Source organism: Lagopus leucura, unplaced genomic scaffold (assembly GCF_019238085.1).
Source record: "Lagopus leucura isolate 7727_CA_CO unplaced genomic scaffold, USGS_WTPT01 Super-Scaffold_73, whole genome shotgun sequence".
NCBI classification, from domain to species: Eukaryota; Metazoa; Chordata; class Aves; order Galliformes; family Phasianidae; genus Lagopus; species Lagopus leucura.
Genome location: NW_024962252.1, coordinates 40,578,343 through 40,642,063, shown reverse-complemented (window position 1 = coordinate 40,642,063; position 63,721 = coordinate 40,578,343). Strand labels below are relative to the sequence as shown.

Sequence of the window (63,721 nt, the reverse complement as noted above, 5' to 3'; positions counted from 1 at the left end):
CGTCTGTGTGAAAAACTGAGAATGAAGATTGAAACAGATGGTAAAAGGAGTAAAATAACTTTCTTTATGCCAGCTAGGATCAAGAAGGAGTGTGCAAGCTTTCTTAGTGTCTCGGTACCCAGCTGAATGACTTCAGACTGCTGCCTGGTCCTGTAGTCACTGAATAGTTTCTCTGTATTTTTTACCAGAGATTGCTATGTAGTAGAAGAAAAGCTCATCCTGATTTTGGATTCAACTACGAAGTCAATTTTGTTGTGCAGAATCTCAGCCCAATGACTTGAAGAGCAAATTACCTGTTGTCCAGAATGTGTCTTCTCTGAAGTGGTTTTGTTTCCAGTTCTTTTTAAAACTACATCATTCATGTTTTGAGTGGATTTCAAGTATTAAGAAGTGGAAAAGTTTGAAGGAAAAATTCCTTCCCCCCCGCCCTGAGGCAGGGCTCTTGTTGTTTCATGTGCTTAAGAGTAGCCTTGCCTTACCTGTATTTGCTTGTGTACTCTGCTGCAAAAGTAGCTTTGCTTTTGATGTCCACACCTGTGGTGTGCTAGTCATGAACTGGGCTTTGAGACCAGATGTCTGAATAAGTCCAAGGAATATTTTTCACAAAATCTCCCTTTGTAATGGAAAACTTGATTCACCTGAGTAAATTTTTCACATAATTCTTTTTCTTTTTTTCTTTTTCCCCTTCATGCATCAGCTGTAGATGCTATTTGGTGCCTGTCTGATAGCTTTCTGCCTAGTGCCTTGTGTCTTGTTTTGCACAGCTGTGCTGAAGAGAAGCAGTACAACTGCTGGTGCTCTGAAGGCTCTTTAGCAGGATACTGCTGTCCTCACCCCCTTTGGGATCTGTATTAGGAACGCATTGGTCCCTAAAAAATAATCCAGGAAAGATGGTTAAAACTGTATGTTTTGTTGCTTTGTTTAAGGGTGGGATTTTTTTTGTTCATTTGTTTGCTTTTCACTTTATACTGGAAATTGCGATCACGTCTCCCTCATTCACAGGTCTTGCTGCCTTCCCTTTTTTTCATGATCTCTTTCTGAAATGCAAAAGCAGTGCTCCTGATCTTTGCTGCCTTCATCCCGTGAAACACAGCCTGATTTGTCTCCCCAGCATTTACCTCCACCAGCAACATAGCCATCAGCTCTTCACTGAAAGGTTTTCAATGGCTTGGGCTCAAATAGAAGATTAAGAAGATATAAGAATAAGCAGAGTTAAATGAGAGGCGTTAACAGACATGTTTTGATTATCAATAAGAAAATGTCATAAATCAAGGATGCTTGATAGACATCTGGTAACTTTTCAGTTTGGTTTTAAGTAATCAAATTGTTTACTACAGTCCTGTTGATGAAATCCCAATTTTCCTATTAAATGTCTTAATGCCTGAATGAGTAATGCTTCTGTAAAATGGAGTAGAACAGAATGACATGATGATAATTTTATCTAATGGTGTTTGTTATTGTCCAAGTATTTATTATTAATTTGTTTAGGGGAATGGAAGCATTAAAGTTCAGGCTGCTGGACCAGAGCAGTTCCTTGTCCTCTGTACTGGCTTTACACTTCTGGAGATGTGTTTGCCCTGGATGCTTTTCCTTGCAACAAGAAGTGGGATGTTGCAGTTCACTCCCTTTGGGATCAACTTGTGGTGAGTGCTGCAGTTAACCTTTGCTTTGCTAAAGGGCAGTTAAAGCTTTTGGGTTCTCCTGGGCTTCATTCTGGGTTCTTCCTGGTCTACTGACAGTCACATGAGCTGCTAGCCTTCTGAAGTTTCTGAATTCAGATGGGACTGCATGCTGGCTGACAAAGGTGAGATCTCTGGAGTGAACAAGCTGGGACATGGGAGGACATGAGAGTCACTTCTTTCATAGTAGTATCCCTAAGGGAATATTACTCAAGAACCATTAGGCTATGATGTTGTATATGATGAATTTGTTTTGTTATTAAATTGTATTTTTCTTGAGAAAAAAAATATATTGTAATCTTTTTCCTATTAAAGCAAGGAATACTAAGATAGCTTGTGAGATGTGTTATATATCAGGCTGCTCATTAGATTTCATACACTCTGTATCTTAGTAGCTTTAGTGTTATAGTAAGTTAAAGTAGTTGTCTCGAGTGACCTTGTTAAGTAGTTAAGTTTAATTTATGCTACCTCAGCTTTATGCTATTTACAAATCCAAAACTTTTCTATTTCTTGGCGAATCTTATTTGTAATCAGAATCCTAATTCTTTTTTAGTGCACGATATTTGTACTTGTATTTAGAGCCAAAAGGGGGCAGCAGCTTCTTTCAAATCTTCAGCATTAACTGGACTGGGAAAGGTCCTATTCTTTGCTGTTCGCGGATTCTTTTGTTGCTGGTTTGTGTGTGTGTGTGTGTTTAAAAAAACTTTAAAAATAGAAAAACCTTGTTCTTTAAAACTATTTCTAGTCATGTTTACTCTTATAAGAACAAACATTCAGTCTAGTTAGTGTCCTGTAACAAATGCTTTCCTGGTGAAATAATGTAAACCAAACATTGTTCTCTGTATCTGTGCAGCATACGTACAGGAACACATGAACACACACACATGAATCATGATTTCATAAAGAATTCTTTTATTTCTCTGTCAGTTACTTTAAAAAATGAGTGTTCTCTTACACGCTCATGGTACAAGTTTTGATCTCCCTGGGCGGATTAAGTGCTTCTGAAAGACTGGGCCAAAGCACTGATAAAACACAACATGAGTTATTGGGTAGGTTTGCAGACTCCCCTGCTTATATTTCGTGAGTGCCCTTCAATCACGCTCTACAATCGGCCTTGTGCTGTTCCTGGCATTTCTGCTGGAACTGAGGCTGCCCATTATGTCCAACTGCATTGAGATTTGGTGACGAGGAGTAGCAAAAAAAAAAAAAAAAAAGTGATGAACATAACATTTTGTTCTTGTCTAGTTTCACACTGAAGGCTTTTGGTCAGAAGGAAAGAGGAAGACCTTCTGTAATCTTCCTAGTGCTGTTGTTTCCAATGTTCACCAAATGGTGTCTGTTGTCATTAGCCAGGTGATCAAGTGACCTTATCAGCTGAATGTTCTGTTGCATAAAACATTTGTGTCCTCGATGCTGATCCTCATACAGTGATGTGACTGTGCTATAATCAGAGGGGATACCTTGTGCTAATCTGTCAGAAGTTAACTGTATAAATGAACTACAGATTCTAAAGGGGCATTTTTCTGAATGCCATATGCCAGGCATTTATAAGATAGTAGAAAAGTTATGGCAGCATTGTTACAGAAATGATGGGTGGCTATGTGTTGTGAGTGTCAAAAGGGATGAGTTCTGTCTTTTGTGACAGTGCTGTATGTGTTTAGGTACCTGTGGAAGAGAAATTACATGAGCTGTCCACAACCTTTTCACATCCATGTATGACTCTCATTCTTCCACATCACAAGAATCCTCTATTGAGGTCACCTTATTCAAATTTTATAAAACTGTCTGTCAGAACAGATGGTATCACTTAAGGATAAAAAGCTTAGCCATAGATGTGAAGAAAACCTGCCTCTTCAAGTAAGGCCTGCTAGCACGTCTTAGTCTTTATCACCTATGTCTTCTCTCCCTGCATGACAGAAATTTCTCACAGGTTTGTGACTTCTCAAAGGCCTGTACATTTTTAGATGGGTTTGACTTGTTGAAACAACTCTGGTCAAACGACAACTTTTCTGTCTCTCTCATTTTGTCGATCTATGAAATGGTTGTTTGGGCCATGGAAGTTAAGATGTGTAAAATACATTTGTAAAGGCAATGGCTTCTCTTGTGTGCTCAGGGTAACGAATCATTCAGACTGACAGTTCAGTAATAGCTACTGTAACTTACTATCTTTCTGCAGTATGTGTTCCCCTTCCTTCATGGCCAGTATCACCATCATCTCTGCTCCCTGTCAGTCCTCATGTTGCTCTTTGGGAGGCTTCTGATAAGCTCCCTCAAGTATGTCAGTCTTCGGCCACTGCTGTTTCTATGTTGTTTGTGTTAATTTATTTTGGGTGCTCTTTGAAGGGTAAATTTTGGCATTAATTTTTTGCTACCTTCCAAACAATATGTGTATTTTTTAAAGTCTGTTACTGTCTGTCGTTACCCAATCTGACTGATAGAACACGGCAGTTTTGAATAAGGTGTTATTTTGCAAGTTTTCTCACTCCTTTTACTGGCTCAGATTCATGATAAGAAGTGTTGGATATTCAGTGTTATTGTTCCTCTTCAGGTGAGGATATAATGTGGATCTTTAAGGCAGCTTTTCAAATCAGGTCTGTTAAAAATTTGTGTCTACCCAAAATTATGGATTTCTGATCTCAGGTCCGGATGGTGGTCAGAACACAAGAGTTAGTAGTGTCACATGTATTGGTTTGTATATTTTGCTATGCTGAAAAATTATGTTGTGCTATACATTTATCAAGTTGTCTCCTTTCTGGATTCCTCCTTCTGGTTTGACTGTATAAGAATAAATGGGATGATAATCTCACGGATGTTGCATGCCTGCTCTGTAATTGTGTCAAAATAAATGATGGTTGACTCCACTTAAGACGTATGAATAACCTCTGCATACAGTAGATGGCAAAAGTTTATCAGGCCTTAGAGCTGCATAATGTGAGGCCAAGCTTAAACAAATACTGTGAAGTTAGAGTGAAAAAGCCTCCAAATTCTTGTGTCCCGACTACACAAAGATAACATAGAACAACAGATATTAGGCGTCTTCCTTATCTTTTATAACATGAGTTTTTCCGACTAAGGATGTCTTCTTCTTGTCTTTATCTAGTTTAGAAATACTTAATCTGGAGAGGTTTCTATTTGGATTCTCTAAGTGATCATGCAGAAATGGTACCTTAACTTCAAATAAATTTGTTCTTTGAAACTTATTCTTCAATGATTCATAGGCTTTGCTGCTGTTCCTTTATAATGTTGTTAGTCTTGTTAGCCCCACACAGCTACGGTAGGATAATTTTCAGTATAGATGTCACGTTCAACAATACCAATGAGATTCAAAAGAAAAGATAAATTCTGCTTGTTTACCCCATGCTTTGCTACTGTGGGGGAGGTTGGAGGTCAGTATAACCTTTACAGCATCACTGACATTGGAAAGAAGAGACTTGTATGGAACTTCTATTATGGAAAATAAGAAAGAAAAAATGAATGCAGTAATATAACCTTGTCATTTCTAGAGTCCAGACTGATTGCAGTCTAAAGGGAGCCCTTAGGACACATGCGCATTAAGCAAATTGAACCTGGTTTTGGAGAGAGTGAACGAAAGAATAGTGACAGATTTTTACAAGGTTTATTTTCAGAGAACGCCTGACTTCTAAGGAATGAATCAGTGGTCTCATAGAGGTCACAAAACTCCTGTTCATAGCTAATTGCTTTTTCTTACCCTCCTGAAATGAATTGGAACTGCCTGGAGAAAAATGATTGGCTTTGGCAAAAGAAAAAAATAAAAGTAAATGCCTAGCTTTGGGAAAAGCTGAGGCACAGACAAATAACTGCATTTTGTTTAATAGCCACCTTAGTGGTGACTTTGTATGCACAGTTCTGAAGGCATTGCTGCAATGCAGTGCTACTATTTTAAGGTCAAAGGATATTAATTGTAGAATCTCAGAACAGTTTGGGTTGAGACCTTAAAGCCCACCCAGTCCCACCCCCTACTATTGGCAGGGATGCCAGCCCCCAGCTCAGCCACTCAGGGCCCCCTCCAACCTGGCCTTGGAGCACCCACAGTTTCTCTGGGCAGCTGTGCCAGCACCTCACTGCCTCTAAGTAAAGAATTTCCTCCTAACCTAAATCTCTTCTCTTTTGGGAAATTAGCTGTCTTTTCCAGTCTAAGGAGATGAAAGTGATGAACATTTGTGTTTTTGTTGTGGTGTTTGGGAAACACTTTTGGTTGTGGGAGGGAAGGATTTTTTGTGGGTTTTTGTGTTGTTTTTTTCTTTTTTTTTAATAGAAGGCACTGTATTTTCTACAATTCATTTGATTAGAGGTGCCTAGTTTACGGAGTGTGACCCCATTCACAGCACTGTCAGAGGCTTGCCTTCAACTGCAGCTGGAACAGGTGGACCCTTAGGGCTGTGTCCAGTTAATATTCAACCTTCTTGTGAACTTTGCTGCATTTATACTGTACCAGACTACTAGGAGTGCCAGCTCAGGGAAGAAGCTTGATACTGAATCACTATTGAAAGTCTCTGTTAACCAGATGGTCAGTCTCCTAAAGATGGTAGGCTCTGTTCTGCCGTAATCTCATTACATACTGGAGGGAGATCCAGTGCAAATGCAGCCCTTATAAGTGTGTTAGTGTTTTGAAGTAGGGCCTGTTTGAATCTTTGTTGTAGAAGGAAGATTTTTGAATACACCATGTTTGCTGAGTCTGACTGTGTTACACCTGCAACTGGTTTTCACCGTGGAAATTAATGAGCTAGAGCAGCCTGTGAGAAACCATTCTGAAGAGAAATACGAGGATGAATCCCCACCTGCAGGAAGATCAGTCATCCCTTTTCTTTCCTACATACGGGCTTAATAGCAGGATGGAGAAACTACTATAGAGACTAGAAGCTCCTCTGCATATCTGCTGCTAGGTCGATAAGAACTCCTTGTTCCCCAGGCTGAGGGGAAAAAGCCCCAAGCTGTTTGTGTCAGCTGCCCTCAGCATTCCCTCAGATTGGAGCCGTGAAGCACTGTGCAGTGGCTGGCAGTGTGTGTGATGACAGAGCCACCACTGTAAGTCAGAAATAATGAAGACATCTGGGGATTGATTCCAAGCTATCTTTTTACAGTTTTTTTGGGTTCTTTTTGAGAAGTGGAGGATGAAGGCAAGTTGCACATTGAAACCCAACATCTTTTTCAGCTAAAATAGCTGTTCTGAGATGGGTTTGAATGGCAGCAAAAAATGGGCATGTACAACGAAGAACAGTTTGACACTGCAGATGCAAAAAGCGTGTGGCTGAGGCATGCCAAAAGGTTGTTATAACACAAGCCATGTCATCAGCTGCCTGCTGCTCTTGCCGTGCTGCATTATCTTTGTGGGGAATAGCTCTGATTACTGAGCTCCGCTTGTTTGCAAAGTGACAAGTCAAGCTAATTAGCTGTGTGGGTGGAGTATTGGATTCAGTCTCACCAGGGGGGTAGCCTCATCCTCCCCTCAATTATGTGCATCCAGCAGCAGAGCTGGGCACAGAAGTTTGTTCGTGGGCGTTTCTTCTCTAGAGATTACGGACACAGAAGCCAGGCTAAGTGGGGCACTGGGATAAGCTTTTTTTAGCCTGTCATACAGAGAGTGTAAATTGCAGCCACGGAACTGACACTTTTGCACGGAATAAGGAACAGTTACTTCTCACTCTGCAGGATATGTGACAAGAGTGGGTGTGCAGCGATGATAAAGTCACCAAGTTAAGTATCAGGCCTGTGTGACTGATTTACAAATACTAGTGTTCTTTATTTACATAGACATGTAAACAACAGAAGGTAAACAACACCACCCAGCTCGGTCTAATAAACAGGCTGCTGCTGCTTCGCTTCAGAACCTGAGGTGTTTTATACAATTCACAGAAACTGTATTGACAGCAAACGCAGGAGGACTACAAGGTTAGCTCAACTCTTTCTTCTTTGCACGGAAGTCGCATGCACTGTGCTTTGGCATGACAGAACTGCACCACTGAGGCCACAAAACAAGCAAATGCGAAGAACCCACTAAGAGCTGTTCTTAAGGTCAGATATGGCTCAAGTTAGCAATATTTGTACCTAGTATCACTTACAGCTTTTATGTACTCTTAAAGCACTTTGTGAACAAACAAGAAATCTTTGCTGCGTCCTTTGCAAATGATCCCCAGCCTACACACAAGGAAACACACAAGGCCTTGAAATACTGACTTTCCAAGAGCTCACATTCTACCAGGCTAATTTCCCAACCTTGTGCCTTAAATGTAGCACCATTCTTCTCTCTTGGAAGAATATAACTTTTTTATATTCTGAGACACACATTCAAATTCAAGGTAAGGCTCCAAGTGCTGCAGGGCAAAGGATGGTTGCAGTCCCGACCTGAAGCTGTGTGGCTTCAATGACACCTTTGCTGAAAAAGGAGCTAACAGCTGTGCATTGCAGCCACCCCCAACCTTTTTCAAGTTTATCCAAAACTAAAATTGAGTAACATCTGCTGCAAAAGAAAACCTATTTGAGCACAACTGTGCTGAGCCACTGTCTTGCATTTAAGTGCAACACTGAACCATACCCATGTTGTCTTTTAGTTTTACAAATTTAGTGTAGTATTTCCATTTGAAATATTTAGTCAAACAGAAGAATACCCAGTGGAGCAATGAAGAGCTGCTTTGTGTCCAGGAACAATTTTTCTTACAGTTTAGCATTAACAACATCAGGTATGGCCTGAACAGGATTCAATTCTTAGCTGTAAATTCACATTATAGTTCCACACACATTCAGTGATAAAGCAGATTGGCATGTTTCTATTGCAGATGTGTCTGCAAGGTGATCGCTATGGCTTGAATCCAAAGCTTGTTCCATCTTTTCTACCTGTACTTGATACGAATAGCAAGTTAGGCTCAGCTCATACACTAGGTCAAATTCAAGCATCTACAGATTGCTGCTGAAAGGCAGCTGGGCAGGTGAGATGGAGCGTGGTATTTAAATGCTCAGCTGCCTTCTCTTGTGCACTTCACGCTTCAAGCAGTTTTACTTCTGCCCTCCCAAGAGGAACTATAATGATGATCTTCAGTTTTCAGAGGAAAGGAACTGAACCACATCAGCTGTAAGACACACAATTTACAGCTGCACTACAACAGAGGTGGAATAGAGAGAGAGCTATTTCTGCAGAAGCTGGTTTGTTGTTTTTTTTTTCTTTTGTCCTTTCAATTCCACAGGTGAAAAGGAAACTTAAGAAACTCTCCTTAAATAAAAGCTATGTACAAATTGCACACGTTGCAAACGGAGCACTGAGATCAGTTACAGAAATAAGATATACAGTCTTCACTGATAACATCTCTTTTGATATAAACAGTGATAAACAGCATATGCTTTCTTCAGATGTCAGAACCCAGCAAGACTGCAATATTATGTACACAGGGTTTGTTTGCCTTCTGCCTTCTGCAGCAGAATCCTTTAAAACTCTGTTTTCACTTTGGAAGCTGCGCAGCGACATTCCTGTGCACCACGTCTCTCTAGCTTAGCGGATCACAAGAGAGCTGTCATTGCTGTCTGGCTTATCGGGTTCAGGCAGTCTCTGGGTGTTGAGTAACCCTCACTCCCTAGCGCGTTCGCCTGAGGTTTCTGGTAGTCCGTACTATAGCTCACAGAGGTCAGAATACCGTTGGCTTTAGGTTTGTCGTAGTTTATTACGCTCTGGGGTGTCTGATAGTCTCCATTCCTGGTATCAGTCTTACATGAGCCAGAGAAACTGCCGGCAGAAAGGGAATGTTTCTGTGAGGATATTACAGGTATGTTGTAGCCATTTTCAGAGGGAAAGTTATTTTCTCTGGTGACGTGCCGCTCGATGATGGGGGTGGCATATTCAGGCTCCTGGCTGGTCAGGGGCAGAGCGTACTCGTGCCGGTTGGCTCTGTGCGGGCAGTGGTAGTGGTTTTCAAACTCTGCACTCCCCCTTCTTCCCTCTTCTTCTGTGTCCATGGGTCTGAAAGTAGATCCTTTCCGCGTTACTGTCCCAGTTCCGATCATGAGAGGCTGTTGATAATCTAAAAGGAAGTACCAACTGCTCAACAACACATAGCCACATTATTTTATGTAGTAAATGGCAGAAAATGATTTGCTTATTATAGCAAACCCGTGATTATTAGGGATGTCAGGAAACACTGCCCCGTCTCCAATTCCATATCCTCCTTCATTGCCCAGGTGTTGCAGAGCTTGGCAGAGCTGCTCTGCAGAGGAGCTTCAATCTGTCACATCTTTACTCCCTCCCTCCCTGCCTTTCCCCGCCTACATACCCAAAAGCATTAACATCATTTCTGGAGAATACCCCAAAACTCTATGAAAATAAAAAGAGGGAGGACAACAAAATATAAGCAATAAACCCGAGAGGGGACTTCAAATGAAGTTCCACAAAGGAAAAAAGTTCTCAAAACAAGTGTTCTACTTTTGCAATAATTAAGATGCCTGAAGGATTCTTAACGAGTCCAAGTGCCGGCTCTATTTAAAAGGAATCTCAGTGGCTGACTGACAGGAGGATAAAGTTAGGCAGAAAGGCAGCCAAGAGAGTCAAGGGAAGTGTGAGATGTGTGAAGTCAGCTTCCAACTGAAGCGTGTGTGCGAGGGGGACGAGCCATAAGGCGAGCAGCAGGAGTAGTGCTGCCGGAGAACAGTTCACCCCATGGAGGAGGGGGCAGGAGCTGAATTGGGAAGGGAGAAATGACCCCAGCAGGAGCATGAGGTAAGATCCAGGGGACACAGCCTCACAAAGTGGATATTTGCAGTTCTGGTCAGAGAGGATGCCAGGCTGCTGTATTAGAAAGCAATCTGAACTAATGGGGTTTTCAAAAATTCCAGAAAATTACCATGCTGAAATTCGGCATTTTAGCTTTTTTACTTTGGTGCTTGTGAAAATTGCTTACTGATGTACATGGTGACCTGAACAGCTCTAGTAAACGACACTGATAAAACACTGTATTCTGGCACAGGCTTGAAGAAGTTAGCTCAGATTCTGTTTTAGCATTGTAGTTCATCTGACATGAGCTTGGAATTCAATCCCATATGTCATGTGAATCTTTCTGGCAGTTCCTGGCTACTTCCCAAATGTAGCATGCAGGGTGAAGGTGTTATGATATGTCATAAGTGATGCAGCTCTCACCAGCACTGCTGCTGCTACACTGAGGAATTTCACTTGCTCAGAAAGAAGTCTCTCCACTTCCTCTGGGGGCTGCCATGAGAACCAGCAAGCAGTGAGGAATTCAAAGGGGAAGAATTTCATGTAGTATGGTAACCTATATGCAAGTTGCATGCCCACCACAATTTAATTATGTAATATCATTTGCTGCACATTTCTTAGCTGCAGTCCCAGTTTTCATTTAGTGTTTCTTATTTCTACGGAGACTGCAGGTGAAACGCAAACTTTGGGAGCTCTTGGGCCAGGACGAGAGGTATAAATTCTCATACACTGCAAGAGGAGAGGATGGACAGAGCAGAGGCCCATGCAACACAGCCAGGGTAGCTGGTAACCACAGTGGTAAGGGACTATACTACCTTGCTTTCCTTCATGAAATAAAACTGCTTTATATTCAAAAACTGCATATTTATATTTTAAGTTTCTGTAAAGCACTGACAGATTTTAAAGTGTATTTCTCTAACAAATTTTTAGGAATTTCTAAGATTTGAAGCCTGGGAAGGGCAAATAAATTTTTCTGGAAGGTTGCTGATCACTTATCTCATAAAATGGCTGCTCTGTCTGGCCTTTCCAGACAGAGAAAAACAGGCAGGCATAAGATGCACTAAGAGGATGAATTAAAAAAAACATCCCTTTGGAATACAAGCAGTACTGATGCAGGGATTTGCTCTCTCCAGACATTGACCTGAAGCCAAGATAGCACAGAAGAGATGCATTGAGGTGTTTTTTTCTCTTTTCCCTCATCTGTCACTTCAGAAGACCTCATCTCCAAGACAATTCAAGGCACCAGGAATACTGTACACATCTCAGCATGACTTCCAGCTGGTATGGAATCCAACCACAAACTGAATAAGCAATTTTTCTACTTGATCAGCAGCAAGGAACATCATATTTTGTTCCAATGTCAGAGACATTTGAATTAAAATAGAAATATAAAAATGTGCCAGCAATACCTTAGGTATGTTAATAGAATTATATAAGAATAACAGAATCACTGAAGTTGGAAAAGATTTTTAAGAAATCTAGTCCAACTGTCCACCTACCACCAATAATGCCCACTAAGCCATGCTCTTAACTACCAGTACATCTACCCTTTCCTTAAATACCTCTAGGGACAGTGACTCTACCACTTCCCTGGGCAGGACAGTCTGTTCCGAACTCTTGCGCTGCATCCCTTGCCTGAGTGCATTTCATGCTTGCCTTCAATTGTAAGTTGTTCAGAGCAAGGAAAAAATCTTGCCAAATAAAAAAGGAAAAACAACAACAACAACAACATATAAAAAAAATGAAGGTTCATCTAGTGTTTTTGTCCCCCCAGTACATCTGAGATGAACACAGATAAATCTGTCCTTGAGCCTGAGCTTTCACAAGAGTTGGAGCTTCTAATATTGCTGGCCTGTCCTTCCTCCTGCTAACTACTTTCTGCACAGAATAAAATGAGTGCATCAGAGAGGGAACAATTGTTACCTGCCATGTCGCTTGTGACCAGATCTAGTTTTTGTGGTGTCTCCTTCTCATTATTATAGCTAATGGTAAATTCAGTTGACTGATGTCTGGTGAAGGGCTGCTTGATCTGTTTCCAACAACCTACAATAAAGAAATAAGAATAGAAGATGTCAGAAAGTTAAATGCTTAAAATTAGAAGGCTTATCAGAATGTTAAATTTTTAGTGTACTGATTGCTGTCAATATACTTAACTACTTACAAAGCAAGATTAAAACAGACTGTTTGAAAAACAAACAAACAAACAAACAAAAAAAAACCAACAAAACCCATAAAAACAAAGAGACTCTGAGATTCTTCATGTAGAAGCTAAGCCATAGAGAGGGTTTTCTTCTTTGTCTTTCTTGGGAAGAATGACTTAAGTTATATCTTAATGCCTATCAGTAAAATATAAGCTTTAAATCAGCAGCAAATTTTGCCACCACTTATGTAGCAATAATAATGTTTTGCAATTTCTTTTTTTAAATTTTTCTTTCAGTTGCTGAGTATAGTTTCCATGTCCTTGGTATCTCAGCACCTGCACTTATTTGTTCTCACAACATCACTGTGAGACAGAAGAGAGAAAATCCAGTGTGTGTTCCTTGTCTGGCACCTGTAACGTGTGGTCTATTGAAAAGTGGGTTCAACTCCCAGCTTGCTCAAGTCCCAAACCTGGTGAGAATCAGAGTTACTAAGGATGGAAAAGTCTACTAAGATCACATAGTCCAACTGTCAGCCCATCCCCACCATGCCCCTAAATGCCACATCTGCACGTTTCTTGAACACCTCCAGGGACAGTGACTCCACTTCCTCCCTGGGTCTTGTAGAAGCTTATGCAATTGGCCTTGACCCACCAATCCAGCCTGTCCAGATCCTTCTGTAGGGCCTTCCTACTTTCAAGCAGGCTGGCACTTCTTCCAAACTTGGTGTCATTTGCAAACTTATTGAGGGTTCACAGTGTTTAGAAGCTTAATTTGTGAAGCATACACTACAAATGAACGGAGTGGATAAGAGGCTATCTCCAATTTCATGGGATTTGTCCTCATTAGCAAGTGCGAAAGGATTTTGATGTGACCTTGAAAAATCATATTAGCAAATATGATGTTAAGTACAAATTAGTTTTCTAATGAGGATGAGCTGAAATGGGTAACAAAGTTCCTTTCCCTGATGCCAGCACCTGCTGAGGGATGAAATTTTGGAGCTGAGCTGTTGCAAGAGATGTGAATTACTTAGTGATTTCTTTTTAATGGAAAGCTGAGTTTCAGAAGGATATTCCTCTGCAGAGTTAGCAAGCCAGGAAAAAGCAGCTGAGCTCCACCTTCCTGGCTGAGAGGAGGCTGCTCTAGAAAGCATAATTAAGCACAACAGGGTATGTTATTGCACCAGGTTTGCAGGCATCTTCTGCAGCAGAGACCTCAAAACAATCCTCTATTCTGATTTTAAATGTGAAGTACAATTCAGTATTGTTAGGCTTCATTAATATAGTCTCAATTAGGGAGGGCAGCAAAATGGAAACACTGAGGCCATAAAAAGATAGTTAGCACTTGCTGTCTTGGAGAATGGCAATCCCCTCTGCTGTGGGGGAAAAAAAAGGAAAGTAGCAATTTTCTGCAAAATAGGTGTTTTGGAGGAGGGAAGGAAAAGAAAGGCACCTGGGAGCACTCTTACATGATCATTTATGAATTCTGTGTAATAGATCTTTTGCTAATTGCCCTTCTGTCATAGAAACCAAATTACTTTGTTTCTCTGGGCACTGTTCTGGGATGACACAAGTGGGACTATCATTTGCCATTTCCCTTGTATGAAATAGTGAATTTGAATGAGGAAACATGGCTGCTCTTTCAGAAGCATCTCACCATAGTGCATAAAATCCTTCCCATTGGCCAAGGTGACAAGACAGGACAAGACAAAGCCCACCATTCTTCACTAACCTGATTTCTGAGCATTGGATAATCCATAAGAAAGTCCTTTGGCTTCTTGCCTGTGAGGAGAGGAAAGCATTTATAAACTTCTGCTCTCATAGCATTTCATCTTCTTCACTCCTTCACTTCAGCAGAGAGTCTGTGTGTTTAGCAGCTGAAAACAACTGTTCTCTTTTAGTTCCTGGAGGATGCATTTATTAGATTGTAAGGCACACAAACCCATATTTCCACACTTGGTTGTTTCCCCATCTGTGTGCATGTTCTGAGTGCTGCTGTGCAAATTCCTTCTGTCTGAAGGAATTCCTTCATGGACTTGATGTGTGCATGTCGTTATATGTCACTCTAGGTAATGTTTTGGGTCTGTTCTTCTGAACATTTATGGATTTTACTGGAAATCCAGGGCAGAGCCAAGTACTGCTCATGATGAAACAAGATCACCAGAGCTTTGTTTATGCTTCCAAATCCCTGGATGCTGATAGATGCATTTTCCTGTTCTACATTCAAGGGCAAGTTCAGAAATGGACACCTACTTCAACCCAAAGTTAGCAGTGCTTCTTCCAATTCTGACTTTGTGAAATAGAGTGGCTTAGTTTTATCTGCTTAACAATGTATGTGTACCACTCCTTATAGATCAGCCGTGACTTTGGCCCCCGCCTTTAATTGCCTTACGTGATGAGGAAGCAGAAAGAACAAGAACAAAATGAAATAAAATGCTTCAGATAGCTCAAATGTTTCCTTCCCTGAATTTCTGCTCAGCTTTGGTGTGCAAACTGTTCCATCTTCAACTGCATTACATTTTCACATTTGTGGGTATGTGTAGGCTGAACTGAGCAGCTGGTTGCATTGGACTGTAAATTGGGGTGTGTAGTTCTGAACCTGCTTCATCCTTGTTTTCCTCTAACTAGGGGATGATTAAAAAAGACAATTTACAGCAGCATGAGTTCTATTTGGAAGGAAGACTTAAAAAAAGATAATCTATTTCCAGTTTGCTGGTTTCTCTGGAAAGAGAGCACATATTTGATTGTGCCAGCTAGGACGCCACAGATATCTCCCATGACAAAAGACAGTATCTTACTTTCGTAGGGCTGCACAGATACAAATTCCAGAGAACAGGAACAGACACAGCACTATGAGGACTGGGACAATTATAGCTGTAAGCTTTAAGCCTGCATAGAAAAAATAAATGGATAACAGTTAAAAAGGCAGATTACTCTGAAGATGGATATCTATTCCAACAGATAATCTTGCAGGAACACTCCTCGTAGGGGAGCATGTAAATGTAAAACAGTAGAACAGCAGAACTGCTCCTCAGCCATATGTAGCTGCCTGCCATGTACACGAGTGGAACGGAGTTGAGAAATACAATGAACTCTCGGTCTCTAGGCGGACACTTGGCACAATATCTGTAAGCATCCTTACACTGAGCAGTTTTCTTATTACATACTGGGTAACTTTTTATAAAAAGCCACTTACAGCAATGCTGTTTTGAGTTACTTTTAAAGCTGCTAAATGAAGCTGCCATTTTCCATGCTGAGTATCTGGCTCCTGCTGATCTGGCTGAAACGTTTCAGTCAAAATAATTCAAAGATTTCTGAGATTTGAGATAGGGAAAATGTTTTGCCTGTGTTTAAAATGATTTAGAACAGGGATTTGGAAATTAGCCATGAGGTGACTTTTGTGTCAGGAGCATGCATTTCACTATTCCTGCAGACACTTTGAGAGTAAGGTAGTGCACATGTCCATGGGATATTTACAGCTTAGCAGATAAAGTTTCAAAATATTCCATTTTCAGTGAAGATGGATACAATTTACCCATACCACTGCACAGATCAACAGAGTTAGCTCTTGGCAAGAGCAATCCAGTTTCAGAATTTTTTTTATTTTTATTTTTTTTTTTAGTAATGATCACTTCTTAAAAATACTTTGTTCACAGAGACAGTGCTACAACTATTAGCTACCCAACAGTTAGCAGTCTTCGGTATGGCGGGTCCATAATTCCTGCCTGGCTGTGGATCCACCAGTCAGCCAGTATACAGTAGAAATTTTATTTGTTCACTTTTTTAAGATCTAAGAATTTACCTCCACTTAAAGGATGAAGATTGCAAATTAAGGCACTGAGGGAGAAGTATGAGAATTAATGTTGCCTGAGCCCCCATGAAGGTAAGTATTATGAAAAAAACGTTTAATTACACAATCGTGCACTACAGTATATTGCTTAGTGCTGGGGATCTGCTCTGAGAGGAGTTGTGGCAGCTTAGAGAGAAGGTAACGTTTTTGTAGGACCACTGCTCCACGTATAACAAAAGTCAGAAAACGGAGAGGGTGAGGAAGACAAGAGCTCCTCCAAAAATGCTACTGATGCTCGGGGCAGTCTGTTGAGCCTACGAAGCATAGCAAATAACTAAGCTGTCAGGGAAGAGAAAGCCTGGTATTACACACATCAAGAAAAATTAAGGCTTTCAATTTCTTTCTGTGCCTCAAGACAAAAAGAAGCCAAGCTCCTCCCTTCTCTCTCTGTAGTTAACCTTTGAAAATGTCTGAAGGGAAAACAAAAGTTTTGATTTGTGAGAAAGTTTACCCAGGCTGGGGTGAAGACATGATGCATCACAGAAAAAAATCAGTGATCAGCTGTGTTACCTAAATTGGTTTCTTCTGATGGGATGGGCTCTGTAACAGTTCTGTCTTCTTTCCCAAGGGAGGTTTCTGTGCTCTGACTTGTTTTTTGCCACATTGAATGTGTAAATGAACTATTCACTGCAAAAAAGAGCAGGGAATGAGTTATTCTGTGGTAACACAGCACTCCTTTGGAGCACTGTGCCTTGGAAGCACTGTTTACCCCATACCTTGCATTATTCGACAACCAATCAGCTCAAGCTTCAATGCTATCCGTTGGTTCCAAGATTGAGGAATAATTCGCACATAACGTGCCACGATTGGGGGAATGAAATTATTACGTACAACGTCACCAGAGTCGGAGTTGCCTTGGAATACCTGCAACAAAATGTGTGTTATTTGCTGTGTTTCAAAAATCTGCTTCTCAGAAATGCTCCTGACGTCCAACTTCAAATATTTTTATTATCCTAAAACTAATGTATCAATCATCTGGGACACAGCCACAAGATTTTTGGAAATGGGAGCTCTGAAAAGAATCAGTCTTTTTAATTCTGGTAGACGATTACCTTTCACTGTTAGCTTAGAGAGGAAAGTTCTGTTTCCATTCTCTGTGATTTCCAGTTAATGTATGCTGGTATAATGCAACATTTTTGATTTAATAGTGCTACACAGCCCTTACTTGTGCATCAGGGAATATCTATTTATTTAAAGTGAATATTTCCAAGTATTTCAGAAAATTGTCATCTTTCTGTATCAAGACCAAAAAATGACCACTAACCCTGTAGCTGTATGTGCTTTGTTCTGTACTTCTTTCCCGGGATCAGTTCAGGCTGTGTATAGAACAAGTAATCCTTGCAATACTAGTACTTGGAGATGCTTCAGCATGGCCTAGGAGAATGTATGAGGCCAATCAGATAAGAAAGTGAGCTCAGCATATCTGAGATAAGACACCAGGCTATACAGAGTTTAGATAGGACAAGTTTTGTCATGTTTTTTGGTTGTAACAGAATATATCTAATAATGTTTTCATAGGATTATTTGTAAATAACAAATAACTGTGGAAAACTGCAAACCAGAAGATTTTAAGTGGCTAGCCTTCACAAAATTCACCTGTTATGAGACTGATTTTTTACTTCTTGGGCCAACATCCCCTAAAAAATCTTAAAGCAATTAGCACTGTGCAGTGAAATTTGTTTCTGTACAAGCTGAGGAAATGGAAATCATAGCTAGAAGGAAATCTTCCCGCAAGTCTAACAAGTTTTTAAAACCATAGTCAAGACTCAGCACCAGGTAGAGGGTTACCAAGCTCCCTCATAAAGGATTAGTGAAGATGATCTGACTAAGAACGCTGTGGGAGCAGAAAGGCTTCTGTATTTTTGTTTCAAAGAAAACAGGAGTTTTTCCCGGAAGAATATTAGCACACGCTGTGCTGCTTTTATCAGATCGTTGTTGAATTCATTCAGTGTCTATGACAGCTGTTGTGCAGACAGTTGTGGAATTTCTTTTGTTTCTTTAAGAGCATTTAGTTTAAGTGCAGGTACATTGAATCCTAACAAACTTGGCCTGTCAGAAGAGTCACCCGTGTGGTGTTGAAAGTGGTGCAGTCCCTAGAACACTGTCCAAAGAGGAGCTCAGTCTGCAAACATAGATAAGTAGTACCGATATTTAGCTGAGCTAAATACTTCTCCAAATAGCCTCTTGTACAGCTTTAATCTCCCTTTTTAGTACAAATAGTATATGCACATGCACAAGCCTTTGTATGTATATCTCACAACTTCAGAAAGCCCTGGATATCTCCCTTGCTTCAACAAGCTTGCTATCTATGCCGCAGCTGTAAATTTTGCTGGTGAAGACGACCCAAGTCTGGACAAGTCTGAAGCTCCTGATCTTTCTTGTCAGTGAAAGTCTGTCCTTCAGTGTCAAGGCAGCGCAAAGATTTTTTTCTCTGTGCTTTGCTTCCACTCCCACTTTCTCTTACCTTTTCTTCATTGCTTAGAATTCCTCTGTAAGTTCTCCATTTCGAGTTGTTATTTCTGTAGTTCAATATAAATGTCTTCACATAGAAATTAAAATTCTGCATAGTGGGTCCAGAACCAGTGGTTTTGATCCCTTTGAATGAAATGCAGAATATATTTTCATGTTAGGTTTCTTTTTCAATGCAAGATTTTCAAATGCAAACACAGCACAACCAATTCAAAGACCTTTATCTTTGAAGCCTTAATTTATTTTTTAAACCATGTATGGAATTCAGTGGCCACTGAGTTTAGAGTTTGGGTCAAGAATAGAAATCAGCGTTAAGCTGTGAATTTCAAGGATCTTCAATCAGAGCCTAAGTTAATGACTCCAGAAATGGTAATTGCTTTTTAATATTATGGTCCATATCTGCAGTCTGAAAATATATGCAAACAGAATTTCTCAATACAGAATATTTACTTACATTCAATGAAACAAAGATTTAATTAGTGCATTCTTAAATTTTCAACCATGTTTAGTTTCTTTCTCCAGTGGAAAATCCAGCTGCTAATAATCAGAGTGATCTACCTGTTATTCTCTTCTTCTCTCCCAAGTCTATCTCCAACCATTCATGACTACTGCTGTGGTTAGAGGCCCAAGCCAGTCCCAGGACTTGAAGCCACGCCTTGTCAGGAGACCACTGGAATAGCTGTCCAAATTCGTTGGTCTCCTCCCAGTAGGAAGATGCAGTGATCTGGCTCTTGGAGAGGAATCCTTCTTCCAGACTGAGAGATCTATTGCAGCCTAGGAGTCCCAACACAGACAGCCATAAGCAGTTATTTTGCATTTTAACAGTCTATTTTCATATTAGGCAGACAACATATGAAGACCATTCACAACAGCCAAGTCAGACATTGCCTAACCAGGTGCTAACCTGATGCTATCCATTAGTGTTTGCCAGTCAATTTATAGTGGATAATCCAGTACCAGAATGTTGCAGTCCCTCTCCTTTACCAGTTGGCTCCTACGTACACACTTTCTGACTACTGAATCTGTTATTTTTTCTTTCTCATTTTGGTTTTTAATCTCTGCAGTATTGTTTCGTTTATGTGAAGACTTCTTATATTTTATTTTTCTCCTTCTGAATCATAATATTTATGTTTAGAGTTTGGCATTAACTAATTTTGCTGTACAAAACATTGCTAAAATGAAGGCACTTTACTGAAAGGAATGCTTTACCGTAAATATTTCATGTTTTTCACCTGCAATTAGGGCTAGGAAGGTTCCTCATTAATGAAGCTCCTTGATACTGCTGCCAAGAGGTGATATCATGAAGGTAATAGCTTCAGGTAAGCATTACAAAATCCACCAAAGAACCCACAAAATATCTGCACATCAAGGTTCTTTAGAGAGAACAGGCCAGTGCAATATGGTTTCAATGAGTTAAAAATAATTTCCTGACAATTACAAAGGCCTATACATGTTCTCAAGTTTTCACTGGAATAGTAAATGATTTTATCTAAGATGACTGAAATATAATTCAAGTGAATGAGCATGAACTTTTCCCCCTGCTTTTCTATGTTTTATGCAAATTAACAGCTCGACAGATTAAAGACATTTTGCATCTTTGAAAGTCACAAACAAAAGCTAGTTCTGTGTAAGTTCAATGTAAATATATTTCCATCCCTCTGTATGTTTTAGCTCTTTTATAACAAAGATGGAACTAATAAGTGTCTGAAGAAAAACTGCTTTCATTTTCTGCCACCTAAAGTACATAAAAATGAAACTGATTGCCATTTTTCATATGCTAGCACCAGAAATGTAATATCAGAATGCTATTCCTTTTTCTCATCTATGTGCAGATGACTTATTCCTATTCTGTTTTTTTTTTCCAGCTCACTTCACCTCACTTCTATTTTTTATTCAACCTGCCAATTTAAAAAAAAAATAACTGTCCTAAAATACCTTTTCTAGACACAGCCTAACATTCCTCTGATTACTTTCCAAAACTTTTGAGGAAATACTTAAATAAAAAAAGGTAAAAATAAGGCCATTTTTCTTACCATTTGAAGTAAACATAAACCGCTTATCTGACAGCGAACCACTGTAAGAAAAAAAGGTAATTCACTCTTTGAGGAAACGGCCATAGGAATGATAAGAAATGGGTGGCTTTGGCACTATACAGAATAACTTTTCATCCAGCAGAGTATCTCTGGTGAGGTAACTGTTTGCAGTGCTCTTGACTATCTATCCCCTCAGAGCACTCTCGTGCATCCCATGCTGTGACAGAATCCAGCGCAGTTCTAGCAGCTTTCAAGCATTTGCTCTGCTCTATGATACGGGATGATTGCCCATCTCCCCACCCTGTTACTCTTTCTGTGCACTTTTGTTTCACTTCTCTACACAAGATCTTAATCACTGCTGCAAAATCTTCCACCCCCTGGTCCTCAGACCAGCAAAATCAAAGCACGCTGAAGAAGCCAGGAAAGCACTGCTCTAGCATGAGGCCGGGTTCTCTTCTCACATCAGTTTAAATTAGAGGAACTTAACTGAAATCTGTGAATTTCTATTGGTGTAAATCCACACTGTTGTAAATTCACATTGGTGTAAGACCACATTGGTGCAAGAAAATTGCCTTAGGACCAGTGAAAGAGTTATGCCTGACTATGACTAATGCATATTAGCTCCAGTCATTCCTTTTGCCTCAGTCAGGCAATGAAAACTTCCCATTGCTTTAATCTGGCTCAGATTAAACAATTACATTCAGATTAACAGTTTGGTTCTGTTATAGTCACATACAACAGCTCTTCGTAGGAGTTCTGTTAACACATCTGTGGTTTCCCTATTCTTCCCTGCAGCATGGGCTACTTCACTTCTGGAGAAAAGCCATTTCTTGGGCCACCCTCCACAACTCTACACAACACAGAATGTCACCCAGTGACTATAGCATGGAAAACCGTGCTCTCAGCCTCTCCATGGAGCCATTTTCCCTTCTGATTCTCACTGTGATCCCAAAATGATTCCTTCATTTGTCTTCACAATAGAAATAAAAGTTTGGGTTTCAACATGAAATGCAGATTTCCTGAAAATCTGGCCTTTTCTGTGCTGCTCCGTGTGGCCTCATGCATGCATCATGTGCCCCTCTGAAAGCTCTTGGCCAGTATGACTGAGTGGAGTACTCCAGCACTGAGCCAGCTCCAATAGACTGCCCTTTGCTGCCAGCCAGGAACACTTCAGGCTGCTCAGGGAGGTGATAGGTGTCCCATCCATGGAGACATTTGAGGCCAGGCCGGCTAAGGGTCTGAGCAGCCTGATCTAGCTGTAGATGTCCCTGTTCATTGCGGGGGAGCTGGACTAAACGGCCTTTCAGGGTCCCTTCCAACTCAAATAATTCTATGATTTCCTCAGAGATTACCTATAGAGTCTAACAGCCTACACCCTGACAGCGGTGCACACAGCCATATGGTTTTTAAGTGCTGCAAATCAGGAAGTGGAAAGCAGGCTGGTGTCAAGGTCAGTAAGAACACTGCTTCTTTTTGTCACTGAGGGAAAGCCAATGCCTGCAGGCAAAAGAGGCCCTTTGGGGTGGGGGAGAGCACTGGGAGCGAACAGATCTATTTGGGCACGTAGGCAGTGGAATCACTAGGATGAGAAATTCAGCCCCTCCCTCCCACATCCTCCCCCAGGCGATCCTCATGGGCCATCAGATGTGTTCTGCTTGCTTCCAGCCAGCTCAGAACCCCAGCCAAAACTATTTTTGCTTTCTTAGAGAACACAAAACAATCCAGTTCAAGAGAAGAAAAGAAAAACTGTGATCAGTAAAACCTACTCAAAACAGAAGCACTTCTCGAATATGTATTTATGTGCTCTCCCTCTGTAATAAAAAAAAGTCACTGAGCTCCCTTTCAAACTACAGGACTGCAATTTTAGCAACCAAAGGGAGGAAGTTAGCTCCTGATACCTGTAAAGCTATAAAATCGGGCTGAAATATTTCTGCTATAATTCTGCAAGTCACTGAAGAAGACAAACTAATTCAGTAAGTGGCAATTCATCAATTTCATAATGTGACAGGTGGCATTTGTCATACAGATTTCACTTTGTCCTTTAAGGGATGGAATCACCCCATGCTCTTCATTTTCCTGCTTAACCAGCAGCACCGCTGTCAGAACTGTATGGCAGACCTATGCTGGTGCCTCTGAGAAAAAAAAAAAAAAGAATGCTGCTTGACATTACAAGCTTATGTAAACCTCAAATCCTTTATTCCAGCATCTGTCCCAAAGAAGCTTTTTATAAGCAGCACAGGTTAACCCAAATCTCATATTCATAGTTCACAGGCACACGGGCTCATCCATTTTCATAGGCAAATGACTTCACATGTGCAGATGTACAGTTAGAGGCCTCCACAGGCAGCTCACATTACAAAGTTAAACCCCATATATTTGTCCTTGGGTAGCAGAAATGCTCAATAAATCCTGCCACTTGATATTCATTATATCATTTGTGGGTTCAGGTCTGCACATGGGGCATGAGAGTTGGAAATAGATAACTGAGCATAACAAGCTCGTTGAAAAATGGAATCAGGGAGGCCAAGGTCAGGTCTTAAGGGCTGGCAAGTGAACGATTCATAGCTCTGCTGGTACTTTATAACACAGATATTTAACAGCTCGGTGCACACAAGCAGCAGCTTTGACGAGGTCAGTTTCAGCTCAAGTCACTAAATAATTTAAATCTTTAATACTGAAATCTGCTATAAATGAGATTTTTAAAGACTCGAGTAAGCTTTCATTTAAGGCAGGACAAAAATCTGGTACAACACTGCTATCCTCACACTTTTTCCTTGCTGGTGCTTGCAAGCAAAAAACATTCGAAGGAATGTATTGCCGTGCGGAGGTGTCCCAAGGACAGGGAAGCTGGGCAGCTTTGGGAATACGTATTATAAAAACATTTTTAAAGCATGATATGCACTTTTTAATTTTTCATAGTAGATAGGCCATCTGCTTCCAGGAACACATTTCCATGTTTTGAGATAAAATGATCTCCCTGCACCCCTCAGTTTACCTCCCTTGGTACAATGAGGTCACAGCAGTGTTTCTTCTGCTCCTGGGACTGTCCCAGCCACCAGGGGCAGCAGAAGCATTCCAAGAATCATTGTTCTCACCCTCCAGCATTTCTACAAATCACACATCTCACCTGTAGGCATCTGACATGCTAGGAGCCCATGTAGCTTTGTCTCTCCGTATGATCTGCAGAAAGCATTGGTTGATCCCTCAGGGCAAACCCATTCTTTTGGGAGAGCACCATCCTTGAGGAGTACCTCTGTCTACCCCAGTGTGCAGGAGGTGACGGCACTCCTCACTGGGGTGCTCTCTGTAGAGCCTCACACTAACTGGGATAAATCCAAGCTAGGAGGCCTGTTTCAGCACAGGAGTACACATCTTGGCTCTTGTTTGAGTCAGTGGGAGTTCTATCGCTCGATGTTACAGTTGTTTTCATCTCTGCAGGCACTTTCGTTACTCACGTGAAGTGGATAACTCATTTTGAGTAGCAACAGTAAAAGGATGCTTGGCAGTGAAGTTCATGGGTTAATTATGCAAACAGTGTTTTTCCCTAGCACATCTACATTTGCTTCTTCTACACTTCATTCATTGCTCACTAACTCTTGTACTGTGAAAAAATACAAGTGGGAATCCCAGCTGTCTTTCATTATACCATTTTATGTGCTACTGTCTGTGTTACACCTGGGATTCTCAAGGATCACACACATAAAAATGTATGTAAATGGTTCTACAACCTCTGTAATTAAGGCACAAAATATTTAATTTCTTAGGATTTCATAAAGCTGGCATGTGTGATGGAAATAATTTGTATTGCTCGCTTTATGGTAAGGCTCACTGCTGAGCTGAGCCCTCAGTCCTGCTTTCCTTGGTACAAGATCATATCATTTTTCCACTTATTTTAGCTGTGAAGCCACATACTTAAGGAAAATAGAAAATATTTAGGCTTTAAAGGCCTTCTGCTAGTTGTCTACATGCTACTCACTTTGTATTCAGCAAACCACAGTACCAATATACAAAGACTTTCCACGTGCACCTAAGGTTAAGCACAGCAATAGACAGAATGAATGCCCATGTCTTCTGTTGGGTTCACAAACTGAATGTGGCCAAGGTCACTGGGAACAAGGCTTAAAAATTAAACATTTGATTACATAATTTGCTTATCACATGCAGGAGTAAGATGCATGTACAGATAGCTTAAAATTAGCTTTGATTTCAGTACCAGCATGTTTCATAGTGATTTCATAATTGGTCTGCCTTTTTTGCTTCACTGAGAGAATGGAGAAGCCAAATGTTTACAGAATGGCTGATATGGTTCTGTAGGATTTCTTCTTGATCCTTTTTTATTTTTTTAAACAAAAGAAACAGTGATTGTTAAATTGTTGAGAGGATGTGGAACAAACATAGGGGAAATAGGAAAAAAATGAAAAGTCATATTCCCTTGGCTCTTGTAGTGCATGGGGCTGAGGAGATTTTCCTTCCCATAAGAAAAAATGCTTATTGCAATACCCAGATAACATTTAAAAATTCAAAATACAAACCAACAGAGATGACAGAGGCAGTTGCTGGAAGGGCTTACTGTACTGGATAGAGATTAGAGGATTTATTTCTACTTCAACAACAATGCAATTATAAGTCAGAAGATAAGTGGTAAATATAACACCCTTGCTATAAGTATTCTAAAAGAGAAAAATTCTGAACATGTCAAAAGCACAATGTTTAAGAAGGTATTCATTAAATCCCCCATGGCTCAACGGCACTTTCTATTTATTTGTTATTCCTAGGTGGTTCTTTTTTTCCACTTTAACATGAATTTAGCATGACTTATTAGTACATCTATTAAAGATGTTTGTTACAGAACATCATACCTTCACTTGTCTGCTAAAAAACTAATTTGCAAATGTATTTTGGAAGGAAAGGAAGAAAAGAGAGAGAAGATACAGCCCTAAACTTTATAAAGCCAGATAAACTTGAAACATTTTCCTACAATCTCTGCCAACACCATGTTAATAAAGCCATAGAGACAAATCCACAAACCCTCAAAACGAGCAGCTGACATCTCTTTCCCCAAAAAGCATTGGTGTGGTGTCTCCCCTCCATTTGATGACTTGGCCAGTACGCTGGGGTTGTACTGGGGCTGCTCCCAGAGCCAGTGGTGGGTAAGTTAACTTCCTTCCCAACTCCCTGTGCCCCAGAAATACTCACTCATGTGAGGAGATACCATTGGCGACAACGCCTTCATAGCGGCTGATGCCCTTCTGCTGGGTGACACTGATCTGACCGCCCAGTTCATCTGCAATAACACCTGCGTGTATCGCCGACTTGCACAGCAGTGAGGTCTGAAAAGCAGAAGCCATCAAAACCCCAAATTGAGAGGGCAAATCTGACAAAGTGGTAGTACTCTCACTTCCAAGCCACAGCTGTGGAAGTGTTAAGAGCTCATAAAGTCCTGCAAAGGAATGAGAGCAGCAGGGAGAGACTTAAAAAGAAAGAACATTTATCTTTGAAAAAATACATGCTTCCAAAAGTCAGGTTTTTCTCAAATGAAGAATGTAATTGTCTGATTCTAGGAAAATGTGGTGAAGTTTTGACCTGATAAATATTTGGCCCACTTCAGGAAAACAAAGTCAAAGGCAAAGCAACCACTCTTCTTTGCAAAGAGAAAACAATAATGGCTTTTGCAGACTTACCTGCAGCCAGACCTACCTGTTACTGCATGGTGCCTTAAGATTTGAGGCACGGCATGCATTGGGAAATGTGGCTGTGTGTCATTCACATGAAGCCAGCTTGGGCTCCTCTAGCACCTGGCAAGAAGGGCTGTCTGCCTGCCCCTTCCAGGGAGGGCTGGTGTGTTGGGACACTGGGGTAGCAGGGCTCCAGGGAGTCCTGGAGGTCTTTCTCATCAGAAAAGCTGAATCTATGTTAATGGCGGAGGGAGGATTTCCTTCAAAAACTCCTCCGCCTAGATAACATCTGCATGAGGTCATGTCATGTGCTGCTTTTTTTTCCCAGTCACCCTGGGCAGCAGGAATAACTCCAGCTAATTAGAATGCAATGTGGCATTTCTTTGTTTTTTTTAGCTCTCCCATTCTCCTGGATGGGATGGTGTGCTTGAGTAACTGGACGAACAGGTTATGCATGGATTTTCTGGAGACTCAGCAACTGCTTTATTTGTGATATGGTGGGGTTTTACTTCAGTGGTAGGATTAATCTTAACTCCACTCTAAAAGATGTCAAGATTTCAGAGGCATACAGGACAGTGAGGGGCACAGGACAGGCAGAGCAGTGTGTGATAGGAATCAGGGATAAATGTAACCACTCAGGCAGCTTTGCTTTAAAGAGTGAACAGTTAATAAAAACTGATCCAAAATGTTTTTAGTTATCGGTGGGATATGATTGGACAGTGTATAAAGTTAATTTCATCTCAGAGCATGTTCCTGTAATACTGAAGGCTGAATCGTAAAGAGAACCTTCAAGTAATACATTTTATTCCTATGAGAGATAACATCAGAAAAGAAATGCATATGGATTTTAAACAAGGTAAATTCATAGGAGTACTTAGGACATCAAAGAACGCTGCCTCAAGAAGGAAAAACCCTATACATCCAAAAGGCCAGAAACCTGGAGTTAGTGTGTTAGTTTGACAATCAGTGGACTTTGTTCTTACACAACTGATTAGTCTGTTTGAAAAGTATTTTCAGTATGTGCTCAGTGTACACTGATAACATACTAATATACTGATAGTAGAACATAACACAGTTGGGAAGAACTATTTACTAAAGCTGAGCAGCAAAAACTGAAACCAAATTGTGCTATGTAATGGAGCAATGGATTGTCTTTTCTGTTTTCATTAAGTTCCTCTCTTTATATTGGGTACTTACATCTCTGTATCCTTCTTCTATATTCCCAGAAATGTCACCTGCTATGTCTCTGCAGCCAGCAGGACAGTATCTGCTGTAGTAAAAGAATAAGGCTTATTTAAAACCTGGACTGTTATGATGACACACAAACTGTATCTGAAAGAAAAGCTCTCAGACCCATAGATACTTCAGCAGTATGTTCTGGTTGACTGTTCATTAGTGATTACAGAAGGTAAATAGAAGTGCCCTTGAGTGGAATGCACACAGCAGCACACAAAGAACTACAATAACAGTTCTTCAAGTGCATTTTGTTCAATCCTGTTGTTCTAGGAATGTTATTACTCAAGCTTTCAGCCCAGATAAGAAGTCTGCATGCACATCCAGGCAAGTAACCAGCAAAGTACAATTAATTACCATTTCAAATCCTATCAAGGAGCCCAGAAATTATAGCTTGTCCTCAGATGATCTTTTATCAGCTGAGGCATGATCTGCTCTCAGGAGATGCCATGGTATTCAAGGCTACTTTGAATTTCAAAGTGGAAGTTCTTTTTACATATACCATACGCATGCATTCCCAAATGAGGATTGCTGAGAGCTTTGTAACAATATTCTCTTGTTTTCCTGGGCTGCAGACTTCCATTCTGCACTAGTGCTTCACACAACGAGGCCTGACACTACTGTAGTATTGTAGCTCAAAAACATTCACTTTTCCAGAAAGCTAAGACTGTTCATGGCTTATGTGACATTTTACAGCAATTTGACCAGATGACACAGAAAACTAAGAAACGGTGAAGAAAGATATAAACCTTCTTTACCTGTATTCAGTCTTTGTATAGTGGTTTGCTCGTTCCAGACATGTGATTAGATCTGTGGAATTTTTTACAAATGTCAATCCAAGTTGCAAGACATAGAAATACAGAAAAATGTTTGGCTAAACATGAAATTGCATTTGAAGACTTCTCTGTATAATACTTAGAGATAAAACAACAGCTATGGTTTTCCCTCATACTTTTCATCTCCCACTTCTACTCATATTTTACATACCTTCAACAAAGATGCATAGGAACACCCCCCAGAATATTAAATGTGGATTTTGTCTCTTCACCTCTCCAATCACTTCATCCTCTCACTGTGTGGTAAAAGCCCTGAATACAGAGGCTTCTCATTTTCTGTTTCACTGGGCCTGTTCTACAAATTATCTAGGTAAGATTTTAGCAGCTTTTTATCTGCTTAATGTTACTATTGCTTCTCATACACGTGCTATCAAAATGATGATATTTCATGCCAAGCCACCTGAAAATATTTAGGACCAAACATATAAGCCAAAGTCTGTGGTAGAGAAGATAATGAATTAGGGAGGACTATGCTGCTCATCCTTTAGAAAAAGTGCATTACCTGGATGATCACTGCTGGCATAAGATAACAGAAAGCCTCGTCCTGATATATGGGATCCACTTTCAAAGTGGATAGTTGCTTCATTGCTGTCCAAAATGATTTCTTTGGGGACAGGCATCATATTACCACAGTAGGGTCCTACAGACAGAACGAAGATTTCAGAGTTTAGATGAGATAGTTAGGCAGGAATATTCTCATGATAAATAAGGAATTTCATAACATGCTCATTCTCCTTCAGAACCAATCCACATATTGACAAAAGGGCTTTAGCTTCAGTCCTTTATGGGTATGAACTCCAAAGTTACCTTGACAAAGAATGACAAGAATCCAATTGTCCCTTCACGGCATAAATTCTAGCATTAACATCTCTCATCACATAAGCCTCAAGAAAATGATTAATACTCTTTCACCTTTGAAGTAGAGTGTATTTAAATACAGCAGTAACTCAGGAGAGAAAAGAATGGAAAGAACGTTGAAAGGCAATCCAAGGGATCTACAGAGGATCTGCTATGGCTGCTTCAGCAGAGCAGCTATTCTGAAAAGCTTAGGAACACAAACAGCACACCTTGTCTTAAAGGATGTGTGTGCCAGGTGTCAAGTTTATGAGCAGGAACTATTAAGAAAATTTCTGCATTTATTGGCATTTTAAAAACATCATCAGACCATTGAAATATATAGTTTAGATTTCCTGAGCTTAAGACAAAGTAAAGAGGGACAGGAAGGGAGTAGAAAAAGGAGTCTTGTGCCTACACTGAATTAGATAATGGTTTTATAGCTACCAACTGCAGTATCTTGGAGCACTCCTCAGGATACTCTTTTCTTGTACCAGCAGGCTCTCACAATTACATTTGCTTCTTCAGAAGTCACTTCCTGAGGGGAGCTTTCTTTTGAAATTGCCATAGTCTTGCCTTCCATTGCCGTACCTGGGTGCAAACATTTGTCTCTGGCTGCCCTCAAGCACAGAGGACACAGGAAATCAAGAGCACTTTGGATACATTTTGAATTTAAGGGGATGTTTACAATATAGAGTGCTAATAAGAGGTTTTGTAAAATGGCAAACACTTTCCTACTTAGAAGCCCTCAGACCATCTATTCTGTTGAGAATTATAACAGCTTTTGTATAATAAAGCAAGACCTTGGGATGGAAAATGATCCCTTTGACTTTTTTTCCAGGACAATCTCAATTTTTTGGTGGTGGATACTTTATGATACCTTGGAACTGAGAGTACAAGAAATCGCAAAGTACAGCACAAAATTGAAGGGCCTTCTGAACAGGTATCTAAAAGCCCCTTCATTTTGTTTGATACTGTCTTTCCCAAATACTTAATCAGCCTTATAGCAGCTAGAGATCATCCTGTAGAGTAGCCCAGTCAGAGGCAATGACAGCCAGCTGTCAGCAGAAGAGGACAAATTAAAGGACAGATTCTGTCTTTTGGCTTGTAAAATTATAACAAAGGCAGGCAGGCAGAGAAACAAGTGACAATTGTGACATTTCCCCCGAGTACTACTGTGTCGAAAATGAGTCACGACTTACTTAGAGAAAACAGTATCTATAAAAAGGGTTAAACAAATTCCTTAGGAAATGAACTTATCAAAAAGAGAGCATTTGACACTGTGTCATACCAGACAACTGCACGAGTGTTTTATTTGAGAAGGTCTTTTGTGTCAGAATGCAGTGGGAGAAGTGCTTAGAACTTTATTTTTCTTCCGAAGTATAGGAAGAGAGAAAGAGAGAAAGGGGAGAAGGCAGGAAGGCGTTGTGCTTCTTCAAAATGCAACACCTGAGAAAGCATTAGTCTTTTTCTTGTCTCAGGGACTGACTGTATATTTTCTCACCGATGCTCCTTTCCTTTTTCCCTAACAGCGATTAGCAGTGACATATCTACTCTGTAGGTATAATTTTGGTGGCTGACTCACTCAACCACACACCGGCTGGGTCAGGATTAGCTGTCTCCTCCAGTAGCAAGTCTACATGTTTTCCAGGTAATTATACAAACAAATCACATGTCATAAGTAAAAATGATAAAATAGAATAAGAAAGTCTAGACTCATAGAGTTGTATATTATGAAAGCCAATAATTCAGAAACAGATTAAGAAATCAGCATGCAATGCCTGAAGACAAGTTTATACTGTTAAGTAATAAATCCAACAAGGGTTACAAATCTATGGTTATCTCCTTGTTTTGTCGAGGGAGGTTCTGGTGTACCCAGAGACAAGTGTGTGGCTCTGAACTAAGGAGATCTAGAATCAGCTTAGTTTATCATAAAGGATATAAAAGCAAGAAACAGTAACCACTGAAGAAATTAATACTTCCCAAAACTGTGTGAATCACCCATCTGCATAGATTAAAAAAAAACAAACAGAAACAACAGATATTAATACCAGAAAACACTCTTGTTCTCTCATTGCAAACAGATGAAGCCTTGCAAAGTATTTCAATACAGTTCTTCCCAGTAAGTCAGGTAATATCAGCAATACACAGCCAGGTCATCAAACTTCCATGATATCTAGTAAAGCTTAATTGCATGCATGCTATCAAATACAGAAATTTGCACTGAGAACTATGGTTTAGAAAAGGGTACAAGCACTACCTCACATCCTTACTTCTATTCCTGGAGATACTGTTTTGGTTTTATTATGTGAAAGAACTACAAGCATGCAGCCAGTTTTTTGAAAAAGTGTCATTCCTCTCTCTTCAGTTCTTAATAGTGAGCAATGCAAGCACATCTGATTTACTGAATAACACAGCTCTCTGGCTAGCAGCTAGTCTCTCCATTTTGCCCAGTTTTTGCAGAGACCTTTTGACCTCTGATTCTCATTTTCCCCACAATCAATTCATTTTACACCAACAGTCTTTCAAGAAATTCCCCATATGAAAACTGGTAATTCTTACTAAATAAAATGGATTTGGGATCAAGGCAGTTCTTTAGGGTCAGTTTGGGCTGAATTCTCTGAATTGTATGTTTCTGCCTTCTAATTTCCTTCAGAAAAATAATGAGACTATTTTTAACTACCTGTACTCTTTCCTATGCACTTGCAGCACAGCTGCTCTCCATTTGTTTTAATATTATAAAGCCTGAGAAATCATACTCTCCCAGACTTCTGAGATTGTGGTTCATGCTATGCCTGAGTGCGATGCACTTTCTCTACACACAGTAGCACCCAGCATATTTGCTCTCCACTGACATACCTAGTGTCCCTTTAAATACACAGATTAGGAGATTTTATACACATTAATAGATTAAAACCCATCAGCACCTGTAGCAATTCTACTTAAATTGAAACTGTATTTCCTAGACAGTACTTTCCACTTGCAATTGAGGTGACAAAATCATGGATCTTTATCATCTACTTCTAAGATTCACATATGCTCCCTCTTTTTTCTGAGTATTCCATATAGAGTCTGTTGACAGCCTGTCTACATGAATACTGAGCAACTCAGAGGATAAGAGGGATGAAGGAGAAAGCTTTGGTTTGTGCCCAATTTGAAAGGGAGAAACTCATTTAAAGGCCTTGTTAACTTTTATAGCAGCGTTTGGACTTGACTCTGGATAAGCATTTAATTTTTATACTTGGGACTATGCCAGAAGTCTTTAAGATTCCTTTTGAAAACTGCCAGATCACTTTATCAGTTTTTCATCTTCTAAAGTTAGTTGTGAGGTGGGTTGCTTTGCATATTGAGTTTGAAAAACAAGTCATGAATGTTGATCTCTCTCCTTGCTTCCTCTTTCAGTGACTCTGCTGGATGTCTGCTACGGTAAGGAGGAGGAGGCAGGGTTGTTTGGTTTGTTTACTAAGAACAAAGGAAAGATTTTGACTTAATAAACAGATGTGTTATATGTCATGAAATTGAGTAGGTGTTCTCCATACTTCAGTATTAGCATATCTACATATCAGGGCCTTTCTTTTTTTGGCATCTTGCTGAAGAGCTGACAGAACTGTGGTTCCGTCTGTTCGCTCCAGATTCATTAATGGATATGTATTTTTTAAATTCTGCAGGAGGGCTATTAGGGGCTTATGGATCTTGAATGTTCCTAATTTAATATTCTCTAAAATTAAATTAATATTTAATGCCTTCCTTCTAGAACTCCTAATCTGGTGATATGGTTTAGGTGGCTTAAATGAAATACTCTTATTTTGAAATTATTGTTTCCAAGCAGTATTAATGTCGTGGGAAATACAACGGTGAATGGTCTCATGTATATCCTTTGTCTGCCTCCTCTGGAGACCAAAGATGTTATTTTATGCTTTGTTTGTTTTTAAAATGTTAGCAATAGTCTACCACTTTTGTCTTTTTGATAATAGCATTGTTTTGCAAATCTGATGATCTTTACAATGTTGTCTGCTTTTATGAAGTCTAGTTTACTTCTACTGTCAGCCAGACTCTGGAACATTTCCTGAGGTCATTCTGTAGAGCTGTGCTCCTTTATGCTTTTTACTTCCCTTATGAAGTAGGCCACTGTGCTCTGCCAGAGGGCTCACTTCTCTCATACCAAGCAGCAATTCCTACATGCTGTTTGTTTCTGCAGGTTTTGAAGTACCTCAGTAGCTGGAGAAGGACAGGGGATATGATGAACATGGATTATGCCTGCTTTATTTCAGAGCTAAAAACTCAGCCAGTTTGTAAAAGATTTGCACAAACAGCTCACAAAAACTGCAAGGAATTCTTGTGTGAAGATGTGCATTTTTGAAATTTGTCTCCATCCCACATTCATACACATGCTTTGCTTTCATATGCAATGACTATGGTAACTCTTCTCCTGCTACCAAGAAAAAGAGAAGACTCCACAGTGCAGGGCAGAATAAAGTGGTATTTAATGCTCAATAGATATGAGTTGACAGGGAAGTCACATCTGTTACTCAGGGTGAGACAGTCTGATTATTCAGCATTTAACTCTGCACAACACAGTCTGACTTCAGAATAAGTCTAAGAGTTACTTGTTTTAGGAAGCAGTCAGGTAAAAGAAGTAATTAATTACAGTTTATAAACAGAGAGCCCGGGCCACCTGTCCTGCAGGCTGTAGGTCTGCCTGCTTGACCTCACCTAACACTGTGCCTGAGGTATTAGCTAAACCTAAGGACAGAAGCCCAGCTACAGCTAGGAATCTTTAGCAAAGAGATGCACCTGTTTAACAAAATAACTCAGAAAAAAGCACAATACAGTTTATGAATCTAAAATGAATATGAGGCCATTTGATAAAAGAAAAGCAAAGTCGTTGTTTTACAGCTAAATCTTTTGAAAGCTGCTGTAACCATTCAGGCGAAACCCAACTGTTTACAGAGTTTTGACTGTTAAGAAATCACTCAGCTTCATCTTCAGTGAGAACTTGTCTGGGCATTTCGCTGGATTTCCTGAAATACCAGAAACAATACTGCAATAACAAGTTTCCTTTGAGGACTGAAAAAGAAGCCTGGGCGCACCCTCTGTTCTAGAAAGACACTTATTACAATCTGTAGTAAGGACGATGAGGGTGGTTCGATGAATCCCCTCTCACCATGATGACAGATGTGAGGCACTTGAAGGCATTTGGTTCTCCTGCACACACACACAGAATGCACGCTCACTCCCAGCAGCCACTGTACACTCACACATCAGTGAATGCTCGGTTTTCCTAACAACCATCAGTGAATGGCTGCAGGGAGAAAAGAGCATTTCCAGTAATTTCTTTTGCTATTTCACACTAGTTACTGAGTGCAAATTATGCAAGAAGTTAACTGTGTTAACTCTCCAAATTATTACTAGTCACTCAGCAGATCTGACATCCACCCCAAAGGAACACATCAGCCTCCTACTGACTGCAAGTGAATGGAAGTAGGCACTTATCTGTTCTTTATTCTCTCTCCAGTCAAAGACTTATGATCATCTCACAGAAATTAAGGGAAAAAATACTAAGCCATTAGATAAGAAAAGAGTGAAAGAGGCAAGCAAAAAGGGTCAAAAGAGATACAGAAATTTGATAGTCATGAAAAGAAGCTGAGCAAAAGCCATTTCTGTCAAGCCTTAAAAACGTTTTTGTTAATATGTACATAAGTGGTGTAGCAATGGCTGTTGTGTTCCTGAGAACTACAGGGACCACATGGTTAATCTTGTTTTCACATATCCCTTTAACTAATTAAAAAATCAGAAGCTCTTTTCAGAGCTTGGTATTTTTAATATGCTCAGCTAATGAAATTAACTCTAGAAGAAAAGCATTTCAGAGAAGGCTGTACCCTGTCCACACTATGAAACGTACTTGATGTTATTTTCTATTCTAAATCCCTTCTGTGTGGAAAATAGAAGAAGCAAACAGAAAGAATCCACCCTCTTTTTGCTCTGTGCGAAGCCGTGCCTTTGAAAAGGGACACTATTTCTCCCAGAGACAACATGTACAGAGTTGTGTTAACATTTAAAGATTTACTAGACAAAGGTGACTCAGTTTCAGCAAAACTGGTGTTACTCTACCTCTGCTGACTGATGATGAACGTTTTCACATCTAAGTCTGGAGGGAGAGCCAGCAGTTGGAAAGAAAAGGCTTACTACAGTGTCATTCCTCCTGTTAACCTCAAAGAAAACAGTGGGAAGAATAATAACCCTGAGACACAGTGTTCTGCCACTTTATGGCCCCAGTATTAGAGCATCATTAAGATTATTAATGACCATCTTCTGATGGCAATATTGTGGAAATGTAAACACAATGGCTGCCTTCATAGGTTCGTCAAAGCTGAGAAGTATCAAAAGTGAGAACAGTACTGTAAAGTTTGTGTTCTATATGAGTGGGAAGGATTAGATCAGCATACTCGGTGCTAGACATCATTCTAGGCAGGAATTAAATCCAGAGTATTCCTGGGTATGTGTACAAGATGGCATGAATGCCCTGAATTTAAACACATATCAGTGTTCTTTTGCCTAATCTGTAGTCACAGGCTTGCTAAAGCAAAGAAATCACCTGGCTAACATAAATCCACTTGTTTGGAACAGTTTCCCTTTGGTGCATGGGACACAAATACCCCAGACATGAACTGAGTTACTCCTTGTGTATTCCATGAATCCCGGCAGGAGGTTATTACAGTGAATGAATCACAGTTATATATAAAGACCTGTGGGACAGACGTGAAAGGACAGAATACTTTGTCATCAGAAGACTTGCTTACACTAATGTATTTACATGCACATGGTGTGGTGTTTTGTCTCTGATCAATTTTAGGTTTCATATGCACTCCTCAATAAAATGTTGCATGCATGCTGATATTGCCTGTCTTGTATTCTGTGGAATTGAAGAGATCAGAGTAGTATTTAAAACATATTTCCCATTGGACCTTATTTCCTGATAATTGCATACCTCAAAGAACAGAGGCTGTCTGGCTAATTTGAAGTATGAGTAATGTTCACACTGCTTGTTTTCACACTCAGCTTTTTAGATCTTCCTTTTTAAGCCCTGGTCAGGTACAGACATCCCCCCAAACAGTCAAACATTAATTTTTAACTGCTAGAAGTTCCAATGCCTGCAAAGTATTTTCAGATCTCCATCATCCTATTAAAAAATTCAATGGCAAAAGTCAATATCTTCCTGAATGAAGATACCAACCTGCTTCAAGGATGAGAGGAGAGCTGTAGAAAGGAAACCTGGACTGAGAAGCAGCCACCTGAAAGGACTCCTCACAGGACCAAATGTGCTTAGCAGTGCCCAATCAGAGGGCTCCTTTTGCTTACATAAACACTTATTGAACTCTAGAACTATAGCAAAACTGTTGAAACAACATACTTAGAAAAGTCTTAATCTCACCTGTGAATTCTTGTCTTTTAAAACACAAGTGGTTCTGTGAATTTTTGCATATAGTGCTATTTCCTCACTGCATGGATCTACTTGAACATAAAGAAAGGACTCTGTATACAAGAATGTCTACAGCAAGCTGTAAGCCACAAAAAACATTACAGATAGCATGTCTGCTTAAGCTGTAGAACCTGTTTAATAACATAGAAGCAAAATCTGCTAATTGTGCAGTTTGTTACAAAGGATGCAAATTATAGTCCACATGCATCAGATATTACTAATCAGGTATGAAAATGGGTGTGGGAACACTTTTAAAAATTCATTACATGGGCTTGATTGCATAATACACCAGCATTCTGTGTTTGTAGGCTGAATAGCTGCAAGACTGAACTATGTGAAGACACCTCGGGGCTGTTGTGTAAGGAGCCAAAATTTGAATTAGAATTCAAGCTTCATTTTTTACTTCAAAAGACAATACACTGATTTATCCTTGTTTCTTAGATAAGCCTTTGATTTGAAATGTTAAGGTAATATCAGTAAAAATCATTCAAAGTTATGATAATGCACTACTAAATCCATATCACTACTGCCAAGTACAGACTGTGCTTCAAGTGAACAGAATTCCTTTCTTACAGGTATATGAACGTAAACATAAATAAATCCAAGTGCACAAACAGAAACATTTCTTACACTTCAGATAAAGCTATATGCAAGGCTTAGATATGAACACGTCAGTGTTCACTCTTGTTGAAGGCTGCTTCAAAATGTAATACATCCCTTGTGATGAGCAATAATTACCTTTATCTTCATTTGTGAGAGAGGCTTTAATGCTTCACCTGATCTTATCTTACCAGATGAATTACAGGCCTACCATGTTCATGAATTAAAGGCAATCATCTCTCTTTACTATTATGAGACCTGAGCTTGGGTGAACCACATACTGCACTGAGACAAGCAATGAGCTGGGTCACCTTGACATCTTGTTGTGGCTTGCCTCTTCATTTTCTTTTTCCTCTGAATCTGCTTTGCCTGTAATGTCCAGTATAGTATACTCAAACTCAGCTGCCTGAAGGGCTACAGCCCGCACCCAGCTGGCAAAATCTTATGGACTTGCAATTCACGAGTTTCTTCCATCGTTATGGCACTCCTCACAGCTCCACATCTTTGCCTGGATTTCAATCTGATGTCAGAAAAAAGGGCTCACTGACCTGAACATCAGTTTGACTCTTTTACAGAGCAGATCAAAAGCCCCAGCAGCAGCTGGCTGGGAAAACTGATTTGAGGAAGGCTTCAGGACCTCTTGGGAGGACTTTGTCGTTCTATTGTTTTAAGTGCACAGTTATAGCATGTTATTACACTTATCCTTTTGTGTAAATTGCTTACACAAGTGCCTGGCTGCACACATTTAATATCTGAAGTATTAAAGACTTTATGTTAGGAAAGGCTATCGGTGACAAACAGGTAGCAATAGCAGAGGTTATCTTATCTGAAACTCTGACTAATTATGAAATAGATACAGGAGAGATGACTTGCTTTGACTTACCATGCATCGTTGAAGAACTCAGGATGGTAAGGTAGCTGGATTCACACTTCTGTGATTCAATATCCAGGTCTCCAATTTTTAAGATCAGGCGTTTTCCCTGAGGTACTTGGATTTTCTTTTCACAAAGTGTGTAGTTTGGATATGTCCCGGGATAGTTCTTGGATGCCAGGGTCCCGCTGTCCTGATACATCACCACATGCCCACATCCATCTCCTGCAGTAGAAGGAGAACCAAGGAAGAAAAACAAAATATATTCCTCAATTAAAAAAAAAAAAAAGTAAGAAGATGCTGACCACAAAACCATCTCAAATGCATTCCACCTTCTTAAAAAGTATTTTGTAATTCTCCACCTCAGTTTTACAGCTGTAGGAAAACAGGTAATTAAAATAAATGGAGTCATATTTATCTTGCAAAACAGTAGCAAAAAGGGTTGGAAATGCAAATTAGAGTATTTGACAGTTCTGTATAAACAGAGACTCTGGTTTTGATTTACAGCCAAAGCCTACTGAAACCTTAAGGATGCAATTTCACATGTAATGGGTAGGATCCTTCCTCAGTTTTCTCCCAGTTATCATTCCACACTATTTCTGTGTAAGGAGCCATCAGGCAGAGAGCAACTGAATCATGCATGGATGCACAGACATGACCTAACCACATACTGTCACAGTCCTGACTCATCTTACTTTCCTGTTGGTTTTCTTGCTCTGCTTGCACAATGCAAAAAGCACTGGGGACAAGGTAAACACAAATGGTGGGATGGGTGTCCTCAGCAAAATGCGCAGGCTACTCCATGGCAGAGTTCCTAGAGAAATCAGCACTGCTTTTCACTGGTAGCAGGGAGAGAATAAGTGTTTGCCCAGCCCAGCCCAGCCCAGCATGGGCAGAGAATTGGTACTGTGGCAAAGTGGATTTTCATGGCAAGGGGTGAGTTCAGGTTTGGAGCAGCTGCAGAAGCATAGGACAACAGGAAAAGGTCCATGAAAATACAGGGGGGACGTGGGGACTGACGTGGAAAACAGGATGCGTCTACAGAGGGGAAGGAAGCAGGTGACAGATAGGAGACCTTGACTACTAGAGGAAGAAATTCTTAGTGAACTATTTAAAAGTGTACCAGTAATGTATAATTTATGTTTTAAAGCTAACTTATTTCATTATGCTGAACCTTGAAAAAATGGATTACATTATTACATTAGTGAAACCGGTGCCACATCTGTGTATGTGTAGCAGCCCTCAGTGTTATGTCAAGTGGAACACAGCAACTCTTTCTATAGGGATCTTGAATGCTGTTGCCCCTTTACCACTACAAAATCAAAACTAATTCTAGAGGTGTTAATACAACAGAATCTGGAAAAGCTGGGAATTCGTTTTTACTTAGAATTTCGCTTTTGGAGATGTTTTGGTTAAGTCATTTTGATCTGGCTGTTTTAATTACTACCTGAGTTTTCTTTCACAAACACTCAAAAGAACAAGCTTCAGATTTGATAAGACTGTTGACATGTGAAAAGCTAGAAAAGACTTATTGATAAAAATGGGTACCATTCTGGCAGCTGGGGTGAAGGTGGCATGCTGTGCAAAGGTAAGATCCAACATATCAAATGCCTTGCAACTATATAATTATACTGCCGTTTCATGAATCTCACTCAACTGCTTATTCACAGGCAACAGCATTTATTTTGAAGCATTATCATTACTTCTGGCTTTGTTGCCTATTTAATTCTGTCACAGGTTCATGCTCAGAATAGAGGTGAATAAGAGACCTTATATATTATTGAATCTAACATCATATCACCAAGAAACACACTAAAAATGGTTTCTCGGATCTCTCTGTTGACATATTTTTAAAAATACCTGTTGTTAAGGGTTGTTTTCCTAGCTCCTTTGATTTTAAGATGCATAGGAAAATGCTAACAACAAAAGGCAAATCGGTCCCTTGAGAAAAATCGCCCTTTTAATGGAAACTTTTCTCAGCAGAATTAAAGTATAAGGAGAGATACAGTACATATGCTGTCAGCTTTCTTGACCAAGGGAGGTGCAAGCATTGTGAAATCAGACTGCTTCCAGCAGGATATGGGACAATCTGAGGTGTGTGTAGTAAGAAAGCTATCTACGGTCCTTATTTAATCCTTGTGTTTCTACCAGTAAGCATTTATTTTAGTTGAACTGCTGAAAACCAAGTGACTGCAGTCTGGAGTTTGATTTGCAACTTGTCCTCATTGTAGAGCAAAAAGGGAAAATAAAGGGAAAAGTTACACAGCCACAACAAGATATCATGGGGATGAGCTCCTTAAAACCAAAAGTCCAATGTTTGCCTGGCTTTCATCTCAGTGGGTTTGTTCTGGCCTGCGCCACCTCAGTAAAACCTCAAGGATTCTAAGTGGTACAGCTCTTCTCACAGTGCTGAAAAGACATCGTTATCACAGTGAGATGCTGACAACCGTACAGGTCACAGAGCACATTTCTGCAGAAAGTGTACAAGGAAAACTGCAGACACCTCAGCCCGCTGTCCTCCTCTTTGCAGGTTATACAAGGTCTTGTCCCCAGAGAAACTCCTTTTTTAAAAATCTTTGAGGCAGCACTGAAATGTAATAAGACCAGAACATCTTTAGAACTAAGAGAGCGTAAGTGCTATTTTCCAGCTTTTCAACTGTGTAATGTGGGAAGGACAATCATTCAGGCACTATAGCTGATGAGAGGAAAGCACAGCATTATCCTGAACCTGTGAAGTCCCCCAGTGCCTCTGCTCTGCCTGTCTGCCTCAAAGGAAAAGGTCAGGGCAAAAGTGCATCTGTAGCAGGAGCTGAAGCAATGCCCCAAGTCAAGCCAAGCCCCAGTAACTATCGCTTCTAACTCCAGCGCTACATTTTGACTTTCTCAGCAGGATTACCAGAGCAAAGAAAAATGCTTGAAATATGCTTGAAAATGCACACTAGGGAAGGAGTCTGGAGTCACAGAAGGAAGGCAGAATAAAACTCTGGTTCAGGTAATTCATTTGAAGACATTTAATGACTACATTTAGGAAAAAAAAAATTATAAATGTAACTTACTGTTTATCAAAGGCTCAGAAATTGAGGAAATAGAAAGGAATTGAAAATATATCCTTTCTTCATCTTTTCAAATAAAAAAAATGTGAACAAGTCTATTATAAGTTTAGGTTTTATTGTTATTTTCTACATTAAATTTTGTTTTTCCATAGAAATGCATTGACCAAACCACAAATACATTGAGTCTTACATGCAATGGTTTAAATTCCTCATACCATTCTTCTTTCCTATAGGCACAGCTCTTGTGAATGGAAATAGGTGTATTTAACCAGTCAATTCAATGCAGGGTTTCTTCTAACTCTAAGTTTTCATTTAGCATTGCTTTTGGGAGCTGCTTTCTAGCACCCTATTGGGAAGCAGTTAATGGCCTTGCCACAGACATCCCAGTTTCATGGCTTCCCACTGGACTGAAGCTAAGCAAAATATTTAAGCAGAAGGTGTTCACCAGCCAGAAGACCAAAACACACTTAGATTTCATAAAATCTCCCCTCAGCACCAGCAGTTACTAAAAGCACATCAAATATGCTTTAGAAACTGCATTCTCATGGGCATTTGAATGAAGAGCAAGATTGCAACCACTGCACGGGGGGCCATTGATCTACACTCAGGTTGCATGGGAGATCACACAACACTGGAAATAAAATTGTTTACCACAAAGATAAAAATAGTTTCCTGTGGGAGAGGGTGGAAATATCTGTACTCAACCATAACCAGCTCCTTCTGCTGCAGAAGATGAGCTCCCTGCTTGCCCCTTGTCTTTGCCGAGGGTGATGCATATGTCCAGCCTGGGTCTCACCAGAGGACATCATGGACCATGCTATTGCCCCTGTGGAGAGGGCAAGGGCACGTACCGGTGTCATTGGATGCCTGTATGGTTAATGTGTGCAGGTCAAAGTAAAGGAAGTATCCCCAGGCAGCCATGTCTGGACTTGGCCTGGCCACACTGGCTGGCACATGGAGGAACGTAAGTGATAAAAACTGCGCCCACAAATAAGCACGTGAGCTGCCCACAGGAATATCCCCGCACACACATACTGTGCCTCGGAAGGGGACAGCTTCAAGAAACAGCAGTGGTCTCAGAAACAGCAGAGTTGAATCTCTCTGGAAATAGCTCCAGTTCCTCACAGTGCCCTCCTGCCATCCAGTACTACCTGGGTGGCTGCCTCATTGCTCCTGCCTCCTCCCACAGCCAGCTCACAGGCTGAACCCCAGGCTTGCACCCCTGGGCTTGCCCACCCCTGCTATACAGCAGTGCTCTGCCCTTGGGGAAGAGGCTGTTCTCACGTAACTGCTACAGAATCCCTCACGTACTGCAGGTTTTATGAACAATGTTTATATTGCCAACTACAAAACGGTTACAAGGCATGATATCAAAGTGTGCTTTCAAAAGCTCTGCTACAATATCCTGGCAGAAAGCAGCTGCCTTTTTCATCCTTCTGACTCACGTTCACTAAGCAATTAATATCAGGCTTGGCCTCACTCCAGTGCTAAATATGTGTTATACCCAAGCATGCTCGGGCACACAGCCGCACACTCCACTATCCTCTGGGTGCAAGCATTTCTCAGCTGGTTACCAGCCCCTACTGCCACTCAGCCACGGCTCCCCTCCCAAACCAAGAAGCCCCCCCAGTGCCATATTTCCCTCTCTGCCCCATTCCTCCTGTCTGGATGCCAGCCTGCCTGCATGCAGGTAACTGGGACAAGGTGACTACTATCCCCCAACATTTTTCTGCCCACACAGAGGCCTGAGCAGAGAGCTGCCAGCCTGCTCTCCTCCTGCTACCGAGAACACAGAGCTCATCTGCCAGATTCTATATTCCGGATTCAGCCAGAAGTCAGTGTTTTCTGAAGAGCTACAGCTACAGGAAGATGTGGACAAAGCAAGGAAAATGCCACTGGATCGAGCAAAAAGTTTTGCTGATAATCCCCAGCAAAAGCATGAATTCATCTCATCATCCATTCTCTGCCCCAAAGTAGTAAACTCCAGCTCAAAGACACAGTAATAACTGTTGCAAAAAGGCTCTGCACCCATTTCTGAAAGAGTTAAGCATAAAAGCAGATGAGTACCGAAAAAAGAAATTAGACTTTTCCAATCAGACCTGTGCCTTCCTTGATCACATGGGATAGGACAAAAGACCTGGGAAAACCAAGATGTTTTTTCCAGGCTCCATCCAAATCTATGTTGCAGTCTGACAACTCTAAATTTAGGTCTTCATATAGTTTCTACTACCTTTGTCACCAACAGATGAATGCATGCTGCACACTAAGTGGGTTTGTGCTCCCACTGCTTTGTGAGTGATTCAAACTCAGCGTTCAGAGGCTCACCTCTAACCCGTCCACCAGCTAACCTCATCAGGAGCACTTGGTCTTTGCTGCAGCACTGTCATGAAAGAAAGAAGTCACCGGGTGACCAGGACCTAAAACCATCACTTTTCCAGAGCATGACCAAATCTCAGACCTCTCTGCTTTTCCTGGCAATGGCCTCAAGTAGCTAATAAAAATGAAGGGCAGTGTCAAACCAGTCCTCCACCTCCTGGTGGTGTTGGTGCCCAGATGCTATTCACATTAGCTGAGCAGCTGGCCAGGCCGTTTGTATAAGGAAGTATATAAACCCACAGCAGTGTTTTTCAGAAGTCCAGCTTTAGATTCTTTACAGCATTTTGTGGATGCAAGTCTACAATCCAAAATACAAAAAAACTATTGCAATCTTTCTGAATTAATATTAATACACTTTCAAGGAAACGAGTACCCCACTTATGCCCTACTGCAAGTGAAAAGATAAATAATGATGATGTAAACTCCTTTCTTTGAATTGAACTCTCATTTGTTTGACTCCATAGGGTCCCCAGGAAACATTTTAATGCCTGCACTGCAGCTGTTCCCCACAACACCTGATTTGCTGCCAAAGCCAAACATGCAGGAGGTGGGGAGTGCTGGGAGGGGGCAGAGGGTAAGAAGGGAAGGTAGAGCAGTGAAAGAAACAAAGAGACATTGTAGAGTGCTGATTTCGTAGCCCAAATTATTTATTTATCAACTTCAAAGGAATGAGAAAGCAGTAGGAGACCAAACAATGTGTTTTTTTCCCTCTTCCTCATAGACATTATTTACTGTAATGTCTCTCTTAAAGTAGCAGTGAGAATGCAGCAGATGATCTCAAACTGGTTCCACAGAGATTCTATAAATCACAGATTCCTACCCCATGCTCAGCTGTGACCACCTCCACAGCCATTTGGCATGGCTGGGGGTTAGCCTTCCCCAGGGCTTGCAACAGCCTCTAGGGATGTCCTGCCTTGAGCATGTATAGGAAGTCACTGTGGTAACCAGTACAGTTTCCACCATCAAGTATATATACTTAAAAAAAAACAAAACAAAAAACTAACACACACAATCCTTTTTATGTTCCTTACCTGGCAAAGTAGCTTCCAATCACATTGCCATTTTTCAAAATTAAAGAGGTTTTCAGCAGTACTTAAGACATGCATACATATGGCAGCAGCTAGGGAAATCCTTATAACCACACTGACCTCAAAGGCAGTTACTTCACTGGACTTCCACAAACAACCCTGCACTTTTGCAGAAGTTTGCAAAGACAAAAATCTCATAGGATTTCTCATTTATTTAAATGCTAAAATGTGAAAAAGAAAGCAGAAATCTCCCATTGAACAACTTCTTCCACCAACAGAAACCCATGTTTCACTGAAGAATCAACTTTACACTCTGCATTCAGGCCTATAAACTTAAAAAGGAGTAGAATAAATCTCTACTAAAGTAACATAAATATGAACCAGAACATCACAAAGAAACTCTTCCAGTTTCTCTGTGTCTGTACAGATTTGATTAGTTTTGCCACTCCATCATTTAACCTTCCAGAGACCAACCATCTCCTCTGTATATGTATCTTAGGGACTGGTGTCACGATGAAGCCTAGCAACACCTGAGTACATCAGTATGAGAACGAGTGACAAGACCATTCAGATTGCCATAGAAATCACAGAGCCAGAAAGAGAACAGCAGGTAGTCCCTTTCCTCTGAATTCTTTATGAGGGCACTGAATTAAGAGGTTGCTGAATTCTGGAAAGAACAAGATCCTGCAACGTCTAAGGGGCAAGCTTTATACAAGACTTTAAATAGCATCACATAGTTCTCTCACTTTGCTTCTGTTAAATATCAGAAGTAGTAGCAAACTAAGTTTATCTTTTCATGATAGCTATCTGGTTTCATCACAATCTGTGAAAGACAGGCAGTACTGGAGTAGATGTCAAAAATAAGCAGGCTTGAGGCACTGCTTCCAGGACTTAGGCAGAATATCCAAATGTAGTCCTACAGAGAAGCGAGCTTCAGCACTGGAATTTGCTTTTCAGCATTCTAAATACAGCAATCTTGAGGCTGTGGGTGTGAGAAAACTTCTCTATGCCTTTCTAACTGCTACAACAATAAAGAATTTACTTATTTATTTATTCACTGTGTAGCTGCATTTAATATTTATCAATGCCGTTCTTTTACAATGTGACATATTGCTGTGACTTGTCACCTCAACATTTATTAGCCTGCATGGTTTTGGGAGCAGATGTGAGAATGGATTTAGAAATATACAGACGTTCCAGAGGAACTGTAAGTATAATGCCCCCATTCTGCAAAAATGGAGGTTGAATTTGTTTTTCCTCATCAGATATCTGCCTCCTTTCAAATCCACATCAAGGTGTACATCCTCCATGGCAGAGGTGTTGAGAAAGTGCTGTGAATGCACAAGCACTTGGTTTGCTGGCTGTAGCTGCACCCAAGGGAAGAACCCTGGAGGGCAGTTAGTAAGGGGAAGGGGGTTGTGCTACTGGGAAGACCTTGGTGGAGCTCCAGTGCCATAAAGGTGATGGTGGGAGCATCCTGTCCAGAACATCTCAGCAATGTGAAATAGAACCTCATGGGCTTGATGGTTCATTCTTCTATTAGGGCAACTCCAACAGTTCCTCTTATTTGGGACAAACATGTAGTGGCATTTCTATCAAGAGCTTTTCAGGCAAAGTAGGAAATGCTAATCTTAACTGAGAGACATATCATATATATGCAAATTGCTTGCTCTACTTTCTCCATCTGTTTTTTTTTTTTTTTTTTTTCCCCCCCCCCCCCCAGGTTCTGTCTTCGCTATGCTTTACTGGAGATTAACTTACAGTATTTTGCACTGAACCAGCACTGTGTGGGAAACATATGCTGCAAGCTCAGGGCCAAACTCGATTACTAGGTGGCACAGGAATAGGAATATTCACAGCCATGGAAAGGATTGGCAAACCCACAGGGACAGGAAATTTGGAGACTTAAGTTTAAAAGGAGAGGCTGGAGCAGTTCCTGTTAAGGTAGCAGGTGGGAAGGCAAGATTTCTAAACCCCTTTAATTTGGGAAATGTCTGAACACAATAGGATGAACCCCCTTGCCTTGTGTTTTTACCATGTAATTCCCTCGTTAGTGTGATACAAGCCAGGAAAGACTGTCAATTACCAACAGTTAAGGCTGGTCTCTTTTCTTGAAATCAAATCTGTCCTGGCTTACTAGCAAGTCAGACATTTGCTTTCTTTTTTTTTTTTTTTTTCTTCCCTGTATGACTGGATTGAGTACGTGATTTGTTGCGAGATGTAACTGAATGGACAACAGAAATCACCCTTTTCGTTGAAGCAAATTATGCAAGCTCTACTTATCCATAAGTTAAATATTTCATGAGAAAATTGTTTTTTGAAGGAAACAATAATCATCATTAATTCACAAGACTCAATTTTCTGTTCTGCTTTTTGACTCAGCCAACCTAACTTCTAGGAAACCAGCACTTTCTATCATAAATACTGCAGTCTTAGCAACAAGCAGTTCTCTATGTTTCCAATAGTAATGGAAGTAAAAATGAACTGAACTAAGAGACACCCATGCAGTCAAAGATGCACACCACCAGGCTTCTAATCTGGAGCACTGAAGGTAAAAAAAAAAAAAAAAAAAAAAATGCCTTCAGTACTCCCATGCCATCAGCCTGCCTGGTACTCATTATCACAGCACTGACCAGAGAGATACACACACAGACTCAGAAAAACATGAAATATTATGGTCGCTGTGGTTTATTGTGGCTACACCTTGCTAGTGGGACAGATATTTCAAATCAAAAAATAAAAATGTAATCAGCCACAATTTAACTTAAGGACTGCATGATTGGTTGTGATGCTGAGTATGAACCACAGCATTGTTTCTACCTCTTTCATATCTTCTGTGATATGATATTGTGAGTCTGTGTAAAATGTATTTGCAAATAGAAGTGAAAAGCAATGCATAAATACCACCCCATGTATACTACTTATACTGCAAACCCACATTTTCCCTTTATTTTACTGGGTTTTTTATTAGTAGCAATCTCATTCTCATGTTTTGAAACAGTATGGTAGAAAGGTCTGCATAGTTTTTCACTAATCTTAAGAGAGTGAATTCTTCAGCACAGCTGTTCAGCTACTAATTTATTTTGATAAAATATAATTCTACTTTCTACCTAGAGAATGCAAAGACTGAATTTCTCCTGAAAACCAGGAGATTTACTTTCAAAGCACAAGCATTAGCACTTCTTGAGAAATCAGTATGTTCTCAGATACATGTTTAACTAAGCTTCTTCCACCCGTGATAAAATGCTAATTGATCAGCAAGTGCTGACTATTCACCCAGGCTGGAAAACATTATTACCACCCAGGTTTTCATTGCATGTGACACAACACTTTGCATTACAGCTTATCTGCTGAAATTCTGTTTTAAAGCCTTCAGCAGGAGCATAAAGCCTTTGTCTCCCAAGCATTTCAACTGCAATTTCCCCTTCCCTGACACAGGAAGCCTAGTATGAAATAAAACCCTGGCTTTGGGAACAAGCTGAGATGGCAAGGAGGGCAATGACTTGGTATTAGACATGGACCTTGCTGCCAAGTCCTCCCAGTGGAGGAGAACGCTCAGAATCTTCGAATATACATCACAGGTTAAAATACATTTTCCCATAGTTGGAGGATACAGTGGACTTATTTACATTCCAAGCTTTTGCACAGGAAGCATAGCTGACTGTTAAGTGAAAGCAATCCACCAACACAGAAAGGGAATGCACCAGAGTAAAATAGATTTAAGCTTTTTCAAGGAGAGGTGGCACATCCCTATTCTGCACAGCTACCCCAGCTGCAACAACAAGGCTCAGCTGCATAACAAAGCTATTCTGTTTGGAGACGTGAAGAAGCCCACCTATATTTCCAGTGTTTCTAGGCTTCTCCTCATGGCACTGTGAAGAAAAGGGTTGTTTGATTTCTCACAAGACACACAGGCCTTTGTATGGCAAGAGGGATTGCATCCAGAATTTCCCACGTGTTTTTGTAATATGAAATAAAACAAACAAGCACAATTTTAATTCAGTAGACATGAACATCTGGAAGATGACATCAACATAACTTCAGCTTTAATGTCAAAGTGTTAGACTGAAATCCAATACTGTTGAACATTTGTGGTGGGAGTACCAGAAACTTGAACATCGCAGATCAAAGCTGTGATGGAAACAAAGTCTCTGCAGCAGCCCAGGGAAGAAACAATGGTTTGGAGCTCTTCTAAATGTGGGGTAGAGGAATAACACAACAAACCTGTAACTGCACGATGAAATCACTGCAACCGTAGTAGCAGTCTGAGCCCAAACACAGCAGGAAATAAAAAAACAAAGCTCCTGCTTATGGAGGATGCCATGGATCTGTGTTTCTTCCCTTGCCCTGCTCTGCCTTCTTCATTTTTTCTCCTGTCATTCTTCAGGTTCAAAAACACCTTTACCAGAGCCCCATGGAAACAAGCAAAGAGAGGATGGGCTGAATATAATTGTCTGTTCCCTTCTACACTGAAAGACAGCTTGGGCTGCACTGGCAGCAACCACAGCCCAATAGGGAAATGGAAATAATGAACAAGGACACTGAAGCTGGAAATGCTGCTCAGGGAGAAAGCCCCATCATCACCAAACTGAGCCTCTACTTCTTGGAGGGGAACTCCTGAGAGACACGTCCTGGTTCTGCCCAAAGAACTGATGGGCAGAGAGGGAACAGAGGACCAAAATATTTCTTTCGTATAATGCTCTTAGCCCCTAGGCTTAACTAGACAGTGTAAAAATATCCATAACTAGCAGCAGTCTCCCTACATCCAGCCAGCTTCAGAAACACAGCTTCAGCTCTCACAGACAAAATGAAATTTAATTAGTTCATAATTTATTCTGAAAGCAAAACCAGAGATACCTATATACTCTTAAAACTAGTCAAGCTGCTGTTTACCTTATTATCATTTATTTAACTTCACCAGTATATTGTCCCATTTTAGAGTTCCTTAATTGCTGTGGTAACGCTAATTAAACCTCCTGGGGAAGCTGTGTGGTTATTCCTATGTACTGATGTTCATTTTTTTTTATTTTTTTTTTACTGCAGGTAGTTGGGATACAAGACCATTCCACCAAATCCAGTCAGAAGGATTTTATTTTGATTCTATCTGGCTTGTTTTATTCTTAACAGATGGTGAAAACCCATGTGTTGATGAGCACATGCCACAGGAGCACGCCTCGGATATGGTACAGCCAGCCCCACACCTCGGCTCTGTCTGTGCTGAGGAGCTCAGCACACACCATTGCTTAGGATCACACTTCTCTGCACAGTGGGATATCTCAGATGGGCCTTCCGTGCTGTAGCACTTCTGGTATAGAAAACAGCTTTGAGAGGGCATTGTAGGTATTTCTATGTGTAATCCAATAGGGTGACAAGGCCTGGACAAATATAAGTGAATGTATTTTTACATAAGCTAATGAACAAATAATCTGTATGAAATACCATTCACATTACATGAATGTGCAGATAACTCAAGAAAGAGCTTTTCCAAGGCATCTTTTTCTCCCTCCTTTGTCAGTGAGGCTCCCAGCGGCCTCCCTGTCACTGATTTCATTTGAAATACATCCTCTGCTAACCTAAAGAGAAGTACATATAAAGGGCTTAGAGCTATTTATAGCAAAGTCTGTGCAACTGAAAACATGGCAGTTCTCATGTGGTGGGTATACACTGTGCTTATCAAGTGCAACTGGAAAACTGTTGCCTCTGTCTTTAGCAATTCCAGTCAGCACTCACAACACAACGCTAAAGGAGCCAAGGAAGGAAGCAGACATAAGGACAAAATGCAAACAAACTGAAAAAACTACCAATTGGTTATATTCAGAAACTGTGGAGGATGTGGAGTGTGTGTGCAAGATTCATCTCTATCTGCATTGCAAACTGCTGGGAATGGGTACACAGGCTGGATTAGCATTATTGCACCAATATTCCCCAGTATGTGTTCTGTGCAAGCCCCTGAGAACAGGCACTTTCTCTCATACTTACTGCATATGCTGTTATCACACTAAACAACAGCCTTGCCCCAAAATGTTTAAGGGTCTACTGCTCATAAATTCTTCCTACTTAAGAGAAAAATCTGGGCGTTGGGTGCAACTGTCAGCAGACCCAGATATAACGCAGGCAAAGTTCACATTTGGATGCTGTTCTGCAAATCTAATTTATTTCTCTGCTGTGCTTCATTTGAAGTGAAAAGAAAATGAGTTATAGCGAGAGTGACAAATTCAGTCTCGTACTTAATAGGGTGAAATCCCCATTCCTCACATTTCTTTGTACAAACAACCAACACGCAGACTGAAGTCCTACTGGCCAGAATCCGGTTTAAGAAAAGCAATGGAAGATTACTCGAAACCCTGAAGAAGGAAGACTCAGATTCTACTCTGATTTAGATATCCACTGTCCAAAATTACATTGCTCAGCGTCCTGCTCAGTGAGACTAGAAGAAGAACTGGAGAATGGTGAGAAGCAAAGGTAATGTGTTCAGGTCTGCCTTGGCCGTGACCTGCTGGAAAGACACCTTGGGAAAGACCACCAGGACAGGCAAGGCTGTATGAGGCTGGGCAGGTGGGGGATGAGGGCTACGCTTCAGCGGTCAGCCCAGAACTGGCCACTGAAATTACAAGAGGAGCTAAGCATAGAGCAGAATTATAAGGTTCTTCTTTTCCCTTTTATTGATTATTGATTATTTATTAACTTGGAGATATACATCTCCAAGTTATTTATCACTCAGAGCGCAGTCACAGATGTAGTATTTGTCCCTAGGAGAGGCCACTAAGCTTATGATATGTTTTGATTTAAATCAGTTCCCCAACCACTCAGACTTCCTTGTCATCATTCGATGAGCGACAAAATGCCATGTTTCATAGATGCCCTCAGACAACATGTCCTCAACAGACTTACAAGAGCTGCTACCCAGGCTCTGCACAGTCACCTCAATACAAGTTGTGCTATGACTCAATAAATAGCACAGTGGAAAGATGACCTTTCTCTGATTTGATAGACGATACAATGGCAGCCTCATCCTTGTTCTGTAGCATCCCTTGAGATAGACTGAAAATGAAGGCAAGCTGGTTGTGAGAACAGCAGAGTGCACAGCCAGCCAGCTCATAAGACAGAAAGCCACGCTTTATTATTTTTTTTTTTTTTAAAGAGTATTTTTAAATCAATGTATTTAAACCTGTCCATCTTCCTGTGAGCCAGCTGGTGGGACATACCAGTGGTGACAAGACTCAGAATTAGCTGCAGCTTGAGCCCAATTCACTCCATCACTTCTCATTCCATCACAACTTTTAAGTCAAGAAGCTCGTGTGACAGGAAGTTTGTATCTACTTATCCTTATCTTCTTTCTCCACCGGTGTTCCTGCAGGACACTTAGCTCTGAATTTATGGGACAATATCAATAAACAAACAAATAGAATAACCACCCCCTGGGGAGGAAGGGAAGAGATTTCAACCAAGTATTTCCCTTTCTAAATGCTTGGCTGACTTTCCTGTGAATTTGAGTTTGTCCCAAAGACAAGCAAGGAAAATATATTATTTCTTCATGCTTCTATGCTGTTTGCTTGATGGAAGAATGTAAGTACAATGTAAGTGCCATTAGCACTCAGTTTTGGAATACAGACAAGGAATTGGAGTCATGTTTAATTAAAACTTAGCACCACTGCGTGCATTGAAACACACAGAAATCCCTGCAAAAGTCACTGCTTCTGTCAACTTTGTGAGACCGTGACAACAAAACATTGGTGACAAAAAGTGACAAAATAAATAAACAATGATGGAAAGAGGGGATCTGAAAGAAATAATGTTTTATCTTTTCCATGGTGCACATCAAGTTGGAGTCTCAAAATTAGGAAACATGGAGGAGAGAGAAAAGCAAAGTTTCAAGAAAAAGGAAAGAAAAGCTCTTGAACAAAGCTGCTAAGAAAGGCCATACCAAATCTCATACACAATTCTTACCAAATCTTCCCCACAATGAGACCCATACCACAAATTTCCATTACTACGATGTTATAAAAAAAATGACTATAAACCTGCCAAAGTACTTCTGCCTGGCTATGACACTAACCCACAGCATTGGGGTTGGGAACTTGCAGCTCAGCAGGAACATGGATATAGGGACTAGCCATTGACCTGAAAGGCACTTCAAGACCACCACAGTGCCCAGCTTCCAGCACTACATTAGCAAAAGCTGTCAGCGAACACCTTTAGGATGGATGCATTAGGCTGGGCAATTCCACGGCCATAAGATCACAATTCCTCAGCAGAATTCCTCACACAGAAAGCTTTACAGCAAGATGCATAAAAACACAGGCTAAGCAGCATAGCGCCCGTACGCTCTTTTCACCAAACTGCAGCGCCGCGAGATGGCAAGGTCCCCCTAAAACTCCTATGAAACTTCGTTTCGGCCGGAGCGGGCTGCTGCTCTCAGCAGGGCAGCACTGAGCGGAGCTGCCTGCATCCAGATGCGGGAAGGGGCGACCGCCCCGGGCACCCCGCGGCCCCACACCGCCGACCGGGGCGGGGCGGAGCGTGGCCGGGGCGGCAGAGGGCGCCCAGGTGTCGGCAGGAGCCGCTTCCAACCCCGTGCTTACAACTTGCCGGGGACTTTCCTCCGCTCGCGTGACTTCAGATCAACCAAGCGACCCCACCGCCCTAATTAACTAAAGATTAAGAAAGCAGTGAGATACTCTCATCGTAAGGCTGGGTACCGCTGTAATCCCGCAGCTACTCAGACACGCGGATAAACCCGTCGGGGATTAACCAGGTCGGCTCCACGCAGCCCCGGCGCAGCTCGAGCTCCGAGCCGCGGTCACGGGGACTCCCCCAAGCCGCCCGCCCGCTCCGCCCGCACTCACCCATCTTCTCCGCTCGTAGCCAGAGCGGGGCTGAGGCCGCCAACAGCAGCGAGAACAGCAACGAGGGGGCGGCCCGCGCCCCCCCGGCGGGGCTCATGGCTCCGGCTCCCGGCAAGACACAACTTCCCTGCTCTCCTCCCGCTCCTTTCTCTTCCTCTCGCTCTCGAATGGGCGGCCCCGGGCCCGGCCCGCCTGCCAGCCCAGGGGGGCGGCCGCCCAACGGCATCCCCCTCCCCGCAGGTGTTGCCGCGGAGGCGGAGAAGGGGCCGCGCTCTGCCCGCCGGGTGCAGCGTTGCCGCCCGCCCGGCCCGGGGGTGGGGAGAGGAAGCGGGAGGACTGGAAGCACCGCCGCTCCCATTGGGCTGCTGCGCCCGGCGCCTCCTCCTCCCGCCACCCCCTCCCGACCAGCCGCTCCCAGCTCAGCTCCGGCAGCGCCGGGTAACGCCGAGCCGGGACCTCGGGGTCGGCGCAGGGGTGTGCGGGGGGAGCCGTGCGCCGAGAGGTGCCAGCGCTCCGAGCGGCTCACCCGGGATTATTCAGGCTCTGCGCCGCGGGTCCGGGGATGCACAGCGCTGGGTGGGTCACTGGAGTGGTAAATCAGAGCGCGTGATTAGCTCGTGGGTCCCGGAGACAAGCCGTGGTTATTAGGCGGCGTTTCAGGATGCCCGTCCTTGGGAGTGCTCCACAGACTGCCAGGAATGGGTCAGTATGCATGGAGCGGATCATGGAGAGGAAGGAGTGAGAAAGTCGAACTCAGCAATAGCTTCCAGACTGAATTAAAAACAACACAGAACTGGTTAAAAAAAAAAAAAAAAAAAGTTCATAGAAAATACATAGAAAACGTTCCCCAACAGCAACTGTTGTTTCAGAACCTACAGAGGAAAGAAAGGGCACAATAGAGGTGTTGCAAAATGTATCACTTTTGAAAGAGTTGTGGTTATTGAAAAGCTGTGGAGCAATATGATGGCTGTTTTGTATTCAGCAGGCGGCAGGCAGCCCTGCACGGGTTGGCAGTGGGAATCACCCCGCTTTGCACCAACTGGCTGAGGACTGGAATATATTCCTTTATTATGTGTCCACGTTTTAGTTTCAGTTGTATTTGATAAAGATCATGGTAAGTATTGGGAAAGAAGTCCTGCAGGCCGATGCCGGTCACCGCAGCACTGCCATACACCAGATCTGGTGATTATGTACAATTTTACCAGGCACAAACCTCTGCCACCATGTTTGCGAATAACAGCGCTGGTGCTGATCTCTCAGCAGAGCTGGGGGAACTGGAGCAGGCAGGGGAGACCCTTTGAAGGCTAAAGAGACCCACACCCATTGCAGGCTTCCAGAAGGCTCACAGGGAGGTACCAGCTCCTTCCTGGAAGCTGGAGTCCTGCAGTACTCTGTGGAACCAACAGCCAGGGACAATTTGCTTCATGGTTATTTTTATTTCAGCAATTTCAAGTAAAACAATTGGTCATGTGGGGCTGTAAAATACCTGGGAGAGATGTTTGCTTTCCTTTCATGGCTGCGGAAGGAGATTGCTGTGCTGTGATGATGCAGCCCATCTGCTCAGTCTTCTCATGGCCCTGAGCTCCATGGGCACATGGTGCCTGCAGCAAGTGGGTAAAGTGCTCAGGTGGAAACTCTGCACCTCTTCCAGAAGGTGTTAGAAGCCCTTCCAACTGTCCCTGAGTTTCCTATCAACTTCAGGAGGATAATGAATTATGCAATTATTGAAGAAGCTTCTGTATTATTTATTTTGCTATTAAATTCACATTACTTTATCATGCCCTCTCTCTGTCAGTTCTCAATGTGCTATAGGCAAGGAACTTACTGTCAGCTCCTAAGATTAAATAATCATTAAGATGAATGAAGTGGTCCATAGCTCCCAAAGCTATTATTCAAGGACTTGTGTAACTCCCATCACATCACTAAACTGTTGGTTTATGTACACTTTTTCAAATCTTCCTTTGTAAGAAGGAGAACAAAACCCAGCTTTTAAATAAACAGGCTACAGCAAAGCAATGACCTGGATGAGGGTTAGAGTCCACCTTCAGCAAATTTGCTGATGATACAAAGCTAGGAGGAGTGGCTGACGCACCAGAAAGCTGGAGAGCTTGACAGAGAGAAACCTGATGAGGTCCAACAATGGCAAGTGTAGAGTCCTACAGGCTATGGAGAAATAACTCCCCATTATTCAGAAAGAAGATAAAAGTGAAGCCAAACTGACCCCTTGTGAGGATACCACTCAATGGTGCTTTACAACATGAAAACTCCCTGGCAGATCACTTCTGAGAGCTTAGTGCAGCTCATTTTGGTCATTAACACTGGCTTAATTTGGCAGATTCACTCAGTGATGTAGGCAGATTACTTATTAGCATGAGCACATGCCTTTCCATTTGCTTTTCTGAATCGATGAGTTTTTTGGGTGATTACTGCAAATCATATTACATGAGTTACCTACACTATATAGTGTAACTCACTCATAGACTGTACAACTTCAGTGTGTGGTCATCTGTAAATGAGCACCCTCAGATATCCAGCCTCAAGATGGGTCACATGGGACTTTAAGAGAAAATCAGCTCAAAACATCCAGAAGGTGGCTGGTCAGTATGATATGGACATGCATAAGTTAAATTCATACACTTTGACAATCCATAGCTTAACATATTTACCTTCTTACCTTTACTTGTTATGTATTGATAAATACTTGTAGCTAACACACACTGAAAAAGCTACTTCTAAGCACACTTGAGGCATGATCAGACCTCAGGTGTACTCTGGGCTGGAGTGAAGCTGGTGATTTGTTTTGCGGGAGAGACCAGAGGAAGAAGGGACACGGAGTGTTTCTGTAAATTTATCTTGCGATCATGACTCTGTACATGCACTGCCTTTCAAAAGCATCTTGTTTAATACATTTGTTCTAGGGATTAAAAAAAAAAAAGAAGAAAGAACCCTAATTTACGCTGAGAGGTTTAAATTTGAGCTTAGTGGAGCAGCCTCGCTTTTGTACAGCTAACAGAAAGGTTCCTGTTCTTTAGGAACTTGAAGCACTTTCTTTGCTGCCTGTGTAGGCGAATATGGGGGGAGTCACAAAGCATAATGAAGAGGAGAGGACCCGAGGTCACAAATCATAAAGCGCAAGAACAGTTCTAGACTTTGAGAGGTATGTTAATCTCATAATTCAGCAGGAAGATGGCTTGCAGATGCAGCAGCCTCCCAACAGTCTTTGTATAGAGGGCACACATTTTGCATTTGCTTTGGTGTGAGGCACATAATATCATATATATGTAGGATAAAACTGAGAACAAGATATGCTGGGTACTGATCCCTGAGCATCCAGGTGCTGCCTTCTACCAGAAGGGTGCCTGATGGCTGCATGCAAAATCAGAAAAGGAGACAGACAGAAGCCTGAGATGTGGCTGGATTCAACCACTGTGTGTAACTTATGGGGAGCCTCCCATGTTGAAAATTGTTAGGCTATAGCAAAGTTAGTGCTGCTGCATAGCTATGGCATGGCTTAGGAAGTCCAGCAAATTCCTTGAGGCACAATCGTATTATTCTGATCATGTAGAGCACTTAATGGACACAGTATACTGCACAAAGACATTTCAGCCTATACAATACCATCTTCTATTAATGTCTGCATACCACTGAACCTGCTGAAGATGGACTGACTTCCAGGGCTCCTGGCAGCTTCTGAGAATTCACAAAAAGACTCAAAGTCTGCCCAAGCCTTGGTTCAACTGAAGCTCATGCTAGAATCCCCTTCTTGCTTACTGCAAGCAGCCCTTTCCAGGTGTGAAAATGCAAACATGTGCAGGAGCAAGGATGTTTTGGAAAACTTTTTTCAGGAGTTTCTGAGCAAGTAACTCAGAGGATGCAATAACTTTAAAAGGTGTGTTTCGTTACTTCAAGGGAAACATGAAGTAAAAATAAAATAGCAAAAAAAAAAAAATCACAGGGAATAAGCAGCTTAACTCCTTACTCTGCTGCCTATATCCTGGCTGGTCTGACACTGTGGCAGTGGCACTGTGCAGTGATGAGTACAGGTCTCTGCACGAGGGGGAGCATGAACATTCCTTGACAGTAAGAGCACAGGAGAGAAACTGTGGGCAATAAGTGCAAGCAACAGCCTCCAGCGGGCTTTGAGACTTGCATTCGTATTTTCAGCAGCAGAGACCTCATCTGAGTGGGTGGAGCAACAGAGCCCTTGGCAGCACCAGCATGGGACAAGCACGAGACATTTGGACTTTGAAGAGGACACGGGGCCTCATTCACTGCAACAACAGCACTTGGGTGTGACTCTACTGGGAGCCATGCAGGGGATGAATGAGCACCCTTCATCACTTTAATTACTGTAACCTATCCAATCTTGTCACCTTTTATGGTGTAATTATGTGATCCAGCTCAAGACTGATCACTTGTCTCACTGCCACGCATTCTGCAGTTTCTCACAGCTGCTGGGTAGCCTTGTGTCATCATTTTTCTTACTTCCACATGGAAAGAAATCAAGTTTCTAATCATCTTGGTTTTGGAGACGATCAACCAAACGTGCCATGCTGTCGTTTTTAATTCTGTCAAGAAATATGGGGCAGAATGTTCCTTTTCATTTAAACATATTGTTTTAGGGTTGCCTTGAAAAATATTATGATCTAAAGATTCATGACATTCTTTGTCAAAACAGAGCCTACTATTTTATAACTTGCTAGCTGGCAGTATCCTCGATCAATTTGTCAGTGACAAAGCTCTCCTTGCTTTTCATAGACGTTTTTTAAAAATTTCCTGTCTCTGTAAAGTAGTAGCTCTCACATATTTAAATATATATATATATATAATTTTTCCCCTTGAGTGCACAGGTAGTATGTAATCTTTAACTGTAGAGTGATTTTGAGGGAGGAGTTCATGGCTGGATTTGCACACTGCATTTTTTTTCCATGAAAAACAAATAGTCTTAATCACTTACACATCTTTATGAAGCTGCAACAAAGCAAGGGCTAAGAAATTGCTTTTCCAAACATGAAGCAATCTAGTGGTCACTTACTGGAATAACCAATTATGCTTGAGTCACATGCTTTTTTATTAATAAATACAGTAATTAGTCTAGTTACATTCTTCCAAGCGAAAGTGTGGAACATTGGAAGGTGAGTGCAAGCAGGGTTTACACCTTTTGATGCTGTGTGCACTTACTGTCATGCATACCAGAAAGCACAGTTTACATTTTGTTTTACTGACCACTATACCTCCAGCTATAGAAGTCAGAGCTTAGACACCTAAGGCAAATGACCTAAATGATTAACTCATTTGACTGAAATTAGTTTTTTCACACCTGATCTAGCCCTGCTTCCTAATTTCAAGTATTTGTGATACATTCATTTTCTTTTTTTTTTCTTTTCTTTTCTTTTGCTTATTTTTCAAGAAGTGTTGTGAATTTGGGCAGAAAGTCTCATAGGTTGAAAAGTAAGTCCAGAGACTCCCCTTATTTTCATATAGTTCATTTCCCTGAGAGAGGGATTAATTCAGTAATTAGTGATGGGTGGGTCTGCGTTCCCTCCTCGTGCTGACTTCAGATCCTATGGAAGACTGCATTCCTCAGGAGCTTCACAGAAGTAAGCTAGTTATGCATAGCGGAGGCATGGGTCATAAATCTGCAATAATCATTATGTGAGGAGAAAAAGCTTCTTGTGCAACTTTTCCACATAGCACTGGGATATTAGACCAATGAATTACAAGGTCAAATTCTTGTAATTCACAACTGCCACAGCTGTGGATTACAACTGTATATATAGTTTAAGGGTTCACTGTCAATTGCCTTTAAGGCCAGGCTATTTATTAAATGTAAAAAAAAAGATAAAATGTTATCTGTCATTATAAAGGCTGGTCATTGTGTCCATTTCTAAAATAATTTTTTAAAAAATAGGGGTTGGGGTATTTCTTCTATTTTAATTACAGTGTGCAACGAATTATTGTGATTGTGTAGAAAACAAGAAAAAGAGAGATAGTGTCACCCTGGTTTCCTCAACAAAGACAACTATCCAATGGAAAACTATCAATACTCAGATCAATTTTTGAGTTTAATTCCTCATAGAATAATAAATGATCAAGAATTTGAGATTTCTTGTGATGTGAAGTTAGCTTTATGTGGACATTATAATTTCGCAAATAGGACTTCTCAAAATAAGAGCTTTGGGTATTCTTTTGTCTTCTTTTCATTAAAGATACTGTATTCTTAGTCATGTAAGACATGCGTACTGGTGGTTCTTTTGGCTTGGGGATCCTCTACTGGTCTTAAAGGATGTGGTGGATTTCCAGAATGTGATATCTGAAGATGTGATCCAGTTAAATTTGGCTTCCTATGCTTGAATTCAGCCTATATTTTATTAGTTTGCTCCATATCTACTGTAGCATTTCCCCATCATGAATTTAGTTGCAGGGTGGAGGGGTCAGGTCCACTGCCTCACGTGAACTCAACCTGGGAGCTCCTCTCCCATGGATTGCCCACCTACACTAATGGCAGAACAAGGACCAGGGCCAGGTTTTCACTAGGTCAAACTGAATCCAAGATTTTACTTAGAAAAAAAAAGAAATTAAATAGATTTTGATTCATTCTCAAGGTATAAGTTTGTTCCTCTCCCACAGTCCCACTGATATGCCATCATCTAGGGATTAAGTGTGTGACAAAGCCAGTATAATTAAAAACCAAATATCCTTTGTACCTCTCAATATCCAGGAGTAGGAAGCTAGACTGCTCCTCAGCTTCTCCTTAACTACAGACCACTGTTGGTAGGTCATCCCACACTGGTTTCCTCTGAATACAGAGGCTGGCTTTTGTGGACCATGAACTTTCACTTATTTCCCTGCTTCCTAAAAATTCCTTGATGTTCCTTGTCTTGGAGACTTTTTTTTTGTTTTGATTTGTGGAACTACATTCATGTGATAAAATAGTAAACACTGAAGCAAAAGAAAGAAAAACATCATGTCAGAGATACCACAATCAGAAAATAGTGATAACATTTGCAGACAATTGCTCTACCAAGTGAAGGTTAACTTGTTGCTGCACGAGAAAAGAACGTAAAGCTATTTTATTTTATTGTTTTTACAGAAATACACACATAGGCTGTTTCTCATCTGTATCATCTTTATCTGAAAAGCATGTGGTAAAAGAAAGTAGTATGTGCCTGAATACTCTTTCTGAACCTTGAAACTCTACCTAAGGAAGCTTCTCTCCTTCAGAATAATTCCTTGTCAGAGACTCTGCCTTCAGCTTAGTTTTTGGGCCTAATCCAAAGCATCCTGAAGATACCAGGATGTTTATGCTGACATCAGCACCTCACTTTTTTTATTTCTGATGTCTCCTGGTATAGTGCTTCATACATTAATGTGCCTGTATGTCTCTGCTCTGCTCTGCTTAGCTTCTGCAGCTTGCAGACTAGCAGAGAAGAGCGCATACCTGCACCTCACTTATTTTACATTCACTTAAATTGCTGTTAGGGTAGGTGTGCAGCAGCAGCTGGACTGTGAACACCAGTGGCTCTGGAGGCCTAAGATGTGGTATTCAGCAGTCTCTACTGTAGATTTCCAAAGGATGCATTAGCTTTTCAAACAGAATAGTCCTTCTCTGGTTTGCAATTTAGTCCATATCCCACACATTGCTATAAAAGAAAAGAAAATGAAGTAGAATCTTCTCAGGAATGGTTACTGCAGTATCATTTGATGTGAAATAAGCAATTCTGTTATATCTGATATGATCTAGATATTTTCTCTTCCTCCTGTACTACTTTCTTCTTTGACTCTTCAGCATCAAGAGAGGTATGTGTACATGTGTTTGCCCATGTAATACTGGAAAAATGAAATACTTTTCACAAGGCAGTTTATATCTTTAGTCTTAGGAGCATTAACTAATGAACAGGTGTGGCATCCCTTGTTTAATGCTTCCTCTCTCTTATCCTGCTTTACCTTGACATAATATTTGTCATTCTTTTGTAAATCATTTGGGAATCCAGATGTGGTCACAGTTAAAGGCCAGTCCTCATAATCTGTATTAGTGTACTGCAAAGAGGAGGTCAAAGCTCTATTGTGCAAGATCACATTCAAATACATCAAGCAGCAGACCCTGTTTGCCAGGCTTCTCTCTATTAAGGGACAATGATGTAGTCTTAGATTTAAATTTAGCTAACAATAGCAGCTGTTATAATGAAGGTTCAAACCAGCAGGGTCAAAGTGTCCCTTTCTTGGCCTTACTTTCCTTCTTCCTGGTACTCACTCACTTGTGTTGAGTCAATTCAACTTCCTGAAATGTAGAATTTTTTTCTTGACGACAAGGTGAATGGCTTTCTGCTTTATCAGGAGCATGAATTATCTCAGTGTAGGATTAAGAAAGAACCAAATATAAGGGCAAACAAATACACAGCTAGGGATAGGCAAGTGAAGTTTGGGAATATGGTGAGGTAGAGGTAGGGTGAGAAAACTTGAGGAGCAGTGCAAAATCACCTCAACCTCTGCATGTATCCTCATCTTTAGTTTTCTTTTTTGTGTGCCTGGCCCTGGCCTTGGCTTGGTGTGGGGTGACAGCAGCATGCCTGGAACTCAGGGCACACACACACCCAGACCTGCCCCTGCCCATTCCCTGGGGCTCACCTCCATATGCTCAGGACTTGGACCTTGTATCAGCCCTTGGATTGTCAGTCTGTGTCCCAGTGATGCCACAGCAGGACTGGACTCCAGGGCCTTGGTGTGTCCCTGTCCCCTGGGAACAGCAGCAACTGCTTGTGGATGAGCAGAATCTCTGTGTGCTCCTGCCTCAGTCCTCACTGCCTGGACAGGGACCTTGAGAACCAGTGGGTGCTGGAACTGACATTGTGCGGCTATCTCCCAACACAGACCCAAGTCTGGGGCTGACAGAGATGCACTCATTCCTTTCTCACTGCACGTTAGCAATCCCCAGGATCATGACAGCTTTGTCCTGAGGAAATGGAGTCTCTTCAGCCATGGCAACTGGTGATTCTCCAGATGGGCTTTGAACCTTTAGAGGATAAATCCTTAAGGGTCAACTTGGCTGTCTGTGATGTTAGCACATGTTGGCAAGTCAGGACAAAATGATGGCTTTCCCATAGCATTTCTCTTCCGACCTGCTAATATCCTTGAAGCTTACATCCTGGGTTGCCATTCCCAGCAGTTCCTTATGTTAATAGGTCTAGGAAGCTTTTCCCTCTTGAACATTTCCCCCACAGTGCATTTAGTTTGAAACCCTAGATGGACAGGTTAATGCAGTGTATCCAGTCCGTTCCTCAGACAAGTGAGAGGGATGGTCAAACACAGCCTCATTCATTTCCCATGTTCTGCTGTTTCTCAGGCTGTCACAGCCTCCACGCTCACTTCTAGACTCCTGGTGGAGTGGTTTCTTTTCACGAAACTACTGGGAGATTAAATGTTCAGGTATTTTGGAACACCGTGGAAACCAGGCAGTGCTAGAGGTAAAGCCTTCTGTGGGAGATGTTTGTGAAAACTGCTCCAAGAATCTGTACAAAGATCATGTAATCCATACTACTGCTGCTATTTCTTTTGCCTTTTTGTCCTATTTTGGCTTTATACATTCTCATGCACTGATCCACTTGATCAGAGTAGTAAATCTCCCCTTCTGTAGTACACAAGCTTCTTTTCATTCTGTTCATCTTCAAAAAGACTTCACAAATTTTTTCCGTACAGTCCCCCTCAGATATGCTGCATGTAGCCATCTTACACTCGCCCTGCTGCCTTGTGTGCTGCTTGTGTGTATTGAAATATTGTTGTCTTCACATTTCAAAACTATAATTAACAATCAGAAGGTACCTAATAGAAAATACAGCTGAACAAAACACTGAAGAATTCTGTAAATACATTGCCAGCCTATCCTTCTTAACAATACTAAATGAAATGCAAGTTTTATCTACTTAGCAGCAAGGTTTTTATTCTCACTTTGTGTTAGCTTTCTTTCTCCCTGATGCTGTATAGGGTTATTACAAAACCATAGCTTGGTAA

The 63,721-nt window shown here is 41.2% G+C and overlaps 1 protein-coding gene across 2 annotated transcripts; it reads right to left on the bottom strand.

Moving 5' to 3' along the window:
• Window positions 1-7,416: 7,416 nt before the first annotated feature.
• DCBLD1 (discoidin, CUB and LCCL domain containing 1) lies at window positions 7,417-54,071 on the bottom strand. Of its 2 annotated transcripts, XM_042882126.1 has the most exons (15): window positions 53,714-54,071; window positions 38,423-38,635; window positions 29,128-29,265; window positions 28,548-28,599; window positions 27,754-27,826; window positions 26,078-26,211; window positions 20,882-20,922; window positions 19,407-19,622; window positions 18,844-18,974; window positions 17,096-17,243; window positions 16,890-17,006; window positions 15,328-15,418; window positions 14,262-14,311; window positions 12,316-12,435; window positions 7,417-9,706 (listed from the first exon to the last, which is right to left on the bottom strand). In XM_042882126.1, exons 1-15 carry the CDS (start codon window positions 54,069-54,071, stop codon window positions 9,189-9,191), a joined length of 2,400 nt encoding a protein of 799 aa, XP_042738060.1. In that variant the 3' UTR covers window positions 7,417-9,188. The 2 variants fall into 2 exon arrangements, with proteins under 2 accessions (XP_042738060.1, XP_042738068.1); XM_042882134.1 differs by lacking the exon at window positions 15,328-15,418 and having other exon boundaries at window positions 9,620-9,706; window positions 53,714-53,898.
• Window positions 54,072-63,721: the final 9,650 nt, after the last annotated feature.

Excerpts from the sequence above, each read along its gene's own strand:
- DCBLD1 (XM_042882126.1), bottom strand. The coding sequence starts at position 54,071 with ATGGGAGCGGCGGTGCTTCCAGTCCTCCCGCTTCCTCTCCCCACCCCC. Across the intron at positions 28,600-29,127 it reads TGCCAGCAGTGATCATCCAG|ATCTAATCACATGTCTGGAA; the intron begins GTAATGCACTTT and ends AAAATTCCACAG. Across the intron at positions 17,244-18,843 it reads TTCTAAGCAATGAAGAAAAG|GTATTCCAAGGCAACTCCGA; the intron begins GTAAGAGAAAGT and ends ATTTTGTTGCAG.